Raw genomic sequence first — 72089 nt, forward strand, 5'->3', positions numbered from 1 at the left:
TTTACATGTTTTCCAGGGGGGTTTACATTTGGCCCCTTCTGTCTTTGGAGTTCTGGGGGAGTGCACCTTTGACCTTAGGTTGTGGTTGAGCGGTCCCAGCTACCCTTCCCCAGGTGGGTTCAATGTACTTGCCTGAGCAGCCTTCGGTTAGCTGTACTTGTGGCTCTGTCTGCCTCTTCCCAGCTGAACTCCACGGACATAAGGGTTTTAGTTGTGCTATGCCTTTATTGTCGCAAATTGTTTTCTTGATTGGTTGTTTATGTAAAATTCTATATAGTCTCTATATAGCTTTCCTACCTCTTTCTCCATGTCTCTTTCTTGTGCCTGTCCCCTACCATCGTCATGTACCGGGAAATATTGTGGGGAGTAGCCTGGCACCTGATTTTTGGGCCCCTTTTTTTACCCCCTTCAGCTATAACCAGTGCGACCCCTCTTCATGTTTTCCCCATAGCTAAGATCGTGTCCTTAAATTTAAAGGGTCTCAACTCCAACCTTAAGAGACGTATTACCCTGAGGGAAATCCGTAGCTCCAAAGCTGATATTGTTTTATTACAGAAGACACACCTGACCTCCGATGGATCGTTTGCATTCGCCAAGCATTGGTTCCCCAGAACATATACGGCCTCTGCCAGCTCCAAGTCGGCGGGGGTCGTTATCCTGATATCCAGATCCTGCCCACTTCAGGTCGACAAGGTACATGTTGACCCACTGGGACGGTACCTCATCCTTCAGGGCACCTTACATGGGGTACGTCTGCAGCCCTGCACGGTCTATGCCACCAACTCCGGTCAACTCACTTCTCTTTCTTCTCTCCTCCCTCTCTACTGTTTGAGGTGCGGTACAGCTGAAAGGGGGAGACTTTAATGTCCCCTTCTCAGACTGCCTCGATAGGCTCACCACCCCCCAACGCCCCCATCTAGACAGTGTGAACGTCTTTCCAGGGGCTTTAGAAGGCTCATTCACACACTTTCTTAACGACCTATGCAGAGTAGATAATCCTACCGCATGCCAATACACTTTTTACTCTCCTTCCCACCTTACTCATACCAGGATAGACTATTTCTTTGTAAATGTCATGGCCCTGAGATTCCTGGTTGGCGCGTCCATTAGCCCGATTACATGGTTGGACCATGCCCATTGGAATTAGCCCTCCCCTCTGCCATGCTGAGACACACTCATTGGTGTTTGAATGATACCCTTCTGACCAATGCATTGACTTGTGCGGAACTCCGCTCATCACTGTCTCAGTACTTTGTGGAGAATGCATCTACCGCACCTTTGGTGGGAATTCTGTGGGAGGCCCACAAGTCGTTATTTAGGGGAATATGCATTTCCCTCTCCTCTCGATTGAAAAAGGATAGAGAGGCACAACACCGAGAATGTTTGCGTTCACTTCAAATGGCAGAACAGTCTCTGGCCTCTCACCCCACGACACGAACACTGAGAGAAATAGTTGATTTGTGGACCCACCTCAGGTCCCATCGACAGAATGGCTGATGTTACTCTAGGAAGCGCTTCTTTGCCTACGGGAATAAACCACACACCCTTATGGCTCGACAACTTAAAGAACGCACGCCCACTACTAATCTGCATGCAATTTGGGACCATAGAGGCGTCCTCCAGCACCACGACAACCTCCATAGCTAACTTGTTCCACTCCTATTATTCAGGCCTATGCTCCCTTCCTTCCACTTTTCCTGCAGATGAAACAACCCGAAACGCACTACTGGATGAGTTTTTGTCTAAATGCCATCTTCCTACTCTGACTACAGAGGCCCTGACTCATCTTAAACAAGCCATCACCATTGAGGAGACTATATCCGATTTACCCAAAGGGAAGTCTCCGGGCCCCGATGGGCTTTCTTATAAATATTTTAACACATTTGAAGACTTATACATATGGCAAAATTATTTAACGGATTTGTGAAGGGCGAGAAAATACCAGACGCCATGCTGGGCTCTTCTATAATGATCATTCCCAAACCTGGTAAGGATCCTGCAGACTGCTCCAGCTTCCTCCCCATTCGCTTACTGAACTCAGACCTGAAGATATTTACAAAATTGCTAGCAAACCGGCTGAATTGCTGGCTCCCACATTTAGTTCATAAAGATCAGGTTGGCTTTGTTCGCTTCCGCCAGGCAGGTGATAACACCAGACGGGCCATTGACCTGATCGATATAGCAGACGGGGAGGGATGGAGGCACTACTCCTCAGTTTAGACGCAGAAAAGGCGTTCGATCGCCTGAACTGGGACTTTATGTTCCGTACGCTGCATCATTTTGGATTTAAAGGCTCATTCCTAGCTGCCCTGATGGGTCTGTACTCCTCCCCAAAAGCCGTGATTCGGTTACCACATGCCCATTCCCGATTTATAGACAATGGTGCCCACTCTCCCCTCTTTTATATGTTCTCAGCATCGAACCCTTAGCGGCCCTCATACAGAGATAAGTAATTTTCTATTTCCCTCTTGGCTGACGACGTCTTATTCACCCCATACCAATCCTTTTATTTCCCTCCCTAACCTTCACGCGTCTTGCCAATCTCCCCTAATAGACTAAGCCTTCTTACACCTGGCGTACCCACTCCATTAAGTACTTAGGTATCGAACTCACGCCCAGTTACTCTTCCCTCTACAAAGCCAACTTTCCATCGCTGCTAACGGAAATGAATGGCCTTTTTACTAAATGGAAAACGCTCCCGATTTCCCTACTGGGTCGCATAGCGGGGATAAAAATGTCCATACTCCCTAAGTTTCTATACCTGTTTGAAACCCTCCCGGTGAGGGTGCCCGCCGCAGTCCTCCGCTCTATACAGTCCGCTTTTGCCAATTTTGTATGGAACTATAAACGGCGTAGGTTCTCCAAGCAGATATTGATGGCCCCTGCCTCTAACGGAGGTATGGCCCTTCCTAATATAGCCTCCTATTACCTAGCTACGCACCTGAGGCACATCGTCTCCTGGTCTACACTGCATTTATACAACGGACTGAGGTTGAGTGTCTGTGGCTGGCACCGATCCACCCGGGTACCATGATCTGGGGTTCCCCTTCCGCTACCTCCGCCTCTCAGCTATTGGGTCCCATGCTGTTCACAACTGGGAGGTCTGGTTCCGTAACAGGATTAGATAGAACTTAGCCACCCTGAGCTCCCCTCTTACTTCTTTCCTTTTCACCCCCCATTTACTGGAGAGTTTGGGGGTTGGGTTGGTTGGACAATGGAGGGCTGCAGGGCTCTACAGAATTGTCGACCTGAAAGGTCCACTCTCCTCTAGGTTTTTAACATTTGAGGAGCTGCAGGCTAAATGTTCTCTACCCGACACACTGCGGTTTCAATATCACAAAATGCTCCACTATTGTAAGAAGATGCTGGGTGCATCAGAGGTGCCAGCGCGCTCTCAGTTTGAACGGGTCTGCACCCAGAGCCCCTCCTCCTATATACTGGGCCCTATCTTCTTCAGGTTACCCGGCGGGGTTTAAACATGCATACATGAGGAGATTTGAGCTCCCTCCGGAAACGTGGCGGACCATATGGAGCAGAGCACACTCTAGCTCTTCTTCAGTGACGTCCAGGGAGAACCAAATGGAGATTCTAACGTTCTGGTACCACACGCTATGAACTCCGAGATTCCGGACCTTTGCTGGCGGTGCTCGCAACCGAAAGCCTCTCTGTTCCACATCTTCTGGTCCTGCCCAATTATAAAGTCGTACTGGAGACGGGGAGCTCGATTCCTGCAAAACATTTTGGATATCCATATTCCTGGGGACGCTCTGACCCATCGTCCATCAGAGGTCGGCCTGCCGGGCTGCTCCTCCACATGCTGACGGCAGCTAAATGTTTGATAGCACTCCACTGGAGGAGCTCCCCCTACAAACACTCCACTGGAAGAGCTCCTCCTACAAACACCCCACTGGAGGAGCTCCCCCTACAAACACTCCACTGGAGGAGCTCCCCCTACAAACACTCCACTGGAAGAGCTCCTCCTACAAACACCCCACTGGAGGAGCTCCCCCTACAAACACCCCACTGGAGGAGCTCCCCCTACAAACTCCGAACTCTATACTCGGATACAGGACATACGATCCGTGGAATATTCAGTGGCACAACAAATAATTTCCTGAAATGCTGACAACCTTGGGACAATCGCAAGTCTATGATACTTTTATAGATATGGAGAAACTTTCATTTCCTTTTATTATATAAGGTTTCAATGTTAGGTCCTTATGTCATGGACCGCTGCAATCTCACAATACTGTTTGTAATCGTATACTCTGAAAAAACTATAAAATATTTTAATGGGAAAAAAAATACATGTGGAGGGAAGGTTATCAAACTAATAACAGTTATGGGGGCACTGTGGAGGTCACTGTTATGGGGGCACTGTGGAGGTCACTGTGGATGTCACTGTTCTGGGGGCACTGTGGATGTCACTGTTCTGGGGGGGAGGGGCACTGTGGATGTCACTGTTATGGGAGGGAGGGGCACTGTGGATGTCACTGTTATGGGGGCACTGTGGATGTCACTGTTATGGGGGCACTGAGAATGTCACTTATGGGGGCACTGTGGATGTCACTGTTATGGGGGCGCTGTGGATGTCACTGTTATGGGGGCACGGTGGATGTCACTGTTATGGGGGCACGGTGGGTGTCACGGTGGGTGTCACTGTTATGGGGGGAGGGGCACTGTGGATGTCACTTATGTAGGGGAGGGGCACTGTGGATGTCACTTATGGGGGGGAGGGGCACTGTGGATGTCACTTATGGGGGGGAGGGGCACTGTGGATGTCACTGTTCTGGGGGCACTGTGGATGTCACTGTTATGGGGGCACTGTGGATGTCACTGTTATGGGGGAGGGGCACTGTTATGGGGAGGGGCACTGTGGATGTCACTGTTATGGGGGAGGGGCACTGTGGATGTCACTGTTATGGGGGGAGCGGCACTGTGGATGTCACTGTTATGGGGGGAGGGGCACTGTGGATGTCACTGTTATGGGGGGGAGGGGCACTGTGGATGTCACTGTTATGGGGGGAGGGGCACTGTGGATGTCACTGTTATGGGGGGAGGGGCACTGTGGATGTCACTGTTATGGGGGGAGGGGCACTGTGGATGTCACTGTTATGGGGGGGAGGGGCACTGTGGATGTCACTGTTATGGGGGGGAGGGGCACTGTGGATGTCACTGTTATGGGGGGAGGGGCACTGTGGATGTCACTGTTATGGGGGGAGGGGCACTGTGGATGTCACTGTTATGGGGGGAGGGGCACTGTGGGCCTGGACACCCTCTTCAATGTCCGGATTACACAGCCGTTCTGCATAATGTGGTCATGGAGTTTAGTCTGACTCTTGTGACCTCCACTGGTTGATTGTAGGGTCATGGCACTTGGAGCAGCCACCATTGATGGGGTCACCATGGATGATACCATAAACTTCAAGCACCAAATCCTTCATCTCATCTATTGTGAGAGGTGGTGCACCAGGATCCCACATCACATGCCGCTCCGATCCTAAGCTCTCAAACTCCCGTTCCTTCAACTTGTTTGCATTAAAAAAAAAATATTGGAAGAAAAAAAAAAGTGACCCTCTCAGTGTTTCTTCATCGGATGCTGTTACTTCTCGGCCTTGGGTGGGGGTCATGGAGAGAGTAAAATAAGAGGAATCTCCTCCAGCAGGATGTTATGGAAAATTTGACGACCTTTTAAAAGCCATTTCTGTACTTTGTGTTATCAAATCATTACTGAGGGATGATTTGTGTTATAGGAGTAAAGGTCCCATGAAGTCCATTCCATCAGCCAAGTAGGCCTCAATATTACTGCCACATACCCATACCAGTGGACAATGCAAACAATTTCACTTCGTGTCTAGGAACAGCAGCTCCCATAAAGACATATTACTTGTATGGCAATACTAGATCTCCAATAATACTGCCCCCTATGTACAATAATATAACTGCTATAATACTGCTCCTATGTACAGGAATATAACTACTATAATACTGCCTCCTATGTACAAGAATATAACTACTGTAATACTGCCTCCTATGTACAAGAATATAACTACTATAATACTGCTCCTATGTACAAGAATATAACTACTATAATACTGCTCCTATGTACAAGAATATAACTACTATAATACTGCTCCTATGTACAAGAATATAACTACTATAATACTGCTCCTATGTACAAGAATATAACTACTATAATACTGCCTCCTATGTACAAGAATATAACTACTATAATACTGCTCCTATGTACAAGAATATAACTACTATAATACTGCTCCTATGTACAAGAATATAACTACTATAATACTGCCTCCTATGTACAAGAATATAACTACTATAGTACTGCTCCTATGTACAAGAATATAACTACTATAATACTGCTCCTATGTACAAGAATATAACTACTATAATACTGCTCCTATGTACAAGAATATAACTACTATAATACTGCTCCTATGTACAAGAATATAACTAGTATAATACTGCTCCTATGTACAAGAATATAACTAGTATAATACTGCTCCTATGTACAAGAATATAACTACTATAATACTGCCTCCTATGTACAAGAATATAACTACTATAATACTGCTCCTATGTACAAGAATATAACTCCTATAATACTGCCCCTATGTACCGTAATATAACTACTATAATACTGCTCCTATGTACAAGAATATAACTACTATACTACTGCTCCTATGTACAGGAATATAACTTCTATAATACTGCTCCTATGTACAAGAATATAACTACTATAATACTGCTCCTATGTACAAGAATATAACTACTATAATACTGCTCCTATGTACAAGAATATAACTACTATAATACTGCTCCTATGTACAAGAATATAACTACTATAATACTGCTCCTATGTACAAGAATATAACTACTATAATACTGCTCCTATGTACAAGAATATAACTACTATAATACTGCTCCTATGTACAAGAATATAACTACTATAATACTGCCTCCTATGTACAAGAATATAACTACTATAATACTGCTCCTATGTACAAGAATATAACTACTATAATACTGCCTCCTATATACAAGAATATAACTACTATAATACTGCTCCTATGTACAAGAATATAACTACTATAATACTGCTCCTATGTACAAGAATATAACTACTATAATACTGCTCCTATGTACAAGAATATAACTACTATAATACTGCTCCAATGTACAAGAATATAACTACTATAATACTGCTCCTATGTACAAGAATATAACTACTATAATACTGCTCCTATGTACAAGAATATAACTACTATAATACTGCTCCTATGTACAAGAATATAACTACTATAATACTGCTCCTATGTACAAGAATATAACTCCTATAATACTGCCCCTATGTACCGTAATATAACTACTATAATACTGCTCCTATGTACAAGAATATAACTACTATACTACTGCTCCTATGTACAGGAATATAACTTCTATACTACTGCTCCTATGTACAAGAATATAACTACTATAATACTGCTCCTATGTACAAGAATATAACTACTATAATACTGCCTCCTATGTACAAGAATATAACTACTATAATACTGCTCCTATGTACAAGAATATAACTACTATAATACTGCCCCTATGTACAAGAATATAACTACTATAATACTGCTCCTATGTACAAGAATAACACTACTATAATACTGCTCCTATGTACAAGAATATAACTACTATAATACTGCTCCTATGTACAAGAATATAACTACTATAATACTGCCTCCTATATACAATAATATAACTTCTATAATACTGCTCCTATGTACAAGAATATAACTACTATAATACTGCCTCCTATGTACAAGAATATAACTACTATAATACTGCTCCTATGTACAAGAATATAACTACTATATTACTGCTCCTATGTACAAGAATATAACTACTATAATACTGCTCCTATGTACAAGAATATAACTACTATAATACTGCTCCTATGTACAGGAATATAACTACTTTAATACTGCTCCTATGTACAAGAATATAACTACTATAATACTGCCTCCTATGTACAAGAATATAACTGCTATAATACTGCTCCTATGTACAAGAATATAACTACTATAATACTGCCTCCTATGTACAAGAATATTACTACTATAATACTGCTCCTATGTACAGGAATATAACTACTATAATACTGCTCCTATGTACAAGAATATAACTACTATAATACTGCTCCTATGTACAAGAATATAACTACTATAATACTGCCTCCTATGTACAAGAATATAACTACTATAATACTGCTCTTATGTACAAGACTATAACTACTATAATACTGCTCCTATGTACAAGACTATAACTACTATAATACTGCCTCCTATGTACAAGAATATAACTACTATAATACTGCCTCCTATGTACAAGACTATAACTACTATAATACTGCTCCTATGTACAAGAATATAACTACTATAATACTGCTCCTATGTACAAGACTATAACTACTATAATACTGCCTCCTATGTACAAGAATATAACTACTATAATACTGCCTCCTATGTACAAGAATATAACTACTATATTACTGCTCCTATGTACAAGAATATAACTACTATAATACTGCCTCCTATGTACAAGAATATAACTACTATAATACTGCTCCTATGTACAAGAATATAACTACTATAATACTGCTCCTATGTACAGGAATATAACTACTTTAATACTGCTCCTATGTACAAGAATATAACTGCTATAATACTGCCTCCTATGTACAAGAATATAACTGCTATAATACTGCTCCTATGTACAAGAATATAACTACTATAATACTGCCTCCTATGTACAAGAATATAACTACTATAATACTGCTCCTATGTACAAGAATATAACTACTATAATACTGCTCCTATGTACAGGAATATAACTACTATAATACTGCTCCTATGTACAGGAATATAACTACTATAATACTGCTCCTATGTACAGGAATATAACTGCTATAATACTGCTCCTATGTACAAGAATATAACTACTATACTACTGCTCCTATGTACAAGAATATAATTACTATAATACTGCCTCCTATGTACAGGAATATAACTACTATAATTCTGCCTCCTATGTACAGGAATATAACTACTATAATTCTGCCTCCTATGTACAGGAATATAACTACTATAATACTGCTCCTATGTACAAGAATATAACTACTATAATACTGCTCCTATGTACAAGAATATAACTACTATAATACTGCTCCTATGTACAAGAATATAACTACTATAATACTGCTCCTATGTACAAGAATATAACTACTATAATACTGCTCCTATGTACAAGAATATAACTACTATAATACTGCTCCTATGTACAAGAATATAACTACTATAATACTGCTCTCTATGTACAAGAATATAACTACTCTAATACTGCTCCTATCTACAAGAATATCACTACTATAATACTGCTCCTATGTACAAGAATATAACTGCTATAATACTGCTCCTATGTACAGGGATATAACTGCTATACAATACGATTCTTGCTGTGGTAACATGAAGCATGACACTGAGCACAGTAGGCGGCACACGCAGGACACCATAGAAAGGTTTATTTGTTTGCAGGCAGCTGGAGGCAGAGTCTCTGGTTAGTATCAGTCATGTATAAAGGTTGCATCATTATAAAACAGAAAATTACAAACAGCCCTTATTGTAGGAAAAAAAACCTCCCCCACCGCCTCAGCTCCACCAGTATCTGCCCGCAACGAGGTGGGAGAGAAGTCACATCCTCCATCATGTGGACTGTGGAGAGAGGAGTCAATGACATCAACTGCACACAGTCTTCATTTAACACTGCAACACCATGCCACAAGCACGCATGGGCCATACCATCTCAGTCTGAAGAAGCAGAAAAAATGGGAGGAACAGATGATAAGAAGACCCCCCCTTCCCCCAAGCAGTCAAATAAGAGGGACTGGGACCACAGACATTTAGACCATCTTAGAAGGCACAGGGCCATACCATCCCGAACGGAGGCACAGAAAAGGCAAGGAGGGTATTTATGAAAGATATCCATTGTATCGATCAGATGAGCCACCAATAACCCACCTTTCTTCTTCTCATATTTATGAAAGCTAGTCCCAGGGAACAGAGGACCAAACTGCTGCAACATTCCCCAAGAGATTCTGAGAAATTAAAGCTGAAATATCATAGACACCTCCACAATTCAACAAGTCTCCCTAGATCATACCCTTTCAACCATGATTGGAAGCACACAGCATGAGCCAAATTATTCCAAGCAGTCTTAAGAAGCACATACAACAGCTACCCAAGCAGTCTGAAGGAGCACATACAACAACTACCCAAGCAGTCTGAAGAAGGAGCACATACAACAACTTCCCAAGCAGTCTGAAGAAGGAGCACATACAACAACTTCCCAAGCAGTCTGAAGAAGGAGCACATACAACAACTTCCCAAGCAGTCTGAAGAAGGAGCACATACAACAACTACCCAAGCAGTCTGAAGAAGGAGCACATACAACAACTACCCAAGCAATCTGAAGAAGGAGCACATACAACAACTACCCAAGCAATCTGATTGAGCACACACAACAGCTACCCAAGCAGTGTGAAGGGGCACATACAACAGCTACTCAAGCAGTCTGATGGAGCACACACAACAGCTACCCAAGCAGTCTGAAGAAGGGGCACATACAACAGCTACTCAAGCAATCTGATTGAGCACACACAACAGCTACTCAAGCAGTCTGAAGAGGCATATACAACAGCTACCCAATCAGTCTGAAGAGGCATATACAACAGCTACCCAATCAGTCTGAAGAGGCATGTATAACAGCTACCTAAGCAGTCTGAAGGGGCATGTATAACAGCTACCCAAGCAGTCTGAAAGGGTAACTGTCATTTTTTATTTATTTATAGTTTATTAGAGCTAGGCATGTATACCTGAGTTCGTCTGTCAATGATTGTCAAAAGATCTTTAATTACCTTATAATATCAGCTTTCATTAATGTCCCTTTCCACTGTTCCCTTAAAAGACCGTTGATATGGCTTGTCTGTCTTCCCTTTAGTATAAACAGAAGACAGAAGGCCGGTCCTTCATACTGCATGCCTGCATTAGGCTTCAGAGCGAGGAGGCGTGTCTCTCTGTAATCCGATCTGATTGGCTGGCAGGGAGTTGCTGGCTACAGCAAGTGTATATGGGAAGTGAGGGAAAGCAATTTTGGCCTCAGAGAACTGGCACAGAAGCCATCTTCAGAAGGCCTTCATATTGTAAATGTTTAAACAGCCGTAACGAAGGGAAAAACTCAAGGAAAACAGTGGTATGTGAAGAAACTAAAGATTGCTTTATGCATAATGCTGCTGCAGAAGTAACATATGCTAAAATAGATTTTTTTTTATGAAAACATGACAGTTACCCTTGAAGGAACACGTACAACAGCTACCCAAGCAGTCTGAAGGGACATGTACAACAGCTACCCAAGCAGTCTGATGGACCACATACAACAGCTAAATAGGCAGTCTGAGGCAGCACACACACAACAGCTACCCAAGCAGTTTGAAAGGGTACATACAACAGCTACTTAAGCAGCCAGATGGAGCACACCCAAGCAGTCTCATGAGGAAGTACAATAGCTAACTAAGCACTCAAATGTTCCTCATGAAACGGCTACCCAAGCAGTCTGAAGGGGCACATGCAACAGCTACCCAAGCAGTCTGATGAAGAAGTACAATAGCTAACCAAGCACTCAAATGTTCCTTATGAAACTGCTACCCAAGCAGTCTGAAGGGGCATGTACAACAGCTACCCAAGTAGTATGAAAAGGCATGTACAACAGCTACCCAAGCAGTCTGGTAATCTAATGGGAGATGTAAACAGCTACCCAGTCTGATGGGACACGTACAACAGTTACCCGAGTAGCCTCATGAGAGGCACAGGAAAATACTACAGTCTTAATTAGTCTGATGAGAGGAACATGGCTTAAAAGGCTTGTAGGAGAACAACATGGCTGCTTTCTCTTATAATCAGTGCCACCCTTGTCCATGGGGTGGACTGTTTTTGCAGCTTAGCTCCACTCTATTGAGTACCAGACAGCCCATGGACAAAAGAGGCACAGACTGTGGATCACACAGTTACTTCTTGTAATCTCATACAACCCACTTTAAGATGGAGAAGAGGATGGCATCAGCCACATGCACTCTGGGTGGTCCATTCCATTCAACCCTGCAAAGGAGAATATCTACAATGGACCATACCATTCAAGCAGATAGAAGTAAGACTGGTGGAGCTGGAGGGGTGGATCTAACATCCCGGCCGGGATTGTTTTCGGTGTCAGATTACTACTTGTCCAGTTCCCATTGGGTTGGTAAAGGCACAGAGGTTGTGAAGCAGGTCAGTTGCTTTTTTTTGCAGGACGGGTTTTGTGCTGTAAACATGTGAGATTAGTCGTGAAGGAAGAGCCTCCCTACATGGCTCCCCTTGTGACTGGGAGAAGGAACGTGGCTGCTGTTTTGGCATCTTGGGTGAAGGACTGAGCCGCGGAGCATGAAAAGTCCAAACAACAATAATAGAAAAAGTGTTTCCCTTCTGTGCTGGGAAGTCAGACTTCCGGTGAGAGTTGTAGTTTTGAGAGCTAAGTGTCCATACTGGATGTGGAGGATGGAGGCCGAAGCAACTTGCAAAGAATCACATGTTATCAAAAAAAGTAAAAAACTGTGCACGTAACCGTCTCGTGTCCATCATTAATTGCATGCTACAAAGACACCAGAGTCCGACCTGTGCAGGATGCTGTCGAGTCACCTCCATCATGCACTGGATGGTCTCCTCCATGATGTAAGGCCACAGCAGCCCACTAAATCCCCGCTGGGTCCATTAGAGAGTCTACAACGTGTCACGTCTCATGGTCTCCTGGCTGTAAGGCTGCATTAGAAAGATGTAAACATTGTGCCAATCGTCTCAGCACCACATGGAGAAAGCGAGATCCCAATACTGACTGCAAACTTCTCAATGACCACAGCTCAGAACACTGATTGGCTACCGCTGGCAGTGGAAGGTGACCACAGGTTCCCTGATAGGACGACTTTCCTATAGAAGTTTGCGCTGTGTTGCTCAATAGCTCAAGAGAATCACATTATAATAGGATATTCTAGAACACGAGAGAAAAGCGGAGCTGACAAAGTAGAGAAACGTACACTGTGACCCCTCATCCTGATACCGTACACGTACCAGCCCTCGTCCTGATACCGTACCGCGTACCAGCCCTCGTCCTGATACCGTACCGTGTACCAGCCCTCGTCCTGATACCGTACCGCGTACCAGCCCTCGTCCTGATACCGTACCGCGTACCAGCCCTCGTCCTGATACCGTACCGCGTACCAGCCCTCGTTCCGATACCGTACCGCGTACCAGCCCTCGTTCCGATACCGTACCGCGTACCAGCCCTCGTCCTGATACCGTACCGCGTACCAGCCCTCGTCCTGATACCGTACCGCGTACCAGCCCTCGTCCTGATACCGTACCAGCCCTCGTTCCGATACCGTACCGCGTACCAGCCCTCGTTCCGATACCGTACCAGCCCTCGTCCCGATACCGTACCGCGTACCAGCCCTCGTCCCGATACCGTACCGCGTATCAGCCCTCGTCCCGATACCGTACCGCGTACCAGCCCTCGTCCTGATACCGTACCGCGTACCAGCCCTCGTTCCGATACCGTACCGCGTACCAGCCCTCGTTCCGATACCGTACCGCGTACCAGCCCTCGTCCCGATACCGTGCACCAGCCCTCGTCCCGATACCGTACCGCGTACCAGCCCTCGTCCCGATACCGTGCACCAGCCCTCGTCCCGATACCGTACCGCGCACCAGCCCTCGTCCTGATACCACCCCCCATCATGTCACAGCATGGTTATCACGTGTAGCCATTAATACCAGACATGAATCGTAATGTCCACCTCATCTGGAACCCTGGGCGGAGAATGTGGGGTCGTGTCATGTCCTAGTGGGGCTTGAAATGTAAGACCAGGAAACAATACCTAATACTGAAATCATGTGTTAGAAAAGGTCACTTATAAAAACGCCAAGCGAGAAACCACACACCTGAACACCATCCACCACCACAGCAAAACCTCCTATAAAGGCGCCAGGTACCCCCGGGAGGCAAACTCAATATACGTGAAATGTAGAAAAACCTAAAGTGCATGCACATGCATGTAACACCACTGCATGTAATCGGGGGAAAACGTTCTGACCGCGCTAAAGACGTACAGGAAGGCCCATCATGTAGGACCATATGACAGGTGACAAAGGAGGCTGGGCACATGAAGCATGGAGAGGGAGCAGCCTGGTCATGGCTCCACAAATCTACCTTCCCGCAGCTTGACATTCTCCATTAGCCCCATGTACAATACTAGGGCGTCCCTGCCCCTTCCAACCACGGCAAATACTGATTTATAGCATAACACTAAGTGTTGCTCCACAGCGGTGACAGGAATCCCACAAGATCACCTAGAATTTTTGGGTTGATGCTCAGTGGTAACAATTTTTCTTGTGGCGTCTTCGGGTTTAGAAGATCCCAAGTGGTTAGTGTCACCATTGACTTGTGTGGTCCATGTAGTGCAATAACAATGAGTAAGGAGGTTCTGAGGATTACACAAGCTGGAGATTATCAGGAACAGGCTCTTCTTCTCCACCACATGGAAGGCACAGGAGCCGTCACGTCAGGACACCGATGATGAGGAAGTGGAGGATGATGGCCGCCAGAAACACCACTTACTCTTGCTGTGCTGTTTACGGATCATCTCCTCTTCACGTTCGCGCTCCTTCCTGCAGCGCAGGTAGCGATCTTCTTCCTTCAGATACCACACCGGGGGCCAACGACAGCGCTCAAAGTGGCTCTTATTATCTGTGGACAGAACAGAGAAGACCTTGTAATAGAGAACCAAAGCCCGCATGTCCATGTTCTCCCCCTGTTCCCCTCCCCTCGTAGCAGAGCCCTACGATCAACGCAGCCAAAAATCACCTGGCGACATGTATTTCAGCTCCCGGGGAAACCTTCGGCACACAGCATTGTAGTTGGTACAGATGTAGTGGAGGCACCAGTCCGTCAGCTGCTTGGCATTGTGGAACTAGAAAAGAACAGGACCAGGCAACCATCAGTCAACCCAGGAGGAACATCCAAATGCAGGCCCGTCCCCCCCTACCACCAATTAGTGCTTGATGGCAGCTCACCTGCGCTATGTCCAGATACTGGAGAACTTGTCCAGCTATATCTGCTCCCTGCACACAGGACGCCAGGAGCTCATCCACAGCATGTTGCTCTAGAACAAGACACAGACATGTTACATGTAACACGGCCTGTGCATGGTGGACCCTCGAACCCCAGAACTTTACTATGGTGCGGATAATGGCAGATCCAGGGGGCACATGGGATGTGTGTGATGCCTGGAAGATCAGAGCAGCAGAGGGAAAGTTTGTATTGATCCTGATCTCACATTCTGGAGGTCACATTGATAATCTATAGAGGACGCGGCGCCAGGCACATGCCTCACGTCATGCACAGCGTGGAGAGCAAGGACACGGCCTCCAGAGGACAGACGGCAGGAGGCACAATACGTGGGCCAGATGTCACTCCACTATTATGTCGTGAATTAAGGCACTTACAGTTGGCTTAGATACACGTGACATCAGAACCAGCTTAGATGCACAGACTTTTGTGACATCACAACCCGCTTTTACTGCGGCTGGGATTTTGCACAGTGCTTTGAACACATGGGTCTGGTGGTTAACCCTCCCATCCCCAATCCTTGGGGGCTGCTCACCAGTCAGAGCCTGCAGGTGCGGAAGACACAGCCGGTTACTCAGGATCAGGAGTTCCGTACAGTCCAGCTCGGGTCTTGGTGAGAAATGACCAAGGTACAGATACTCCAGAACTGCCCGCAGGCAGGAGGACGACGTGCCGGGCAGAGAGACCTGCGAGATGAACAAGGAGCTTCCATTATTATGTCATGGTGGACACTGATCTATAAGTGAGACCCAACCCCCCAGGCTGATAAAGCCACAGCACCTCCCTTTAACAGGTCCCTACATCTGCAGCACCACAATGCAGCAGACTTCTGGTTTTACGAGGCTGTGAGTGGTACCTCAGTCAGTAAAGAAGTGACTGGAGGATAGTGTGTGAGGTAACTCAGGATGAGGGCAAGATACACGGGTATGAACACCAGCTCATCTGTGGACGCTTCGAACATGACATGAGTGATGTTATCTGGAGCAGCTCACATAACAAGCCCCCCGGGCCTACACATGTTATATACACGTCTCTGGATAACATACAATAAAAATAAGTGACATTACCCCTCGGGTGAAGCTCTCCCGAAATGAGCCCCGGAACATGGCCACCATCCAGTCACAGTTTGCTATCAGAAGGGGCTTGTGGGCAGGTACGGGGCCGTCGTCCACTGTAAATACCACATCTGATGGGAGGACAAATTCATGTTTAATGGAGGGATACACAAAACAGCTGAAACTACAAGAATGATGACTATAAACTGCCCCACGACCCCAGGCGTGCAGCATTGTAGTAGAAGAATCTAGACCTATAGCCTGTTTGGTCCTCTCTAGGAGCCATCAGTGAAGGCAATAACTGGCCACAACCTTAGGGCCCGAACCTGCTCAGTCAACCATGAAGAATCTCACCCAGCCTTTTCTGTGCTTGTTGTTGAAGGATGGTCAAGTGAGGAGAACGGTGGCCAACAACCAACATGGAGTCTAAGGACTCTTTCACGAATGTCTTCACTATACAAAGCAACTGATTCCACATGTTACCCGGTATGGTCCTATCCTGCACTAATGTGGCCTAGAAAGTACGGAACAGTGGTACTACCATGTGAACTACCCTGCAGTCTGTGCACCTCAAATGCTGACGCTTACGAACAATGAGATGGAGACAAGTTCGTACCAGAGAAGAGACCTCGGCTCAGACACTCCCGGATCCGGTTCGCTCTTCTCACATGAAAGGCTTTTGTGATTTCTTGATTCATGAAGCCCTCTTTATTTAGCAGGTTGGAGACCATCATACGAAGGTCAAAGACCTCTAAGGCCTCGGCGATGGTGGCGATCTGCATGAGCTCGGCCCTACTCTGGTTCAAGTGTCCCGTGTACAAGTACTCCAGCACTGCCCTTAGTGGCTGCTCCTGGATGAGCGCATCCATCTGGATGACCATCATTGACCTTTTGCGTTGTGTTAGTGGATCGTCTACAATGTCTATTTGTACGCTGACAAAGCCTCTACCCCAATCTGACAAATTTCTGCCCCAACCGAGACGAGTGTTCCCTCCGCCATTCACATCACTACCACCATCCTCATCAGAAGTCATAAGACTAAGCAGCTGTCCATTTAAGGCCTCACATTTTCCCTCAATGGCAAGGTTCCTAGTCCACAAAGGTTCATTCACCCCTGGACTCCGTTGTGTTGGCTTCTCATCATTCATCTCCGCAGGTAACAATTCTAAAGTGAAGAGGTCATAAAATTTGGAACATGCAGTGGCCAAATAGACTTTATGGGCAAAGATCTTCTGTCCACTCAGCAAATGGAAAACCACATCAGCACACAGAGGGGTGCAAAACAGGGCAGCTGGGCCTTGGCCATTGTTTTGTGGAGGATCTGGGAGGTGTATGATGGGTGGAGGAGGCTTAGGAGGTAGGAATGGAGCTTGGAGCAATGGATGCTGAACTTTCTTTAAATGAGACTTCCAAAACTGCAAGTGTCTTCTTGAAATAAGGGCTGCCCGTATGGCATTGTCAAAGACATCCTTCACCCCAAACTGCGCCACCACACTGGTCTCGTAATAGGGGATGCCTAGCTCTTTGGCCACCTCATGGCCAGTCTCTGGAGACAGAATGTCTGTAGGCTTTATAGGTCTGAGACAAAGACACAAGTATTAAAACTGGGATCATAGGCTCAATATTCTACAGCAGGCGTTGGCCAAAGGACTCACTTAGCCAGGGGGCGGCGGGCTCGATTCACAGCATCCAGATCAGCATACCGCAGGTCCAGCTGACACCCCACCAACACCACAGGAGTGCGAGGGCAGAAGTGCTTGATCTCTGGCAGCCACATGCTCTTGACGTGACGCAGAGAATAAGGGTTAGCCAAAGAGAAGCAAAGAACCACCACGTCAGACCTGCAGAGAATAAGACCACCCAAGCATAAGTGAGGAAACACAGCACCTGAGGAAAAACTGGAGGTACATACCTACAAGCCTCTAGCCACACCAACCCTTTCCACACATACAGTAACTACCTGTCAGACTAATGTCCATGTTTCCACCACACACTTCCTTCTTTCACAAGTCTCCACTTCACTTACTCACATGTAGCTTCTCTATCTATCCTCTCACGCTCACATGTACCTTCTCCACCTATCTTTACGCTCACTTGTACCTTCTCCACCTATCTTCACGCTCACAAGTACCTTCTTCATCTATCCTCTCACGCTCACAAGTACCTTCTTCATCTATCCTCTCACGCTCACAAGTACCTTCTTCATCTATCCTCTCACACTCACAAGTACCTTCTCCATCTATCCTCTCACGCTCACAAGTACCTTCTCCATCTATCCTCTCACGCTCACATGTACCTTCTCCATCTATCCTCTCACGCTCACATGTACCTTCTCAATCTATCCTCTCACATGTACCTTCTCCATCTATCCTCTCACGCTCACATGTACCTTCTCCATCTATCCTCTCACGCTCACAAGTACCTTCTCCATCTAGCCCTTCAAGCTCACATGTACCTTCTCCATCTATCCTCTCACATGTACCTTCTCCATCTATCCTCTCACGCTCACATGTACCTTCTCCATCTATCCGCTCACGCTCACATGTACCTTCTCCATCTATCCTCTCACGCTCACATCTACCTTTTCTATCTATCCTCTCACACGTAGCTTCTCCATCTATCCCCTCATGCTAAAATATTACTCCCCCTTACATGTAGCTTCTCTATCCTCTCATGTATCTTCTCCATACTTGTATACAGGCCCCTTACATGTAGGTGCCCCCTTCCCAGGAACCTTTCTGCAATCACACCTATCACTTCCCGCATGTTAAACCCTCAACATGTATGATAGTCCCATAGTACATGGCAGGTACACAGAATAGACGTGTCTGGTATTTTATCAGCACGCAGAGTGCAGCAAGAAGTGTGCAGTGGAGGCCACGGCCCAAGTCAGGATGTGGGAAACCACAGAGTCCTACACAGTGTAGGCGTTAACACTTCTGTGAGGGTCCAGATGGGATGAGGGGATACATGGGTTCTAGGGAGTATGAGATTAATAGGAGGTGGTAGCAGGAGCTGCGTACACTCATGTGTTCAGAGAGGAGACTAGTCATGTGAGAGAGTGCAGGCGCTGGGCGCGAGAATGTGGCCTCCAGCCAGACACGTCAGGAACCTCACAAGATCGAGGAGTTCCAAAAACTACCACATGCCTAGAGGAGGGTGTAATACATGGGTCACAGTGACTCCCAGAGGAGAGTGCAATACAAGAGTCACTGAAACCCCCAGGGGGTAGTGGGGGGCAGGTGTAATAGACGGGCCACCAACATCCCCAGGGGAGAGTGTAATACTCGGGTCACCAGCATACCCAGAGGGGGTGTAATACACAGGTCACCAACTTCCCCAGAGGAGAGTGTAATACACGGGTCACCAGCATACCCAGAGGAGAGTGTAATACACGGGTCACCAGCATACGCAGAGGAGAGTGTAATACACGGGTCACCAACATGCCCAGGGGAGAGTGTAATACACGGGTCACCAACATGCCCAGGGGAGAGTGTAATACACGGGTCACCAACATGCCCAGGGGAGAGTGTAATACACGGGTCACCAACATGCCCAGGGGAGAGTGTAATACACGGGTCACCAACATGCCCAGGGGAGAGTGTAATACACGGGTCACCAACATGCCCAGGGGAGAGTGTAATACACGGGTCACCAACATGCCCAGGGGAGAGTGTAATACACGGGTCACCAACATGCCCAGGGGAGAGTGTAATACACGGGTCACCAACATGCCCAGGGGAGAGTGTAATACACGGGTCACCAACATGCCCAGGGGAGAGTGTAATACACGGGTCACCAACATGCCCAGGGGAGAGTGTAATACACGGGTCTCCAACATGCCCAGGGGAGAGTGTAATACACGGGTCACCAACATGCCCAGGGGAGAGTGTAATACACGGGTCTCCAACATGCCCAGGGGAGAGTGTAATACACGGGTCACCAACATGCCCAGGGGAGAGTGTAATACACGGGTCTCCAACATGCCCAGGGGAGAGTGTAATACACGGGTCACCAACATGCCCAGGGGAGAGTGTAATACACGGGTCTCCAACATGCCCAGGGGAGAGTGTAATACACGGGTCACCAACATGCCCAGGGGAGAGTGTAATACACGGGTCACCAACATGCCCAGGGGAGAGTGTAATACACGGGTCACCAACATGCCCAGGGGAGGGTGTAATACACGGGTCACCAACATGCCCAGGGGAGGGTGTAATAGACGGGCCACCAACATCCCCAGGGGAGAGTGTAATACACGGGTCACCAACATACCCAGGGGAGGGTGTAATAGAAGGGTCACTGACCCCTGCAAAGAAGGGTGTGATATATGAACATACCCGGGGGAGGGGCAATACATGGGTCACGAACACCTCCAGTGAAGGGTGTAATACATGGGTCACAGAGACCCCCAGCAGTGCGTCTGTGCACATATTTTTAGAAGGGGTGGGGGCTGGTCAAGTATGTATAAGATGACACATGGGGGGCTCTGGGGACCCCTGTACATCTACAAGACGTAGAGCTCATTACTACCTTCACCTATGGAACACCGCCTCATAGCCAGAGCAAAGCCCAAGACGCATGGGAGGAGAATCCAGAACATTCATCCAAAAACATCTGAGGAGCAAAGATACAGCGCAACAACTGGATCTCCCCCCCCCCCCCCCCATCCACTGCAGCCACCGAACCCCAACATCCCTATGATCCCGCTCCCACCGGACCTCACCATCCCTATCCACTGCTCCCACCGGACCTCACCATCCCTATCCACTGCTCCCACCGGACCTCACCATCCCTATCCACTGCTCCCACCGGACCTCACCATCCCTATCCACTGCTCCCACCGGACCTCACCATCCCTATCCACTGCTCCCACCGGACCTCACCATCCCTATCCACTGCTCCCACCGGACCTCACCATCCCTATCCACTGCTCCCACCGGACCTCACCATCCCTATCCACTGCTCCCACCGGACCTCACCATCCCTATCCACTGCTCCCACCGGACCTCACCATCCCTATCCACTGCTCCCACCGGACCTCACCATCCCTATCCACTGCTCCCACCGGACCTCACCATCCCTATCCACTGCTCCCACCGGACCTCACCATCCCTATCCACTGCTCCCACCGGACCCCACCATCCCTATCCACTGCTCCCACCGGACCTCACCATCCCTATCCACTGCTCCCACCGGACCTCACCAGCCCTATCCACTGCTCCCACCGGACCTCACCAGCCCTATCCACTGCTCCCACCGGACCTCACCAGCCCTATCCACTGCTCCCACCGGACCTCACCATCCCTATCCACTGCTCCCACCGGACCTCACCAGCCCTATCCACTGCTCCCACCGGACCTCACCAGCCCTATCCACTGCTCCCACCGGACCTCACCAGCCCTATCCACTGCTCCCACCGGACCTCACCATCCCTATCCACTGCTCCCACCGGACCTCACCAGCCCTATCCACTGCTCCCACCGGACCTCACCAGCCCTATCCACTGCTCCCACCGGACCTCACCATCCCTATCTCCTGCTCCCACTGGACCTCACCATCCATATGCCCCGCTCCCACCGGACCTCACCATCCCTATGATCCCGCTCCCACCGGACCTCATTATCCCTATGATCCTGCTCCCACTGGACCTCACCATCCATATCTCCCGCTCCCACTGGACCTCACCATCCCTATGCCCCGCACCCACCAGAACTCACCATCCCTATGATCCCGCTCCCAACACCCCTACCGGATCTCACCACCCCTATCCTCCACTGGAACTCACCATCCCCGCGCCCACCATCTCTACTGGATATCACCACCCCTATCCTCCCGCTTCCACCGGACCTCACCATCCCTATCCCCCCCGTTCCCAACATCTCTACTGGATAGCACCACCCCTATCCTCCCACTTCCACCGGACCTCACCATTCCTATCCTCCCCGTTCCCACCATCTCTATCCTCCCACCTCCACCGGACCTCACCATCCCTATGCCCCCCGTTCCCACCATCTCTACTGGATATCACCACCCCTATCCTCCCACTTCCACCGGACCTCACCATCCCTATCCCCTCCGTTCCCACCATCTCTACTGGATATCACCACACCTATCCTCCCACTTCCACAGAACCTCACCATCCCTATGATCCCAATCCCACTGTGGCAAAACCAACCTCGCCACTGGGTTTTGGAGAGGCCTAACAGAGAGCGCTCAGTCTCCCCTCCCCAGCGGCAGAGTGTCCAGCAGGGAATTGGGAGCCCAGTCTCCATTCCCCAGCGGCAGTGTGAAGTGCAGGGAGAGGAGAGCAGCGTCCTCCCTCCCCAGCGGCAGGCTGAGTTACAGGGGGCCCCCCAGCAGCAGAGTGATTTTTTGGGAATTGGGAGCCCACTCTCCATTCCCCAGCAGCAGGACACTGTATTGGGAGCGGAGACGGTCGGTCGCCCTCCTCAGCGGCTGGAAGTATGTATGGGAGAGGAGCTTGTTACCCCCTCTCCCCAGCGGCAGCTTAACGCACCAGGGAGAGACAGTAAGCCCCACAACAGTGCAGATGGGACCGTGGTCTCTGCACTTACAGCACAGGGGGTAGAGACAGTCGGTCTCCCCCTCCAACAACCAGACTCTAAGCCAGGGAGCAACACAGAGACCGGAAGTGCCAGCTTCCAGCATAACCTTGGTGGACTCACTGGACAGAGACAGAAACATAGAATGTGTCGGCAGATAAGACCCATGTGGCCCATCTAGTCTGCCCAATATACTGAATACTATGGATAGCCCCCGGCCCTATCTTATATGAAGGATGGCCTTGTGCCTATCCCATACATGCTTAAACCCCTTCACTGTATTTGCAGCTACCACTTCTGCAGGAAGGCTATTCCATGCATCCACTACTCTCTCAGTAAAGTAATACTTCCTTATATTACTTTTAAACCTTTGCCCCTCTAATTTAACACTATGTCCTCTTGTAGCAGTTTTTCTTCCTGTAAATCTTCTCTCTTCCTTTACCTTGTTGATTCCCTTTATGTATTTAGCAGTTTCTATCATATCCCCTCTGTCTCTTCTTTCTTCCAAGCTATACATATTAAGGTCCTTTAACCTTTCCTGGTAAGTTTTATCCTGCAATCCATGTACCAGTTTAGTAGCTCTTCTCTGAACTCTCTCTAGAGTATCTATATCCTTCTGGAGATATGGCCTCCAGTACTGCGCACAATACTCCAAGTGAGGTCTCACCAGTGTTCTGTACAGCGGCATAAGCACTTCACTCTTTCTACTGCTTATACCTCTCCCTATACATCCAAGCATTCTGCTGGCATTTCGTGCTGCTCTATTACATTGTCTTCCCACCTTTAAGTCTTCTGAAATAATTACTCCTAAATCCCTTTCCTCAGATACTGAGGTCAGGACTGTGTCAAATATTCTATATTCTGCCTTTGGGTTTTTACGCCCCAGGTGCATTATCTTGCACTTATCCACATTAAATTTCAGTTTCCAGAGTTCTGACCATTCTTCTAGTTTTCCTAAATCCTTTTCCATTTGGCGTTTCCCTCCAGGAACATCAACCCTGTTACATATCTTTGTGTCATCAGCAAAAAGACAAACCTTACCAGCGAGGCCTTTTGCAAGGCTACAGGCTACCAAATGCAACAGGTCCAGTATTGGGTTGTGGGTGGGCTGCCAGACTAACTCCGGTACCGACCGGCGTGAGGTCAGGTATCTGGATTGTCTTCCCTGGGGGCGGGGGGCCCGATGTGTGGCGAAACCAACCTCACCACTGGGTTTTGGAGAGGACTGGCTGCTGGCCTCTTGCCCCTGGATTATGGGCCATATACTAACTTTTAAACCCCTGAACCTATTCAAGTGAATTTTGGATAGGTTTGTCCCCAAGTTATACTGTTTAAATTAATGTAAGTTATATGTATGGCCAATGTAAACTCACAAAGTTGTAACAATTTATAATAAGTGTAACTTGTCAGCTTGGGAGGAAAATACTGGGTGTGTTTCTATTGTGCCATTGTCCCATTGTGTGTTTAAATGGTGATGTCTGTCCTGTTGTCTGCACATGTGTATTGGTGATTTCTCTTTGTCTTGAGAGATAATTGGATTACGCCTCGGGTGTCTCCAGGGCAGAGAGGAGGAAACCATGATGCATTGTGGGGATGTATTGTCTCTGTGTATCCTACAGTACTGCATATCTGTCCTATGTCAGTCTTCATTCTGGTCCCCTAGGGGCGTGTACACCAGATGGGCTTGGTTGTTTTATACCTCCCTGTGGGCGGACCTGTAATTGCAACAACTGTAATAAAAACCAGGCTGGGTGTGCCAGCACCTCAGACCACTGCTTGACCCTCAACACGGAGCCTTGTCTCGTTATTGGGGGGGATCCGCTGTATGCTGTTAGAGACTGATCGCCAGGAGTGTAAGCTGATTCCTGTTCGTCTGCTAGCAGCTATTCATGAGGTTCCAGTTTGGAGTGCTACTTTGTATCCAGTTCGGGAGTTGGTGTTCTGCAGTAGCTGTGCCTGTCTCTCAGAAAGGGGCACATCGCCAAAACTGATTTTAACCCCTTGTCTGCTGAAACGGTCCGTTACACCCACCATCTCTACTGGATAGCACCACACCTATCCTCCCACTTCCACAGGACCTCACCATCCCTATGATCCCAATCCCACCATCTCTACTGGATAGAACCACACCTATCCTCCCACAGGACACCATCCCTATGCCCCCCGTTCCCACCATCTCTAATGGATATCACCACCCCTATCCTCCCACTTCCACAGAACCTCACCATCCCTATGATCCCAATCCCACCATCTCTACTGGATATCATCACACCTATCCTCCCACAGGACCTCACCATCCCTATGCCCCCCGTTCCCACCATCTCTACTGGATACCACCACACCTATCCTCCCACTTCCACCGGACCTCACCATCCCTATGATCTCAATCCCACCATCTCTACTGGATATCACCACCCCTATCCTCCCACAGGACACCATCCCTATGCCCCCCGTTCCCACCATCTCTACTGGATATCACCACCCCTATCCTCCCACTTCCACCGGACCTCACCATCCCTATCCCCTCCGTTCCCACCATCTCTACTGGATATCACCACCCCTATCCTCCCACTTCCACAGAACCTCACCATCCCTATGATCCCAATCCCACCATCTCTACTGGATATCACCACACCTATCCTCCCACAGGACCTCACCATCCCTATGCCCCCCGTTCCCACCATCTCTACTGGATATCACCACCCCTATCCTCCCGCTTCCACCAGACCTCACCATCTCTACTGGATATCACCACACCTATCCTCCCACAGGACCTCACCATCCCTATGCCCCCCATTCCCACCATCTCTACTGGATACCACAACACCTATCCTCCCACTTCCACCGGACCTCACCATCCCTGCTCCCACCATCTCTACTGGCTATCACCACCCCTATCCTCCCACTCAACCATCCCTATCCCGAGCTCCCATTGAACTTCACTATCTCTATGCCCCTCGCCACGCCACATGCTCCCACACCCCCAATCGGACCTCGACGTCCCTATCTTCCACACCCACTAGACCACGCTCTCCAGCGTGCCATCACTACTCTCAGGGGTGTGATTACTTGTGCTCAGTGAGGGCCACGTGGCGGTCACTTCAGGTGATATGCACACTCGTCCTTCACATATTCTTTGATCCAGATATTGACACCACAGAAGCCCCTCACCTCCCATAAGCAAAGCGCCTGTCCTTGTGGTGGTCTCCAAATGTGTCCCAGAGGCGGAGGGAGACGCTGACCTCGTCCACCACATCACGGGAGCGCTCCAGGACCTGCAGGGGACAGGATCATCCGATGACATCATCACCACTGGCTAATGCTCCCCTTTATCCACTGCCACCTACCTCCTGGCACACTCTGTACTGGTCGATGGCCCACACGGTAGGCACGTGGGTGGCGAGCAGCTGGTACTGGGTCAGCGTGGCATTACAGGCTCGGGCACAGATAAGTCGGGTCTTCCCCACCGCATTGTCTCCCACTACCACACACTTAATGGTCTCCACATTGGGCCGCTCATAGTCCAGGTCAGCGTCCATGAAGATGGGTCTGTGGAGAGAAGAGGGGTTACCCACATACCCAAGACCCCTCAAACTACAGAGCTAGGGACCGACCCCCACAAGAAAGGTCAGGACTCTAATCCCAGAAGCACTGGACACGTCTCACTGGGCGGGCGCTTAAGGTCCCTTACACTGCCGAACATCTGCCGGTGTAAAGGGAGCAGAGGCTCAGATCCTCTCAGGCTAGGACAGATATACCCCTGTAATGGGGGGAGATATAATGTACAGGGGGGGGTGTATCCTGTAATGGGGGGAGATATAATGTACAGGGGGTGTATCCTGTAATGGGGGGAGATATAATGTACAGGGGGTGTATCCTGTAATGGGGGAGATATAATGTACAGGGGGTGTATCCTGTAATGGGGGGGGAGATATAATGTACAGGGGGTGTATCCTGTAATGGGGGGGGAGATATAATGTACAGGGGGGGGTATCCTGTAATGGGGGGGGAGATATAATGTACAGGGGGTGTATCCTGTAATGGGGGGAGATATAATGTACAGGGGGGTGTATCCTGTAATGGGGGGAGATATAATGTACAGGGGGTGTATCCTGTAATGGGGGGAGATATAATGTACAGGGGGGTGTATCCTGTAATGGGGGAGATATAATGTACAGGGGGTGTATCCTGTAATGGGGGGAGATATAATGTACAGGGGGTGTATCCTGTAATGGGGGGAGATATAATGTACAGGGGGTGTATCCTGTAATGGGGGGAGATATAATGTACAGGGGGGTGTATCCTGTAATGGGGAGATATAATGTACAGGGGGGTGTATCCTGTAATGGGGGGAGATATAATGTACAGGGGGGTGTATCCTGTAATGGGGGGAGATATAATGTACAGGGGGGGGGGGGTGTATCCTGTAATGGGGGAGATATAATGTACAGGGGGGGGGTGTATCCTGTAATGGGGGGAGATATAATGTACAGGGGGTGTATCCTGTAATGGGGGAGATATAATGTACAGGGGGTGTATCCTGTAATGGGGAAGATATAATGTACAGGGGGTGTATCCTGTAATGGGGGGAGATATAATGTACAGGGGGTGTATCCTGTAATGGGGGGGGGGGAGATATAATGTACAGGGGGGGGGGGTATATCCTGTAATGGGGGAGATATAATGTACAGGGGGGTGTATCCTGTAATGGGGGAGATATAATGTACAGGGGGGTGTATCCTGTAATGGGGGGAGATATAATGTACAGGGGGGGTGTATCCTGTAATGGGGGAGATATAATGTACAGGGGGTGTATCCTGTAATGGGGGGAAATATAATGTACAGGGGGTGTATCCTGTAATGGGGGGAGATATAATGTACAGGGGGGGGTGTATCCTGTAATGGGGGGAGATATAATGTACAGGGGGTGTATCCTGTAATGGGGGGAGATATAATGTACAGGGGGTGTATCCTGTAATGGGGGGAGATATAATGTACAGGGGGGTGTATCCTGTAATGGGGGGGATATAATGTACAGGGGGGGGGGTGTATCCTGTAATGGGGGGAGATATAATGTACAGGGGGGGTGTATCCTGTAATGGGGGGAGATATAATGTACAGGGGGTGTATCCTGTAATGGGGGGAGATATAATGTACAGGGGGGGGGGGTGTATCCTGTAATGGGGGGAGATATAATGTACAGGGGGGTGTATCCTGTAATGGGGGGAGATATAATGTACAGGGGGGGGGGTGTATCCTGTAATGGGGGGAGATATAATGTACAGGGGGTGTATCCTGTAATGGGGGGAGATATAATGTACAGGGGGGTGTATCCTGTAATGGGGGAGATATAATGTACAGGGGGGGTGTATCCTGTAATGGGGGAGATATAATGTACAGGGGGGTGTATCCTGTAATGGAGGGAGATATAATGTACAGGGGGGGGTGTATCCTGTAATGGGGGGAGATATAATGTACAGGGGGTGTATCCTGTAATGGAGGGAGATATAATGTACAGGGGGTGTATCCTGTAATGGGGGAGATATAATGTACAGGGGGGTGTATCCTGTAATGGGGGGAGATATAATGTACAGGGGGGTGTATCCTGTAATGGAGGGAGATATAATGTACAGGGGGTGTATCCTGTAATGGGGGAGATATAATGTACAGGGGGGTGTATCCTGTAATGGGGGGAGATATAATGTACAGGGGGGGGGGTGTATCCTGTAATGGGGGAGATATAATGTACAGGGGGCCCCTCTCTCCCTGTACTGGGGGGGTCACCTATATTACAGGATGTATAGGACTCAGGCTCCTCCCCCGGGGGGCCCCTCTCTCCCTGTACTGGGGGTCACCTATATTACAGGATGTATAGGACTCAGGCTCCTCCCCCGGGGGGGCCCTCTCTCCCTGTACTGGGGGTCACCTATATTACAGGATGTATAGGACTCAGGCTCCTCCCCCGGGGGCCCCTCTCTCCCTGTACTGGGGGGGTCACCTATATTACAGGATGTATAGGACTCAGGCTCCTCCCCCGGGGGCCCCTCTCTCCCTGTACTGGGGGGGTCACCTATATTACAGGATGTATAGGACTCAGGCTCCTCCCCCGGGGGGCCCCTCTCTCCCTGTACTGGGGGTCACCTATATTACAGGATGTATAGGACTCAGGCTCCTCCCCCGGGGGGCCACTCTCTCCCTGTACTGGGGGGGTCACCTACATTACAGGATGTATAGGAGTCAGGCTCCTCCCCCCGGGGGCCCCTCTCTCCCTGTACTGGGGGGGCCACCTATATTACAGGATGTATAGGACTCAGGCTCCTCCCCGGGGGGCCCCTCTCTCCCTGTACTGGGGGTCACCTATATTACAGGATGTATAGGACTCAGGCTCCGCCCCCGGGGGGCCCCTCTCGTCTACACATCTAACGCCCGCCGTCTCGCTATACCGGTGCCGCGTCCTCCCCCGGGGGCGCCTCTCGTCTCTTCCGCCGCCTTCCTGACCGGCCCCTCGATCTCATCGTCCCCGAGCTCCGAGCTCCGTGTGTAGCGTCCAGCAGCCGCAGCCCCGCTACCATCAGCGGCCAGCCAATCACAGCGATGCTTCCGCGAAGGACACACCTTCCGCCAATCACACAAAGAGCAGCTGACTACTGCCCCGCCTTCTAACAGTGGATACGCCCTGTAGCCAATAACAATGACGGGGACGGATATGAGTCCCGCCTCTTCTGTGATGTCAGCCAATCCGCAGACAGAATGAGTTTGACAGGTCGCCCGGGAGTTCTCGGTCTCCTCCCTCTTCTGCCACACAGCCTGCTGCTTATAAACAAGAAAGGCCTGGCCCCGCCCAACCCAAATATGGAGCGGCGTTCAACTATTAACCGCGCCCAGTCATGTGACCGCGCCAGGCCCCGCCCAAGGTAGACACGTATCTCTCTCGAATTGCTTATCGATGTGAATTAGATCGGCCGACTTTGTAATTGTGTGCCCTGTGACTGTGGCTGCAGATTGTCACCAAGCGCTGCGACATAGCTTGTCAGAAGCTCGTGGTAACTGGCGGCTCCGGCGTCTGAAGACGGTCTGCGCCCGGGTCTGAGGGGGGTCCGCGCCCGGGTCTGAGGGGGGTCCGCGCCGGGGTCTGAGGGCGGTCCGCGCCGGGGTCTGAGGGGGGTCCGCGCCGGGGTCTGAAGACGGTCTGCGCCCGGGTCTGAGGGGGGTCCGCGCCCGGGTCTGAGGGGGGTCCGCGCCGGGGTCTGAGGGCGGTCCGCGCCGGGGTCTGAGGGGGGTCCGCGCCCGGGTCTGAGGGGGGTCCGCGCCCGGGTCTGAGGGGGGTCCGCGCCCGGGTCTGAGGGGGGTCCGCGCCCGGGTCTGAGGGGGGTCCGCGCCCGGGTCTGAGGGGGGTCCGCGCCGGGGTCTGAGGGGGGTCCGGGTCTGAGGGCGGTCTGCGCTCTGGTCTGAGGGGGGTCTGCGCTCTGGTCTGAGGGGGGTCTGGGTCTGAGGGGGGTCCTCGCCCGGGTCTGAAGACGGTCTGCGCTCGGGTCTGAGGGCGGTCCGCGCCGGGGTCTGAGCGGGGTCCGCGCCCGGGTCTGAGGGGGGTCCGCGCCCGGGTCTGAGGGGGGTCCGCGCCGGGGTCTGAGGGCGGTCCGCGCCGGGGTCTGAGGGGGGTCCGCGCCCGGGTCTGAGGGGGGTCCGCGCCGGGGTCTGAGGGGGGTCCGGGTCTGAGGGCGGTCTGCGCTCTGGTCTGAGGGGGGTCTGCGCTCTGGTCTGAGGGCGGTCTGCGCCCGGGTCTGAGGGGGGTCTGCGCTCTGGTCTGAGGGGGGTCTGCGCCCGGGTCTGAGGGGGGTCTGCGCCCGGGTCTGGGGGGGGGTCTGCGCCCGGGTCTGAGGGGGGTCTGCGCTCTGGTCTGAGGGCGGTCTGCACCCGGGTCTGAGGGCGGTCCTCGCCCGGGTCTGAGGGGGGCCCGGGTCTGAGGGCGGTCCGGGCCCGGGTCTGAGGGGGGTCTGCGCTCTGGTCTGAGGGCGGTCTGCGCCCGGGTCTGAGGGCGGTCTGCGCCCGGGTCTGAGGGGGGTCCGGGCCCGGGTCTGAGGGGGGTCCGCCCCCGGGTCTGAGGGCGGTCCGCGCCGGGGTCTGAGGGGGTCCGCGCCGGGGTCTGAGGGGGTCCGCGCCGGGGTCTGAGGGGGTCCACGCTCGGGTCTGAGGGGGTCTGCGCTCTGGTCTGAGGGGGGTCTGAGCCCGAGTCTGAGGGGGGTCTGCGCCAGGGTCTGTGGGCGGTCTGCGCCCGGGTCTGAGCCCGGGTCTGTGGGCGGTCTGCGCCCGGGTCTGAGCCCGGGTCTGAGGGGGGGTCTGAGCCCGAGTCTGAGGGCGGTCCGCGTCGGGGTCTGAGGGGGGGTCTGAGCCCGAGTCTGAGGGCGGTCCGCGTCGGGGTCTGAGGGGGGTCCTCGCCCGGGTCTGAGGGCGGTCCGCGTCGGGGTCTGAGGGCGGTCCGCGCCGGGGTCTGAATTTCCACACTTTGACTTTCTAAAAACCTGTCATGTTTCCTGAGGTTCTACGATGCCCAGACAGTAGAAAAACCCCACAAATGACCCCATTTCGGAAAGTAGACACCCCAAGGTATTTGCTGATGGCCATAGTGAGTTCATAGAACTTTTTATTTTTTATCACAAGTTAGCGGAAAATTATATATATATATTATTATTTATTTTTTATTTTTTCTTACAAAGTCTCATATTCCACTAACTTGTGACAAAAAATAAAATTTTACATGAACTCTCCATGCCCCTCATTGAATACCTTGGGGTGTCTTCTTTCCAAAATGGGGTCACATGTGGGGTATTTATACTGCCCTGGCATTCTAGGGGCCCTAAAGCGTGAGAAGAAGTCTGGAATATAAATGTCTAAAAGTTTTTACGTATTTGGATTCGGTGGGGGGTATGGTGAGTTCATGTGAGATTAGTGGAATATGAGACTTTGTATTAGTTATACCAACACACGGTGGAGATGCGTTTGCGGTTTATGTTCACACCCAAATATAACTGAATCGTATTGTGAATAGGAATTTTAAAACATAACATTTACTAAATCATTTTAAATAAATGCCACTTGGTGAGAAGCATTAAGGACAAACACCTCCACTATAGCATAGATAAATAAAGGGTGGATCTTACCCCGTTTGGGGGGTTCCACGGCCTGTGGAGGACGGTTCAGGTAGTAGGTGGACCACCGGAACCTGTGTGACCAAGGTGCTGATGTCTATAGGCAATATGGCCCTCCTGTACAACCCTAATATGTCTTTCCTACCTGCACACAGGTGGGGGGCTAATCGAGCAGCTGCCTAGCACACATGGAGCACCCGCCCCGACAGGGGCGACCCCATACCGATCCTGCCCCTCAGTATGGGCCTTGTGCTATACTTACCCTGATACAAAGCCCTACATGCCATGTTTCGGTCCTAGACTCCAGACCTCATCAGGGGTAACTAGAAACAAATTAACAAACACACACTAAATATGGGTCACATATAAAACCGAGTGTCCAATGTAGATACATTGGGTTCTGACTCCGGTTACTTACTGGAAGAAGGTCGTTTTAGCCGTATACTTTCCATCCGGATCTATGGTGTATGGTATCCGAGCCTCAGCCTGAGAAGTGTCCGTGCAAGTGCTGTGTCTCACCTCAAACAGTGATGGCGATTTGTGGTTGTCACCTCCTTATATTACCCCTCTTCCTAGTGGGTGTACGCCCCCCTGTATGTCCAACTCACCTGTCCATAGCGGTCACAGCATGTGTGCGTTCCACCGGACCGGAAGTTGGCATCACATGGTGCGGGCTAACCGGAAGTGAGGTAAGGACCTGCATCCAAGCGTCGCCGGTTGCATGGCAACACCTGAAACACGGCCCTGAACGCCGCAAATGGTAACTTGCAAGCGATTTTCATTTTTGCTGGATCGCAATTTGGATATTAACTGGCAGGACATCCAAACACATACCCCGGCTCCACCGCAATTGTAGCAGCTGGCCAAGGAGGGAATACTAGTGACATCTACCTGTTCATTAACCCCAACATGCCCAACGCACTCAAATTCTAGAGCACGTGCGCATATAGGGAAACATGAACAACCAGATATCAACACATTAGTTAGATACGGCCCTGATTCTTGCACATACTCTGAGGATATGTGGCACCGTATGTATGGATGGCACATCGTCACAGAAAACAGCTATAGTTCTGTTGCTCATTTAGACCGCAGGACGCACTGTCTTTAGGTAGAAAACCCATTTAGCTTCGCATTGGAGGATTCTCCTATCGAAGTCCCCTCGTCTGATGCCCGGCTGAATTTTCTCAATACCCATGAAGGAAAGGCAGTCTACTCTTCCATCATGTTCGGTATTCACGTGTCTCGCCACGGGTGTATCTCTAGCATTTTCAATGTCGCCGACATGTTCTCCTATCCTCCTCCTAAATTCTCTGACTGGCTTTCCAACATACTCTTTCCCACAAATACATGTGATTTTGTAGATTACTCCCCTGCTTTTGCAGTTGATAAAATCACTTACATTGTATGTTTTTCCCGTGTTATTGCTCTTAAAAGTTTTCGCCTTGGTCATAAAGGGGCACGCCGCGCACCCTCCGCATTTGTGGTTACCACTAATCCCTCTCTCAAGCCATGTTTTTACAGGGGCTGCTGGTGTATAGTGGCTATGTACCACAAGGTCACGGATGCTTCTCCCGCGCCTGTAGGTGATGCTGGGGTGCTCCTTTACCACCTTACAGATATCACGGTCCATTCGTAGTATGTGCCAGTGTCTCGAAATGATGTCTCTAACTGCAGAGGAGCAGCCATTATATGTGCTGATGAGACGGATCTCTCTGTCTTCCTTCATTCGTGGGAGCCTCCTTTCGGGGGGTGAGGAGTGACACTCTATCCCTACCTAAAGCATTCTGGTACGCTGGTGTCAATACACCTGCCGGGTAGCCCCGATCCAAAAATCGAGTTCTCAGATCTCTGGCCCGTGTGACAAAGTCTGAGCGTTTGGAGCAGTTCCTCCTTAATCGCAGGTATTGACCCCGCGCCTTCCTGAGGGGGTATGGGTGACTACTTTCCCACCTCAGGAGAGAATTAGTGGAGGTAGGTTTACGATAGATTGTAGTCTCCAAATGACCACTCGGACTTATGCCCACGCAGATGTCCAAAAATGGAAGTTGGGTTGGGTGGCATTCTGATGTAAGGTGTAGGCCTATATCGTTCTTATTTAGTACTTGGACCCAACCAGAGAAAGTCTCCATACTCCCCTTCCAGATGACAAACACATCGTCTATGAAGCGTGCCCACTTTTGGACACACTGCAGTTCTACCATAGACTCATCTTTGAATACTATGGTATTCTCCCACCAGCCCAGGAACAGATGTGCATACGATGGGGCACAAGGGCTCCCCATCGCAGTGCCCCTGAGCTGGTGGTAGAAATGAGAACTCAAGCAGTTCAAGTACAAAGTCACTGTGGGCCTGGAAGTGTCTTCCTCTTGTGGATAAAAAATATGATGCTGCATATAGACCCCACTTGTGTGGGATGGAGGAGTATAGTGCCTCCACATCTACACTACCTAGTATGCAGCCCTCATCAAGATGGATCCCTTCCAGTTGTCTGAGGAGATCACCCGTGTCTTTGACATGGGAGGAGAGGGAGAGGACAAACGGGGCCAAGATCCTGTCTATATATATTCCCAGGTTTTGACTAAGGCTATCCACCCCCGATACTATTGGTCGCCCCTTGAGGGGCACACAGCCCTTGTGAACCTTCGGGAGGCTATAAAACGTAGCAATTTGTGGACACTGGGGATACAGGAAATCGTATTCTTCCTGATTGATTAATTTAGCAAATTTGGCTTTATCTAGGATACTTTTAAGTTCCTTTTTATAGACCACAGTGGGGTCCACATGAAGTATTTCATAAGAATCGCAAGGAGCCAATAGGTTCATACACATTGATTCATAAGCCTTTGTACTCAGGATGACGGTGTTCTCACCTTTGTCTGATGGTTTAATAACAATGTTTTTGTTTTTGGACAAACTGTCCAGTCCACACAGTTCATCCTGAGTACAAATGTTGGGTGCTGAGTACAGGTGAGTACTGACCTTGAGACTACTCACCTGTACTCAGCACCATCCTGAGTACAAAGGCTTATGAATCAATGTGTATGAACCTATTGGCTCCTCGCGATTGTTATGAAATACTTCATGTGGACCCCACTGTGGTCTATAAAAAGGAACTTAAAAGTATCCTAGATAAAGCCAAATTTGCTAAATTAATCAATCAGGAAGAATACGATTTCCTGTATCCCCAGTGTCCACAAATTGCTACGTTTTATAGCCTCCCGAAGGTTCACAAGGGCTGTGTGCCCCTCAAGGGGCGACCAATAGTATCGGGGGTGGACAGCCTCAGTCAAAACCTGGGAATATATATAGATAGAATCCTGGCCCCGTTTGTCCTCTCCCTCTCCTCCCATGTCAAAGACACGGGTGATCTCCTCAGACAACTGGAAGGGATCCATCTTGATGAGGGCTGCATACTAGGTAGTGTAGATGTGGAGGCACTATACTCCTCCATCCCACACAAGGGGGGTTTGTATGCAGTATCCTATTTTTTATCCACAAGAGGAAGACACTTCCAGGCCCACAGTGACTTTGTACTTGAACTGCTTGAGTTCTCATTTCTACCACCACTCAATTCTACCACCAGCTCAGGGGCACTGCGATGGGGAGCCCTTGTGCCCCATCGTATGCACATCTGTTCCTGGGCTGGTGGGAGAATACCATAGTATTCAAAGATGAGTCTATGGTAGAACTGCAGTGTGTTCAAAAGTGGGCACGCTTCATAGACGACGTGTTTGTCATCTGGAAAGGGAGTATGGAGACTTTCTCTGATTGGGTCCAAGTACTAAATAAGAACGATATAGGCCTACACCTTACATCAGAATGCCACCCAACCCAACTTCCATTTTTGGACATCTGCGTGGGCATAAGTCCGAGTGGTCATTTGGAGACTACAATCTATCGTAAACCTACCTCCACTAATTCTCTCCTGAGGTGGGAAAGTAGTCACCCATACCCCCTCAGGAAGGCGCGGGGTCAATACCTGCGATTAAGGAGGAACTGCTCCAAACGCTCGGACTTTGTCACACGGGCCAGAGATCTGAGAACTCGATTTCTGGATCGGGGCTACCCGGCAAGTGTATTGACACCAGCGTACCAGAATGCTTTAGGTAGGGATAGAGTGTCACTCCTCACCCCCCGAAAGGAGGCTCCCACGAATGAAGGAAGACAGAGAGATCCGTCTCATCAGCACATATAATGGCTGCTCCTCTGCAGTTAGAGACATCATTTCGAGACACTGGCACATACTACGAATGGACCGTGATATCTGTAAGGTGGTAAAGGAGCACCCCAGCATCACCTACAGGCGCGGGAGAAGCATCCGTGACCTTGTGGTACATAGCCACTATACACCAGCAGCCCCTGTAAAAACATGGCTTGAGAGAGGGATTAGTGGTAACCACAAATGCGGAGGGTGCGCGGCGTGCCCCTTTATGACCAAGGCGAAAACTTTTAAGAGCAATAACACGGGAAAAACATACAATGTAAGTGATTTTATCAACTGCAAAAGCAGGGGAGTAATCTACAAAATCACATGTATTTGTGGGAAAGAGTATGTTGGAAAGCCAGTCAGAGAATTTAGGAGGAGGATAGGAGAACATGTCGGCGACATTGAAAATGCTAGAGATACACCCGTGGCGAGACACGTGAATACCGAACATGATGGAAGAGTAGACTGCCTTTCCTTCATGGGTATTGAGAAAATTCAGCCGGGCATCAGACGAGGGGACTTCGATAGGAGAATCCTCCAATGCGAAGCTAAATGGGTTTTCTACCTAAAGACAGTCCATCCTGCGGTCTAAATGAGCAACAGAACTATAGCTGTTTTCTGTGACGATGTGCCGTCCATACATACGGTGCGACATATCCTCAGAGTATGTGCAAGAATCAGGGCCGTATCTAACTAATGTGTTGATATCTGGTTGTTCATGTTTCCCTATATGCGCACGTGCTCTAGAATTTGCGCGCGTTGGGCATGTTGGGGTTAATGAACAGGTAGATGTCACTAGTATTCCCTCCTTGGCCAGCTGCTATAATTGCGGTGGAGCCGGGGTATGTGTTTGGATGTCCTGCCAGTTAATATCCAAATTGCGATCCAGCAAAAATGAGAATCGCTTGCAAGTTACCATTTGCGGCGTTCAGGGCCGTGTTTCAGGTGTTGCCATGCAACCGGCGACGCTTGGATGCAGGTCCTCACCTCACTTCCGGTTTGCCCGCACCATGTGATGCCAACGTCCGGTCCGGTGGAACGCACACATGCTGTGACCGCTATGGACAGGTGAGTTGGACATACAGGGGGGCGTACACCCACTAGGAAGAGGGGTAATATAAGGAGGTGACAACCACAAATCGCCATCACTGTTTGAGGTGAGACACAGCACTTGCACGGACACTTCTCAGGCTGAGGCTCGGATACCATACACCATAGATCCGGATGGAAAGTATACGGCTAAAACGACCTTCTTCCAGTAAGTAACCGGAGTCAGAACCCAATGTATCTACATTGGACACTCGGTTTTATATGTGACCCATATTTAGTGTGTGTTTGTTAATTTGTTTCTAGTTACCCCTGATGAGGTCTGGAGTCTAGGACCGAAACATGGCATGTAGGGCTTTGTATTAGGGTAAGTATAGCACAAGGCCCATACTGAGGGACAGGATCGGTATGGGGTCGCCCCTGTCGGGGCGGGGGCTCCATGTGTGCTAGGCAGCTGCTCAAGTAGCCCCCCACCTGTGTGCAGGTAGGAAAGACATATTAGGGTTGTACAGGAGGGCCATATTGCCTATAGACATCAGCACCTTGGTCACACAGGTTCCGGTGGTCCACCTACTACCTGAACCGTCCTCCACAGGCCGTGGAACCCCCCAAACGGGGTAAGATCCACCCTTTATTTATCTATGCTATAGTGGAGGTGTTTGTCCTTAATGCTTCTCACCAAGTGGCATTTATTTTAAATGATTTAGTAAATGTTATGTTTTAAAATTCCTATTCACAATACGATTCAGTCAGGAATATGAGACTTTGTAAGAAAGAAAAAAAACAATTTCCACTAACTTGTGCCAAAAAAATTAATATCTTCTATGAACTCGCCATGCCCCTCAAAAGTGATCTTTATAGCGCCGCAGCGATTTTACGGTATTTTTGCAGTGATCAGAGAAAAAAAAAAAACATTTCTGTCACTGCGGTGGGGCGGACTGAACGCAAGTGTGCGCACAAGATCCGGCCTGATCGGGCGAACACTGCGTTTTGTAGAGCCTATAGAACACGTCCTATTCTTGTCCGCAGTTGCAGACAAGAAAAGGCATTTTCGATATAGTTCTATCAAAACAGCGTCTAATATACCTGTTAGGGGTTAAAAAAATCGCATCTCCAGCCTGCCAGCGAACGATCGCCGCTGGCAGGCTGGAGATCCACTCTCTTACCTTCCGATCCTGTGAACGCGCGCGCCTGTGTGCATCCGGTGTTGCACAGGCCGAAGGGCATAAAATGATATTGGTAATGGTCGTCACATGCGAGTAAGTGCTGAGATAGGAGCGGTTAGAGTGGAGAAGTGAGGGATACGTTGCCCATGGTAACTTAGAAAGCCCAAAAACCGTTGGATGGCTATCCGGCCAGGTGGTCAAAGCCTTTCCAAAACTTTGGTTAAGTTCTCTGGGTCCATCAGAATGCCATGGTCAGATATTGTAGAGCCCAGGAAGACTTCTTGAATAGGGACTTCTCAAACCTGGAATATAACCTGTTCTCCCGAACCTGTGACAGGTTAGAACTGGAGGGAAAACCAGGATGTTGTCTGGATAGACCACAACACAGACGTAAAGCGGATCACAGAAGACGCCATTGACGAATCCTTGGAAGACAGCGTTGAACAGGCCGAAGGGCATAAAATGATATTCGTATTGGCCGTCACTGTGTTGTTGTCTTCCACTCATTCTCCTTAGGAATACAGAACAAACTGTAGGTCTCATGGAGATCCAGCCTTGTGAAGACCTTGGCATCATAAAGTCCATCAAACAGCTCAAGGATAAGGGGCAGAGGGTACTTGTTACAGTAATCTAATTCAGACCTTGGTAATCAATACACGACTTAAGGGAACCGTCCGTTTTCTTAACAAAGAAGAAACTAGTACCTGTCAACGAGGAGGACTTCCAGATGATGTCTCCTTCTAGGTTCTCTTTGACATTGACATGAGCCTCAGGTAGACACAACAATATGGTTGCTTGTTTCTGGCAGTCATAAGGGTGATGTGGTGGCAGAATTTCAGCCTCCTTCTTATTGAAGCCACAGGTGGAGGCTGTTGGAGGTGGTTATGCAGACAAAGCGGCCGAAGGTGATGGTGAAAGAGCTGCAGTAGTCAAAGCATCCAAGGGGTCGACATAGTATTCAGATACTGCAGGAGTTGCTCTTGGCGACCACGCAAGTTCCTTAAATACTTCAGGCAGTCCCATCTTGGGTGGGCAAGTGGGATTGGGGCATGAGCAGTGGATGTGGAACCACTGTGTCAGCCAAATACAGTTGTGTTCAAAATAATAGCAGTGTGTTTAAAAAGTGAATAAAGCTCAGAATCCCTCTAATGGCTTCTATCTCCACCCACACAGATGCATTGGGAACACTACACATTCTATTCATGAAGAAATATATCACATTTGTGTTGTTCCTCCAAAAAATTGAAGAAAAGTGAATATTAGACTGTTCAAAAAATAGTGTTTGTCGTCTTCTTTACAAACTCACACATTCACTCTATAAACTGAGAAATGTCTGTAGATTCTCTTCCCTCTGAATCCCGTCACTAATACTCAGTTGTATACCCGCTGTCTCTGAGACCTGCTGGACGTCTGTGCTGCTCGGAGTCACCACCTTCTGCCCCTGTGACCAGGTTCTCCAGCCCAGGAGGATCGGACCACATTCACAGTTCTTCTCTAGTTCTTGGTTTTGCCTCAGAAACTGCATTTTTGATGTCACCCAGAAGTTTCCTATTGGATTAAGATCCGGGGATCGGGCCGGCCGCTCCATAACGTCAGTCTTGTTGGTCTGGAGCCAAGATGTTGCCCGTTTACTGATGTGTTTGGGGTCGTTGTCTTGGTGGGACACCCATGTCAAGGGCATCTCCTCTTCAGCATAAGGCAGCGTGACCTCGTCCAGTATTCTGATGGATTCAGACTGATCCGTGATCCCTGGTCTGCGATAAATAGGCCCCGTAGTATGAGACACATCCCCATATCATGATGCTTGTCCACCATGCTTCTCTGTCTTCACAGTGTACTGTGGCTGATATTCAGTGTCTGGGGGTCGTCTGACAAACTGTCTCCGGCCACTAGACCCAAACAGAACAATCTTACTTCCATCAGTCCACAGAATGTCTCTTCAGGCCGGTCAATGGGCTCTTTGGCAGATTGTAAGCTCTTCAGCACACGTCTTGTTTCCAGCAGTGGGACGTTGCGGGGGCTTCTTGCAGATCGCTTGGCTTCACATCGACATCTTCTCCATGTAACAGGACTCACAGGGAACTTTACACCTTCTTCATCTTCCTGGAGCTGATTGTTGGCCGAGTCCTTGCCATTTGGCTTTTCTTCTATCCATTCGAATGGTAATTTTTCGCTTTCTTCCACGTCTTTCAGGTGTTGGTTGTCATTTTAAAGCATTTGCGATCATTTTAGTTGAGCAGCCGATCATTGTCTGCACTTATTTATATGTTTTCCCCTCGCCAATCAACTTTTTAATCAAGGTGCGCTGTTCTTCTGAACAATGTCTGGAACAACCCACTTTCCTCAGAATTTCGGAGAGAAATGCACTGTAACCGGCAGGTACAACATCTGCTGCCTTCCTTATATAAGGGCAATAATTACCACCTGTTTATCAAAGAATGAATGACCTCACTCATTGAACTCCACACTGCTATTATTTTGAACATGCCCCTTTCAGTTAGTGATTGAATTACACAGAATCAGCAGCATGTCCTGACTGTCGGGTCTGTTGGGTTTCTATTACTCTACTACACCTGCTAGTAAATTATTTGCCATGTAGAAATATCATTTCTACCAGAAACAGTGATTGATCAGGTTAGTGATGTCTGACTACTATTATTTTGAACACGACTATATATTTGCGACTACTCCTGTTTTTCACCCTTTAAACCCTATACAGGGATCTGGACTCCACTGCAGGGAACCACTAGACGGCTACCTCCTGAAGTAGTCTCTGATAGGGTGATAGCGGACCCACGGGGTTTGGAGACACTGGTGCAGAGCACTCGGGGGAGGGCTGAGGTCAGGACAGGCAGAGGACATACAGTCCTGTAAACGGTCCAAGGTCAGGACAGGCAGAGGACATACAGTCCAAGGTCAGGACACTAGTGAACTACGAGCTAGTGCTCCGACACCTTCCCACAGGGAAAGATACCTTCAGTACCACGAGGTGGCCAGCCCTTTGTGAGGATTAGGATGCACACACTGGCCATTTCAGAGGCAGCACATGTGTGGCCTAGCAGCCCACGTGGAGGGAGAGAACTGCCTCTGTGGCCGGACCCACTGAGAAGACGAGAGGCAGATCTGCACCAATGAGAAGCTGAGCCCTGGAGATGGAGATCAAAGCAGCGCGAGAGAGCAACCTGACAGTGGTCATTAGTCTGCAGATGGGGCAGTTACCTGACAGTGGTCATTAGTCTGTAGATGGGGCAGTTACCTGACAGTGGTCATTAGTCTGTAGATGGGGCAGTTACCTGACAGTGGTCATTAGTCTGTAGATGGGGCAGTTACCTGACAGTGGTCATTAGTCTGTAGATGGGGCAGTTACCTGACAGTGGTCATTAGTCTGTAGATGGGGCAGTTACCTGACAGTGGTCATTAGTCTGCAGATGGGGCAGTCACCTGACAGTGGTCATTAGTCTGTAGATGGGGCAGTTACCTGACAGTGGTCATTAGTCTGTAGATGGGGCAGTCACCTGACAGTGGTCATTAGTCTGTAGATGGGGCAGTTACCTGACAGTGGTCATTAGTCTGTAGATGGGGCAGTCACCTGACAGTGGTCATTAGTCTGTAGATGGGGCAGTTACCTGACAGTGGTCATTAGTCTGTAGATGGGGCAGTTACCTGACAGTGGTCATTAGTCTGTAGATGGGGCAGTTACCTGACAGTGGTCATTAGTCTGTAGATGGGGCAGTTACCTGACAGTGGTCATTAGTCTGTAGATGGGGCAGTTACCTGACAGTGGTCATTAGTCTGTAGATGGGGCAGTTACCTGACAGTGGTCATTAGTCTGTAGATGGGGCAGTTACCTGACAGCGGTCATTAGTCTGTAGATGGGGCAGTTACCTGACAGTGGTCATTAGTCTGTAAATGGGGCAGTCACCTGACAGTGGTCATTAGTCTGCAGATGGGGCAGTTACCTGACAGTGGTCATTAGTCTGTAGATGGGGCAGTTACCTGACAGCGGTCATTAGTCTGCAGATGGGGCAGTTACCTGACAGCGGTCATTAGTCTGTAGATGGGGCAGTTACCTGACAGTGGTCATTAGTCTGTAGATGGGGCAGTTACCTGACAGTGGTCATTAGTCTGCAGATGGGGCAGTTACCTGACAGTGGTCATTAGTCTGTAGATGGGGCAGTTACCTGACAGTGGTCATTAGTCTGTAGATGGGGCAGTTATCTGACAGTGGTCATTAGTCTGTAGATGGGGCAGTTCCCTGACAGTGGTCATTAGTCTGTAGATGGGGCAGTTACCTGACAGTGGTCATTAGTCTGCAGATGGGGCAGTTACCTGACAGTGGTCATTAGTCTGCAGATGGGGCAGGTACCTTACAGTGGTCATTAGTCTGCAGATGGGGCAGTTACCTGACAGTGGTCATTAGTCTGCAGATGGGGCAGTTACCTGACAGTGGTCATTAGTCTGTAGATGGGGCAGTTACCTGACAGTGGTCATTAGTCTGCAGATGGGGCAGTTACCTGACAGTGGTCATTAGTCTGTAGATGGGGCAGTAACCTGACAGTGGTCATTAGTCTGCAGATGGGGCAGTTACCTGACAGTGGTCATTAGTCTGTAGATGGGGCAGTTACCTGACAGTGGTCATTAGTCTGCAGATGGGGCAGTAACCTGACAGTGGTCATTAGTCTGCAGATGGGTCAGTTACCTGACAGCGGTCATTAGTCTGTAGATGGGGCAGTCACCTGACAGCGGTCATTAGTCTGCAGATGGGGCAGTTACCTGACAGCGGTCATTAGTCTGTAGATGGGGCAGTTACCTGACAGTGGTCATTAGTCTGTAGATGGGGCAGTTACCTGACAGTGGTCATTAGTCTGCAGATGGGGCAGTTACCTTACAGTGGTCATTAGTCTGCAGATGGGGCAGTTACCTGACAGTGGTCATTAGTCTGCAGATGGGGCAGTTACCTGACAGTGGTCATTAGTCTGCAGATGGGGCAGTTACCTGACTGGTCATTAGTCTGTAGATGGGGCAGTTATCTGACAGTGGTCATTAGTCTGTAGATGGGGCAGTTACCTGACAGTGGTCATTAGTCTGTAGATGGGGCAGTTACCTGACAGTGGTCATTAGTCTGCAGATGGGGCAGTTATTTTGCAGTGGTCAGAGTATAGGACGTCTATAGAATGAGGCTGTATAGAGGGTACAGTATAGGACTGTAACGGACCGTTTCAGCAGACAAGGGGTTAAAATCCGTTTAGGCGATAAGCCCCTTTCGGAGAGACAGGCACAGCTACTGCAGGACACCAACCTCCCGAACTGGATACAAAGTAGCACTCCAAACTGGAACCTCACGAATAGCTGCTAGCAGACGAACAGGGATCAGCATACAATCCTGGCAATCAGTCTCTAACAGCATACAGCGAATCCCCCCAATAACGAGACAAGGCTCCGTGTTGAGGGTCAAACAGTGGTCTGACTGTACTTCACGTACAGCCTCTTTTATTCACAAACCACAAACATAGTACTGCCCACAGGGGTTTGAAATGCAACCAATCAGTAATTTACAACACATACAATGTAACTACAGCAACCAATCGTTCACGCCCCCAGAGGACCAGAATGAAGACTGTGACGTAGGACAGATAAACAGCACTTAGGACACACAGACACAACACATCCCCACAATGCATCATGGTTTCCTCCTCTCTGCCCTCGAGACACCCGAGGCGTAATCCAATTATCTCTCAAGACAAAGAGAAGTCACCAATACACATGTGTATACAACAGGACAGACATCACCATTTAAACACACAATGGGACAATGGCACAATAGAAACACACCCAGCATTTTCCTCCCAAGCTGACAAGTTACACTTATTATAAATTGTTACAACTTTGTGAGTTTACATTGGCCATACATATAACTAACATAAATTTAAACAGTATAACTTGGGGACAAACCTATCCAAAATTCACTTGAATAGGTTCAGGGGTTTAAAAGTTAGTATATGGCCCATAATCCTGGGGCAAGAGGCCAGCAGCCAGTCCTCTCCAAAACCCAGTGGCGAGGTCGGTTTCGCCACACATCTCCCCCCCCCCAGGGAAGACTAACCAGATACCTGACCTCACGCCGGTCGGTACCTGAGTTAGTCTGGCAGCCCACCCACAGCCAAATACTGGACCTGTTGACTTTAGTAGCCTGTCTCTGTCCAGTGAGTCCACCAAGATTATGTTGGAAGCTGGTACTCCCGGTCTCTGTGTTGCTCCCTGGCTTGGAGTGGAGGTTGCTTTGTGGGCAGGTATCAGCGGTACTCTGCCCTGGTGCCAGCGCTACCACGGAAGAAGCCTGGTTGGAGCCTGGTTGTTGGAGGGGGAGACCGACTGTCTCTACCCCCTGTGCTGTAGGTGCAGAGACCACGGTCCCATCTGCAATGTTGTGGGTTTTACTGTCTCCCCCTGGTGCGTTAAGCTGCCGCTGGGGAGAGGGGGTAACGAGTTCCTCTCTCATACATACTTCCAGCCGCTGGGGAGGGCGACCGACCACCTCCGCTCCCAATACAGTGTCCTGTTGCTGGGGAAAGGAGACTGGGCTCTCTATTCCCTGCTGGACACTCTGCCGCTGGGGGACAGGACCGACTGTCTCTGCCCCCTGTAACTCCGCCTGCCGCTGGGGAATGGAGACTGGGCTCCCAATTCCCAAAAAATCATGCTGCTGCTGGGGGACAGGAACAACTTCCTTTGCCCCCTGTAACTCAGCCTGCCGCTGGGGAGGGAGGACGCTGCTCTCCTCTCCATGCACTTCACACTGCCGCTGGGGAATGGAGACTGGGCTCCCAATTCCCTGCAGGACCGGTGGAGAGACCTCGGTCCCATCTCTACCGGCCACCTGGGGTCCTTCCCAGTAACACTCTACAATATCTGCCCAGCTGAATGGGTCTGGATCTGGGTCTGTCACCTTACCGTCCTGCTGAGCCTTATCAATGGAGTGGAAGAGATCTCGGTAGTCCTGCTCCAGTTCCCACTCCAGGGTTGCTAGGTGAGCCAGGTCTTGCTCTACCTCATGGGGGTCATCCCACTCATGCCTAGCCTCCCTCTCATAGAAAATGTCCTGAAGTCTGGACTGTGCAGGGCTCCCGAAGTCAGGCTCTGCAAAGGACTCCCATAACAAGCCAGGACCATAAAACTCCTCTCCCTCTGGCTTGTCATGTTCGGCTGTCCAGGGTATATACTGTGCCATATACCACCAAAGCGCCTGGTAGGCATCCTCCAGCCATAGCTCCTGCCATACCCGGTGCTCTAGTTCCTTCACCCATTCCTCCAGGGGCTGCTCTCCCAGGAAGGGCATCCGCAGGGCCACTTGCTTCTGCAACCGCTGCTCTTCACTGGGGAGACTCTCACCCCGCTGGAATTGTAGATTATCCAGGGCCTGGTACCAGATGCCTTTCCTTAATGCATCCCGGCCATCCAGGTCCTCCTCCTCGTATAACACTGCTAGTTCCATCCTGCTGCTGTCAGGGACGCTGTACTGGGACATGCGTTGTCCTTAAATTGTAGAATCCACAGAAATGGTGTCTCCTGTATCTGTCCTTCTGGCTGTAGGAACGATCCCGCTGCTTGCCACCAATGTAACGGACCGTTTCAGCAGACAAGGGGTTAAAATCCGTTTAGGCAATAAGCCCCTTTCTGAGAGACAGACACAGCTACTGCAGGACACCAACCTCCCGAACTGTAACTACAGCAACCAATCGTTCACGCCCCCAGAGGACCAGAATGAAAACTGTGACATAGGACAGATAAACAGCACTTAGGACACACAGACACAACACATCCCCACAATGCATCATGGTTTCCTCCTCTCTGCCCTCGAGACACCCGAGGCGTAATCCAATTATCTCTCAAGACAAAGAAAAGTCACCAATACACATGTGCAGACAATAGGACAGACATCACCCTTTAAACACACAATGGGACAATGGCACAATAGAAACACACCCAGCATTTTCCTCCCAAGCTGACAAGTTACACTTATTATAAATTGTTACAACTTTGTGAGTTTACATTGGCCATACATATAACTAACATCAATTTAAACTGTATAACTTGGGGACAAACCTATCCAAAATTCACTTGAATAGGTTCAGGGGTTTAAAAGTTAGTATATGGCCCATAATCCAGGGGCAAGAGGCCAGCAGCCAGTCCTCTCCAAAACCCAGTGGCGAGGTCGGTTTCGCCACAAGGACGTCTATAGAATGCTGTATAGAGGGTACAGTATAGGACGTCTATAGAATGATGTATGGAGGGTACAGTATAGGACGTCTATAGAATGATGTATGGAGGGTACAGTATAGGACGTCTATAGAATGATGTATGGAGGGTACAGTATAGGACGTCTATAGAATGAGGTGTATAGAGGGTAGAGTATAGGACGTCTATAGTATAAGGATGTATGGAGGGTACAGTATAGGACGTCTATAGAATGATGTATAGAGGGTACAGTATAGGACGTCTATAGAATGCTGTATAGAGGGTACAGTATAGGACGTCTATAGAATGATGTATAGAGGGTACAGTATAGGACGTCTATAGAATGCTGTATAGAGGGTACAGTATAGGACGTCTATAGATTGATGTATGGAGGGTACCGTATAGGACGTCTATAGAATGCTGTATAGAGGGTACAGTATAGGACGTCTATAGAATGCTGTATAGAGGGTACAGTATGGGACGTCTATAGAATGATGTATAGAGGGTACAGTATAGGACGTCTATAGAATGATGTATAGAGGGTACAGTATAGGACGTCTATAAAATGATGTATAGAGGGTACAGTATAGGACGTCTATAGAATGAGGTGTATAGAGGGTACAGTATAGGACGTCTATAGAATGAGGTGTATAGAGGGTACAGTATAGGACGTCTATAGAATGAGGTGTATGGAGGGTACAGTATAGGACGTCTATAGATTGATGTATAGAGGGTACAGTATAAGACGTCTATAGAATGATGTATGGAGGATACAGTATAGGACGTCTATAGAATGATGTATGGAGGATACAGTATAGGACGTCTATAGAATGAGCTGTATAGAGGGTACAGTATAGGACGTCTATAGAATGATGTATGGAGGGTACAGTATAGGACGTCTATAGAATGATGTATGGAGGGTACAGTATAGGACGTCTATAGAATGGGCTGTATAGAGGGTACAGTATAGGACGTCTATAGAATGATGTATGGAGGGTACAGTATAGGACGTCTATAGAATGCTGTATAGAGGGTACAGTATAGGACGTCTATAGAATGCTGTATAGAGGGTACAGTATAGGACGTCTATAGAATGATGTATAGAGGGTACAGTATAGGACGTCTATAGAATGATGTATAGAGGGTACAGTATAGGACGTCTATAGAATGCTGTATAGAGGGTACAGTATAGGACGTCTATAGAATGATGTATGGAGGGTACAGTATAGGACGTCTATAGATTGATGTATAGAGGGTACAGTATAGGACGTCTATAGATTGATGTATGGAGGGTACAGTATAGGACGTCTATAGAATGATGTATGGAGGGTACAGTATAGGACGTCTATAGATTGATGTATGGAGGGTACAGTATAGGACGTCTATAGATTGATGTATAGAGGGTACAGTATAGGACGTCTATAGATTGATGTATGGAGGGTACAGTATAGGACGTCTATAGATTGATGTATAGAGGGTACAGTATAGGACGTCTATAGATTGATGTATGGAGGGTACAGTATAGGACGTCTATAGAATGATGTATAGAGGGTACAGTATAGGACGTCTATAGAATGATGTATGGAGGGTACAGTATAGGACGTCTATAGATTGATGTATAGAGGGTACAGTATAGGACGTCTATAGATTGATGTATGGAGGGTACAGTATAGGACGTCTATAGAATGATGTATGGAGGGTACAGTATAGGACGTCTATAGATTGATGTATGGAGGGTACAGTATAGGACGTCTATAGAATGATGTATGGAGGGTACAGTATAGGACATCTATATAATGATGTATGGAGGGTACAGTATAAGACGTCTATAGAATGATGTATAGAGGGTACAGTATAGGACGTCTATAGAATGATGTATAGAGGGTACAGTATAGGACGTCTATAGAATGATGTATAGAGGGTACAGTATAGGACGTCTATAGAATGATGTATGGAGGGTACAGTATAGGACGTCTATAGATTGATGTATGGAGGGTACAGTATAGGACGTCTATAGAATGATGTATGGAGGGTACAGTATAGGACATCTATATAATGATGTATAGAGGGTACAGTATAGGACGTCTATAGAATGATGTATGGAGGGTACAGTATAGGACGTCTATAGATTGATGTATGGAGGGTACAGTATAGGACGTCTATAGAATGATGTATGGAGGGTACAGTATAGGACATCTATATAATGATGTATGGAGGGTACAGTATAAGACGTCTATAGAATGATGTATAGAGGGTACAGTATAGGACGTCTATAGAATGATGTATAGAGGGTACAGTATAGGACGTCTATAGAATGATGTATAGAGGGTACAGTATAGGACGTCTATAGAATGATGTATGGAGGGTACAGTATAGGACGTCTATAGATTGATGTATGGAGGGTACAGTATAGGACGTCTATAGAATGATGTATGGAGGGTACAGTATAGGACATCTATATAATGATGTATAGAGGGTACAGTATAGGACGTCTATAGAATGATGTATAGAGGGTACAGTATAGGACGTCTATAGAATGATGTATAGAGGGTACAGTATAGGACGTCTATAGAATGATGTATGGAGGGTACAGTATAGGACGTCTATAGATTGATGTATGGAGGGTACAGTATAGGACGTCTATAGAATGATGTATGGAGGGTACAGTATAGGACGTCTATAGAATGATGTATGGAGGGTACAGTATAGGACATCTATATAATGATGTATAGAGGGTACAGTATAGGACGTCTATAGAATGATGTATAGAGGGTACAGTATAGGACGTCTATAGATTGATGTATGGAGGGTACAGTATAGGACGTCTATAGAATGATGTATGGAGGGTACAGTATAAGACGTCTATAGAATGATGTATAGAGGGTACAGTATAGGACGTCTATAGAATGGTCTGTATAGAGGGTACAGTATAGGACGTCTATAGAATGATGTATAGAGGGTACAGTATAGGACGTCTATAGAATGATGTATAGAGGGTACTGTCACGAACTATGGATCCGATCGGTCCGGATCCCACAGCTGTGACGTAGGGGTCTGTGACGGAGTCTGCGCACACACAGAGACCTCACGTGACCGGGGTATTACCATTCGGCTAACACCCTCCCACTACACTTCGGTAACTGCCACCACGTGGGTTCCCGGTCCACGAGCCGACTATCCGGGTCATTCACTATCACACAGATCAGTGGATGAACCGGATATCACTTACTGACCAACCGCAGTCAATCACCCCCAGCTACAATTCCTAAATGCAATTTAACTAACTACCTGGTAACGTCTCTTCAAAGGCGAGGTACGTTGTTTAGCAGCTTAGAATATGGAAGACTTGGCCACTTAGATTTTATAATCTTTAATAAGAGGTAAAAAGCAGTGCATACAAATCTAATGAAAATGACTATAAATCTACAGAATAATAATAACAATATAAATAATCACGACAGTTCAAATGAAAGGGAAAAAGGTGAAAGAATACTTAGTTTCTCTGGAGGCTTTCAGATGGTCGTTCATATGTCCTTTTTGAATCCTTGCAAACCCCGTTCAGTATGTATCAGGGGAGACCCTCAAAGTTCTTCTGATACAGGGATATGCCGTCAATGACCAATTAAGTGTCTGGTGATGTTCCATGGGTCTCTCTCCTCTGTCCTTGTGCAGGGATTTTTATGAACTCTCCCATGGGCAGGAGACTTACTCCTGTCAGCCAATGGCAGCAGAGTGACTGTGAAGCCTAGGGATTGGCCTCCAAGGGTTTTATGACCCCCATCAAAGTTCAGTTCCTACAATGAGGATTATACTTAAGCCCGTATCTCCCTGATACATCGGCATATTTTTATACAGAATACATATTTGCGATCCTTATTTATTTACATACAGAATGAGACCACACACGGTAATGCTGGGACCTGTAGTTCTTCTACCACCCATAGGTGAGCTACAGAATCACATCCTCTGGTCATATTTGATACCCAATTAACCACAATACTCTGTAGAGCCTGGATCTGGTGTCAGAAAGGGCATAAGTTGATTCATAACTGAAATATGAAAGTGGACTGATTTTATGCCCAGAGCTAATTAAGGGCTATTAGCTCTCCTCAAACCAGACCTAGAAATTAATGACGTCACGCTCCAGCCAGGCTTGACAGCGAGCTGATCTTTATCTTATAGGACAGGATGAGCTGGGCCTGGTATGGCCTTTATGACCTTTTATAGCCGGCCTCACAGAGTAGTGGTAATAAAAGTGTCCATCTATAACATACTTGACCCAGGCTTCAGGAAGATGAGAGTTCACTGTTCTTTTACATAGGCCAGAAGCATACAAAATGGCTACCCAGAGGAATTATGTATGTATGCCGGCACACCTCCCTCTTTTAAAAGGTTGCCTGGGGAAATGGCCACAAGCCTGTTCTACAGCAACCCAGCCGTCTCCGGCCGATTCTCCCTGCCGCGACAACCCGTCGGCATTTCCATGTAAACTACCTTTTCTGTGCTGCACGGTGAAGTTGTACTGCTGCAAAATCAGGCTCCATCTCAGCAGTTTCGCATTGTCTCCTGCGAGACGTGCCAACCAGCTGAGGGGATGGTGATCGGTGATCACTGTGAAATTGCGTCCATACAGGTAGTGTTGTAGCTTTTGCAGGGACCACACAATAGCTAAACACTCCTTCTCTATTGTGGAGTAGCTGGTCTCCCTGGCCAGTAACTTACGGCTCAGGTATAGTACAGGATGCTCCTCCCCGGCCTGGTTCACCTGACTCAGGACTGCACCCAGACCAAAGGCGGAAGCATCCGTGTGGACCACAAACTTCCGAGTGAAATCTGGGGCCTGAAGCACAGGAGAACTGGCTAGTGCATCCTTCAGGGCCTGGAAGCCTTGCTCGCATTCCGGCGTCCATGACACCATCCTGGGCAGCTTCTTCTTGGTCAAGTCTGTCAGAGGCTTGGCCAGGGCGCTATAGTTCGGGATGAACTTCCTATAGTACCCGGCCGTTCCCAAGAAAGACATGACCTGTTTCTTGGTGAGGGGTGTTGGCCATCTCGTAATGGCTTCCACCTTCTCTATTTCAGGCCTCAGTGTGCCTCCTCCTACTCTGTGGCCTAAGTAAGTGACCTCATTCATGCCCAGCTGGCACTTGCTAGGCTTAACAGTTAGTCCAGCCGCAGCAAGTTTGTCCAGTACTTGCGACAGGTGCACCAGGTGCTCCTTCCATGTGGGGCTATACACGGCAATGTCGTCTAAATAGGCGACAGCACATTCTTCTAGTCCTTCCAGCAAGTCATTCACAAGCCTTTGAAAGGTGGCTGGCGCATTCTTCATCCCAAACGGCATTACAGTAAATTCGTGTAAGCCGAAAGGGGTGATGAAGGCCGACTTCTTCTGAGCCTCCGAGGTCAGGGGAATCTGCCAATACCCCCTGCTCAGGTCCATGATTGTCAGGTAGCTGGCTCCTGCCAACTTATCTAACAGTTCATCAATCCTGGGCATGGGGTAAGCATCCGAGGTTGTGATGGCATTCAGTTTCCGATAATCCACACAGAACCTGGTTGTCTGATCTTTCTTCGGGACCAGAACCACCGGTGAGGCCCAAGCACTGTGGGATTTCTGAATGACCCCGAGCTGCTTCATATCTTCAATCTCCCTCCTGAGGTCTGCCTGGACCTCCATTGAGACGCGGTAGGCGGACTGCTTTGTGGGAGCATGTGTACCTGTGTCCACATGATGGACTGCAAGGTGTGTTCTCCCGGGTTTCCCTGTAAAAGTGTCACGGTGAGCCGTCAACACTTCTAAGAGCTGAGATCTCTGCTGGGACGAGAGTTGAGGGTTAAGTCCACCTCCAACTCTCGAGTGTCAGCTAGCAGATCTAGTAGGGGGTCGGCCTCCTCCCTTTCGGGCAGGCTGCAAACCGGCATAACATGTGGCGTTCTCTCGTCATGCTCCTTGAGCATGTTGACGTGAAACGTCTTCTGTCTTCTACCTCCCTCTCCAAGGCCCACCACATAATTTACCTTACTCAGACGTTTGACAATGGGGTACGGCCCTTCCCATGCAGCTTGCAGTTTGTTTTGCCGCATCGGCAGCAGGACATAGACCTTCTGCCCCTCCTGGTAGATTCTCTCTCGGGCAGTGCGGTTATACCACTGCTTCTGTTTGCTTTGGGCCTGCACCATATTCTCCTGTACCAGACCTACAAGCGACTCCATTTTGTCTCGGAACCTGAGGACATAGTCTACTACAGAGACTTCCGTTCCGGCAACCTTGCCTTCCCAAGACTCTCTGATTAGGTCTAGGGGACCTCTTACTCGTCGACCATACAGGAGTTCGAATGGCGAAAACCCGGTTGACTCCTGGGGAACCTCTCTGTAGGCAAATAGCAGGTGAGGTAGATATCGTTCCCAGTCCGTCCCTTGCGCCTCCACGAACGTCTTCAGCATCTGCTTCAACGTCCCGTTGAAGCGCTCACAGAGGCCGTTTGTTTGTGGGTGGTAAGGGCTGGCTACGATATGGTTCACCTGTATTTTCCTACAGAGCCCTTGCATTAGTTCAGACATGAACTGAGGTCCTTGGTCGCTGAGAAGCTCAGCTGGGAACCCCACTCTCGTGAAGATCCCCAGCAGGGCGTCCGCAACCTTGTCCGCCCTAATGGAGGATAACGCCACTGCTTCTGGGTAGCGCGTCGCGTAATCCACCAGGGTTAATATGAACCGTTTACCCGAACTGCTGGGGATGGCCAGTGGACCAATGATGTCCACGGCCACCCTCCTGAAGGGTTCATCAATTATCGGTAAGGGATTCAATGGAGCTCGGTGACGGTCTCCTGCTTTGCCAACTCGCTGACAGGTGTCGCAGGACCTGCAGTACTTGGCGACATCTGCCCCGAGGCCAGGCCAGAAAAAATTCTGCATCACCCGGGACTTTGTTTTGGTTATTCCCAGGTGACCAGCTAAGGGGATCTCATGAGCCACTTGCAGTAATTGTTCCCTGAACTGCACAGGTACAATGAGCTGCCTCTTGAGTGGCCCCACCCTACTGTCACTGTGGGAGATGTCCTCCTTATACAGTTTCCCATTGTCCCAACACACTCGGTATTTGTCTCCCTCAGTGGGAGGGCTGGCAGCTAACCCTCTTAGCTGCTCCAAGGTAGGGTCATCTCGCAGGGCCTGCTCAAAGGCGGCACTACAAGTCCCAGCCAGCTGTCCTGTGGCGAACAGGGACAGTGGCTGAGTCTCTGACGCGGTTAAGTCCACGGGGTCCGAACCGGTGGAAGGGGACACTTCCACTTGCTCTTCCCCAATGGAGCGTTCCGCTGCGGCTTTTGCAGCCCTGCGAGTGACGGGCAACACAGGCACAATAATGTCATCACATTTAACATTTGCACAACTTGAATCAGTTAAACACATGTCCGCTACCTGTGTACATACACCCGCCATCCCCTCTACATCTCCTGTCGTAGGAGAACTGCTCCCACACACCCCACCTCCCACGGTCCATCCCCAAGGTTATCGGATGTTACGCAAACATCCTTGCACAGTACCTCGGTATGTCCAGGGACCTCCATAGGGACGGGTGAGTCCTGTGTGCTTCCAGGGGGCACGTAGCACGAGACCAATCGTCCTAGGTCAGTGCCTAATAAAACATTTGTGGGGATCTCCGCCGAGACTCCCACCTCCCTTACTCCACTCCCAGCCCCCCAATCAAGGAAAACACGAGCTAGGGGAACATTAGGGCTCACCCCCCCAACTCCCGTGATGGTGAGGCTTTTGCCGGGAATAAGGTCTGCGTCATCCACTAGTTCAGGCCGAACTAGTGTGACTTCGGCTCCTGTATCGCGGAAGCCTGTGGTGCACCGGTTGCCCACAGTAACCGACTGTAGGTTGTCTGCGGTGTGTCTTGCAGCTCCATTCACCAACACCACAGATGATGGGTTTGCGGGCAAGCTTGCCAGGGGGTGCTGTCTTCTTCTCCGGGCACGGGTGGCTGAGGTGTCCTGGCTTGCCGCACGCATAGCACTTGCGCACGTCTGTCGGTGCTGGCTTGACTCCTTCGGGTCTTTGTGCAGGCCTGTGAAAGGGTCGCTGGACCGGAACCGACAAAGCTGGCCGGGAGGAAGAAGCAGATGAAGAGGTTCCTCCCAGGCGGGACAGAGTGTCTTTGAATGCCCGAGTGCTGGGCATGGCGACGTATTCATCGGCTAGCTCGGCCGCCTCTCGCGCACTCTTCGGCTTGTGCTCACATACATATTTTTGCACATCCGTGGGGCAATTGGAGACAAACTGTTCTCGGACCATCAGATCCGCCAGGGACTGCTTGGTGTCCTCTGTGAGGGGATCAGACCACTGTTGGAAGGTGGTCAGCAACTTGCCCAGATGGTCCATAAAAGTATCTCCGGGCCCTCTCCGAAGGGACCGGAACCGTAAACGGTAAGTCTCTGGAGTCAGCTGGTACTTGACCAGAATAGCCTTTTTGATGAACACGTAACTGGTACGCTCTGCTAATGGTAGTCCGACCAGGGCCTCCATAGCTTTGCCCTTCAGTGCGGACATTAGATGTCCCGCCCACTGCGGCTCTGGTACCTGGTACTGCTGGCATGAGGTTTCAAAAGCATGCAGGAAAAGATCAATGTCACAGTTCTCAGACTCCATCACAGGCAGTTTTGGCTTGACCATCAGGGATGGGCCTGTGGATGTAGCATGCCGGTCGGACCCCTGAAGCTGTACTCGGGCCAGGTCCAGTTCATGCCTGCGGACAGCTTCCCGTTCTCGTTCTGCAGCCTCTCGCTCAGCCTTGCGCTCTGCAGCCTCGAGCTCAGCCTTGCGCTCTGCCCGACGTGCCTCCAGCAGCCGAAAATATAAGTCCGGGTTACTGAGCATTAGTTGGTCCAGACCATTTTGGGATGGCATAGAGACAGAGTTATGTCCAGCTAGAGGACTGCAAGCCCCAGCAGGCTGTCCTCCTCCCAGTTCATCATCCTCATTCTGGAAGGGGTCACCTGGCTCAGGGGCCCCTGAGTGTCCTCCATTCTCTGAATCTTGCAGGAATGACTCTTGACTCCTCCGTGCACATAACTCCTGGATGAGGACAGTCTTATTTTTCCCATATACTTGGATGCCTTTGTGCTCACACAGAGCTGTGATATCAGACACGCTCATGGCGTCATTATTCACGGATTCGGACATTATTGCCAAATAAAAGATAGGACAGAAAACAAGAGAGAGGGGAGGGTACTGTCGTGAATTATTATTCTATCAAAACTAATGCACTGTGCTTCGTCTTCCAGAATTGTTCAATCCTTTAGTACAGAGTTATGGACATAACTTCATGCACTAATATTCTAAGCATACAGAATCCCGTAAGCTGCCACCAGAAAATGTCACGAACTATGGATCCGATCGCTCCGGATCCCACAGCTCTGACGTAGTGGTCTGTGACGGAGTCTGCGCACACACAGAGACCTCACGTGACCGGGGTATTACCATCCGGCTAACACCCCCCACTACACTTCGGTAACTGCCACCACGTGGGTTCCCGGTCCACGAGCCGACTATCCGGGTCATTCACTATCACACAGATCAGTGGATGAACCGGATATCACTTACTGACCAACCGCAGTCAATCACCCCCAGCTACAATTCCTAAATGCAATTTAACTAACTACCTGGTAACGTCTCTTCAAAGGCAAGGTACGTTGTTTAGCAGCTTAGAATATGGAAGACTTGGCCACTTAGATTTTATAATCTTTAATAAGAGGTAAAAAGCAGTGCATACAAATCTAATGAAAATGACTATAAATCTACAGAATAATAATAACAATATAAATAATCACGACAGTTCAAATGAAAGGGAAAAAGATGAAAGAATACTTAGTTTCTCTGGAGGGTTTCAGATGGTCGTTCATATGTCCTTTTTGAATCCCTGCAAACCCAGTTCAGTATGTATCAGGGGAGACCCTCAAAGTTCTTCTGATACAGGGATATGCCGTCAATGACCAATTAAGTGTCTGGTGATGTTCCATGGGTCTCTCTCCTCTGTCCTTGTGCACAGATTTTTATAAACTCTGCCATGGGCAGGAGACTTACTCCTGTCAGCCAATGGCAGCAGAGTGACTGTGAAGCCTAGGGATTGGCCTCCAAGGGTTTTATGACCCCCATCAAAGTTCAGTTCCTACAATGAGGATTATACTTAAGCCTGTATCTCCCTGATACATCGGCATATTTTTATACAGAATACATATTTGCGATCCTTATTTATTTACATACAGAATGAGACCACACACGGTAATGCTGGGACCTGTAGTTCTTCTACCACCCGTAGGTGAGCTACAGAATCACATCCTCTGGTCATATTTGATACCCAATTAATCACAATACTCTGTAGAGCCTGGATCTGGTGTCAGAAAGGGCATAAGTTGATTCATAACTGAAATATGAAAGTGGACTGGTTTTATGCCCAGAGCTAATTAAGGGCTATTAGCTCTCCTCAAACCAGACCTGGAAATTAATGACGTCACGCTCCAGCCAGGCTTGACAGCGAGCTGATCTTTATCTTATAGGACAGAATGAGCTGGGCCTGGTATGGCCTTTATGACCTTTTATAGCCGGCCTCACAGAGTAGTGGTAATAAAAGTGTCCATCTATATCATACTTGACCCAGGCTTCAGGAAGATGAGAGTTCACTGTTCTTTTACATAGGCCAGAAGCATACAAAATGGCTACCCAGAGGAATTATGTATGTATGCCGGCACAGGTACAGTATAGGACGTCTTTAGAATGAGGTGTATGGAGGGTACAGTATAGGACGTCTATAGAATGATGTATGGAGGGTACAGTATAGGACGTCTATAGATTGTATGGAGGGTACAGTATAGGACGTCTATAGAATGGTCTGTATAGAGGGTACAGTATAGGACGTCTATAGAATGATGTATAGAGGGTACAGTATAGGACGTCTATAGAATGAGGTGTATGGAGGGTACAGTATAGGACGTCTATAGAATGATGTATGGAGGGTACAGTATAGGACATCTATAGAATGAGGTGTATGGAGGGTACAATATAGGACGTCTATAGAATGAGGTGTATAGAGGGTACAGTATAGGACGTCTATAGATTGATGTATAGAGGGTACAGTATAGGACGTCTATAGAATGATGTATGGAGGGTACAGTATAGGACGTCTATAGAATGATGTATGGAGGGTACAGTATAGGACGTCTATAGATTGTATAGAGGGTACAGTATAGGACGCCTATAGAATGAGGTGTATAGAGGGTACAGTATAGGACGTCTATAGAATGAGGTGTATAGAGGGTACAGTATAGGACGTCTATAGAATGATGTGTGGAGGGTACAGTATAGGATGTCTATAGAATGATGTATAGAGGGTACAGTATAGGACGTCTATAGAATGATGTATAGAGGGTACAGTATAGGACGTCTATAGAATGATGTATGGAGGGTACAGTATAGGACGTCTATAGAATGATGTATAGAGGGTACAGTATAGAACGTCTATAGAATGATGTATAGAGGGTACAGTATAGGACGTCTATAGAATGATGTATAGAGGGTACAGTATAGGACGTCTATAGAATGATGTATACAGGGTACAGTATAGGACGTCTATAGAATGATGTATGGAGGGTACAGTATAGGACGTCTATAGAATGATGTATAGAGGGTACAGTATAGGACGTCTATAGAATGATGTATGGAGGGTACAGTATAGGACGTCTATAGAATGATGTATAGAGGGTACAGTATAGGACGTCTATAGAATGATGTATGGAGGGTACAGTATAGGACGTCTATAGAATGATGTATGGAGGGTACAGTATAGGACGTCTATAGAATGATGTATGGAGGGTACAGTATAGGACGTCTATAGAATGAGCTGTATAGAGGGTACAGTATAGGACGTCTATAGATTGATGTATGGAGGGTACAGTATAGGACGTCTATAGAATGATGTATAGAGGGTACAGTATAGGACGTCTATAGAATGATGCTGTATAGAGGGTACAGTATAGGACGTCTATAGAATTATGTATAGAGGGTACAGTATAGGACGTCTATAGAATGATGTATGGAGGGTACAGTATAGGACGTCTATAGAATGGTCTGTATAGAGGGTACAGTATAGGACGTCTATAGAATGAGGTGTATGGAGGGTACAGTATAGGACGTCTATAGAATGAGCTGTATAGAGGGTACAGTATAGGACGTCTATAGAATGATGTATGGAGGGTACAGTATAGGACGTCTATAGAATGATGTATGGAGGGTACAGTATAGGACGTCTATAGATTGATGTATAGAGGGTACAGTATAGGACGTCTATAGATTAATGTATAGAGGGTACAGTATAGGACGTCTATAGATTGATGTATAGAGGGTACAGTATAGGACGTCTATAGATTGATGTATAGAGGGTACAGTATAGGACGTCTATAGAATGATGTATGGAGGGTACAGTATAGGACGTCTATAGATTGATGTATGGAGGGTACAGTATAGGACGTCTATACATTGATGTATAGAGGGTACAGTATAGGACGTCTATACATTGATGTATAGAGGGTACAGTATAGGACGTCTATACATTGATGTATAGAGGGTACAGTATAGGACGTCTATACATTGATGTATAGAGGGTACAGTATAGGACGTCTATAGAATGATGTATAGAGGGTACAGTATAGGACGTCTATAGAATGCTGTATAGAGGGTACAGTATAGGACGTCTATACATTGATGTATAGAGGGTAGAGTATAGGACGTCTATAGAATGATGTATAGAGGGTACAGTATAGGACGTCTATACATTGATGTATAGAGGGTAGAGTATAGGACGTCTATAGAATGATGTATAGAGGGTAGAGTATAGGACGTCTATAGAATGATGTATAGAGGGTACAGTATAGGACATCTATAGATTGATGTATGGAGGGTACAGTATAGGACGTCTATACATTGATGTATAGAGGGTACAGTATAGGACGTCTATAGAATGATGTATAGAGGGTACAGTATAGGACGTCTATAGAATGCTGTATAGAGGGTACAGTATAGGACGTCTATAGAATGATGTATGGAGGGTACAGTATAGGACGTCTATAGAATGATGTATGGAGGGTAGAGTATAGGACGTCTATAGAATGATGTATGGAGGGTACAGTATAGGACGTCTATAGAATGATGTATAGAGGGTACAGTATAGGACGTCTATAGATTGATGTATGGAGGGTACAGTATAGGACGTCTATACATTGATGTATGGAGGGCAGAGTATAGGACGTCTATAGAATGATGTATGGAGGGTACAGTATAGGACGTCTATAGAATGATGTATGGAGGGTAGAGTATAGGACGTCTATAGAATGATGTATGGAGGGTACAGTATAGGACGTCTATAGAATGATGTATGGAGGGTACAGTATAGGACATCTATAGATTGATGTATGAAGGGTACAGTATAGGACGTCTATAGAATGATGTATAGAGGGTACAGTATAGGACGTCTATAGAATGATGTATAGAGGGTACAGTATAGGACGTCTATAGATTGATGTATAGAGGGTACAGTATAGGACGTCTATAGAATGATGTATAGAGGGCAGAGTAGATGGCCCACTTACTTTGCAGTGGTGATGGGTCTGTAGCCGGCACAGTTACCTTACAGCGCAGAGGATAGCCGTCCAGACATGGGGTGAGATCTTGCAGTGGATGCTCAGCTCCGCCGGATCCCCCTTTATATCAGTCTGCTTATATGGGTGCTCTACCTATGAATTGCTCTGTCCTGAGTCCAGGGCTTAATCCACATACACAAGGGAAGTGTGCACTCAGCACAGCCGGGGCTCCGCCACGTGCCAGAGAACACACACATATACAATATAGTGGAGGTATCGCGCTCTACAGCTCTGCTAAATCAGCAGCCCCCTGTATTCACCACTGCTGCGTGTCCATACTATTAACCCTGTCTGGACTCAACCTAGGGATTCCCTAAATAACGTACTGTGTAAAGGGTAGAGTATAGGACGTCTATAGAATGAGGTGTATAGAGGGTACAGTATAGGACGTCTATAGAATGATGTATAGAGGGTACAGTATAGGACGTCTATAGAATGAGCTGTATAGAGGGTACAGTATAGGACGTCTATAGAATGATGTATGGAGGGTACAGTATAGGACGTCTATAGAATGATGTATAGAGGGTACAGTATAGGACGTCTATGGAATGATGTATGGAGGGTACAGTATAGGACGTCTATAGAATGATGTATAGAGGGTACAGTATAGGACGTCTATAGATTGATGTATAGAGGGTACAGTATAGGACGTCTATAGATTGATGTATAGAGGGTACAGTATAGGACGTCTATAGAATGATGTATGGAGGGTACAGTATAGGACGTCTATAGATTGATGTATGGAGGGTACAGTATAGGACGTCTATAGAATGATGTATGGAGGGTACAGTATAGGACGTCTATAGATTGATGTATAGAGGGTACAGTATAGGACGTCTATAGATTAATGTATAGAGGGTACAGTATAGGACGTCTATAGATTGATGTATAGAGGGTACAGTATAGGACGTCTATAGATTGATGTATAGAGGGTACAGTATAGGACGTCTATAGAATGATGTATGGAGGGTACAGTATAGGACGTCTATAGAATGAGCTGTATAGAGGGTACAGTATAGGACATCTATAGAATGATGTATAGAGGGTACAGTATAGGACGTCTATAGATTGATGTATGGAGGGTACAGTATAGGACGTCTATACATTGATGTATAGAGGGTACAGTATAGGACGTCTATACATTGATGTATAGAGGGTACAGTATAGGACGTCTATAGAATGATGTATAGAGGGTACAGTATAGGACGTCTATAGAATGCTGTATAGAGGGTAGAGTATAGGACGTCTATAGAATGAGGTGTATGGAGGGTACAGTATAGGACGTCTATACATTGATGTATAGAGGGTAGAGTATAGGACGTCTATAGAATGATGTATAGAGGGTACAGTATAGGACGTCTATACATTGATGTATAGAGGGTAGAGTATAGGACGTCTATAGAATGATGTATAGAGGGTAGAGTATAGGACGTCTATAGAATGATGTATAGAGGGTACAGTATAGGACATCTATAGATTGATGTATGGAGGGTACAGTATAGGACGTCTATACATTGATGTATGGAGGGCAGAGTATAGGACGTCTATAGAATGATGTATGGAGGGTACAGTATAGGACGTCTATAGATTGATGTATGGAGGGTAGAGTATAGGACGTCTATAGAATGATGTATGGAGGGTACAGTATAGGACGTCTATAGAATGATGTATAGAGGGTACAGTATAGGACGTCTATAGAATGATGTATAGAGGGTACAGTATAGGACGTCTATAGAATGCTGTATGGAGGGTACAGTATAGGACGTCTATAGAATGATGTATAGAGGGTACAGTATAGGACGTCTATAGAATGATGTATAGAGGGTACAGTATAGGACCTCTATAGATTGATGTATAGAGGGTACAGTATAGGACGTCTATAGAATGATGTATGGAGGGTACAGTATAGGACGTCTATACATTGATGTATAGAGGGTAGAGTAGATGGCCCACTTACTTTGCAGTGGTGATGGGTCTGTAGCCGGCACAGTTACCTTACAGCGCAGAGGATAGCCGTCCAGACATGGGGTGAGATCTTGCAGTGGATGCTCAGCTCCGCCGGATCCCCCTTTATATCAGTCTGCTTATATGGGTGCTCTACCTATGAATTGCTCTGTCCTGAGTCCAGGGCTTAATCCACATACACAAGGGAAGTGTGCACTCAGCACAGCCGGGGCTCCGCCACGTGCCAGAGAACACACACATATACAATATAGTGGAGGTATCGCGCTCTACAGCTCTGCTAAATCAGCAGCCCCCTGTATTCACCACTGCTGCGTGTCCATACTATTAACCCTGTCTGGACTCAACCTAGGGATTCCCTAAATAACGTACTGTGTAAAGGGTAGAGTATAGGACGTCTATAGAATGAGGTGTATAGAGGGTACAGTATAGGACGTCTATAGAATGATGTATAGAGGGTACAGTATAGGACGTCTATAGAATGAGCTGTATAGAGGGTACAGTATAGGACGTCTATAGAATGATGTATGGAGGGTACAGTATAGGACGTCTATAGAATGAGCTGTATAGAGGGTACAGTATAGGATGTCTATAGAATGATGTATGGAGGGTACAGTATAGGACGTCTATAGAATGATGTATGGAGGGTACAGTATAGGACGTCTATAGAATGATGTATAGAGGGTACAGTATAGGACGTCTATAGAATGATGTATGAAGGGTACAGTATAGGACGTCTATAGAATGATGTATGGAGGGTACAGTATAGGACGTCTATAGAATGATATATGGAGGGTACAGTATAGGACGTCTATAGAATGAGGTGTATGGAGGGTACAGTATAGGACGTCTATAGAATGATGTATGGAGGGTACAGTATAGGACGTCTATAGAATGATGTATAGAGGGTACAGTATAGGACGTCTATAGATTGATGTATGGAGGGTACAGTATAGGACGTCTATAGAATGAGCTGTATAGAGGGTACAGTATAGGATGTCTATAGAATGATGTATAGAGGGTACAGTATAGGACGTCTATAGAATGATGTATGGAGGGTACAGTATAGGACGTCTATAGAATGATGTATGGAGGGTACAGTATAGGACGTCTATAGAATGATGTATAGAGGGTACAGTATAGGACGTCTATAGAATGATGTATGAAGGGTACAGTATAGGACGTCTATAGAATGATGTATGGAGGGTACAGTATAGGACGTCTATAGAATGATATATGGAGGGTACAGTATAGGACGTCTATAGAATGAGGTGTATGGAGGGTACAGTATAGGACGTCTATAGAATGATGTATGGAGGGTACAGTATAGGACGTCTATAGAATGATGTATAGAGGGTACAGTATAGGACGTCTATAGATTGATGTATGGAGGGTACAGTATAGGACGTCTATAGAATGAGCTGTATAGAGGGTACAGTATAGGATGTCTATAGAATGATGTATAGAGGGTACAGTATAGGACGTCTATAGAATGATGTATGGAGGGTACAGTATAGGACGTCTATAGAATGAGCTGTATAGAGGGTACAGTATAGGATGTCTATAGAATGATGTATAGAGGGTACAGTATAGGACGTCTATAGAATGCTGTATGGAGGGTACAGTATAGGACGTCTATAGAATGCTGTATGGAGGGTACAGTATAGGACGTCTATAGAATGATGTATGGAGGGTACAGTATAGGACGTCTATGGAATGATGTATGGAGGGTACAGTATAGGACGTCTATAGAATGATGTATAGAGGGTACAGTATAGGACGTCTATAGATTGATGTATAGAGGGTACAGTATAGGACGTCTATAGATTGATGTATGGAGGGTACAGTATAGGACGTCTATAGAATGATGTATGGAGGGTACAGTATAGGACGTCTATAGATTGATGTATGGAGGATACAGTATAGGACGTCTATAGAATGATGTATGGAGGGTACAGTATAGGACGTCTATAGAATGATGTATAGAGGGTACAGTATAGGACGTCTATAGATTGATGTATAGAGGGTACAGTATAGGACGTCTATAGATTGATGTATAGAGGGTACAGTATAGGACGTCTATAGATTGATGTATAGAGGGTACAGTATAGGACGTCTATAGAATGATGTATGGAGGGTACAGTATAGGATGTCTATAGAATGTTGTATAGAGGGTACAGTATAGGACGTCTATAGAATGAGCTGTATAGAGGGTACAGTATAGGACGTCTATAGAATGATGTATAGAGGGTACAGTATAGGACGTCTATAGATTGATGTACAGTATAGGACGTCTATAGAATGATGTATGGAGGGTACAGTATAGGACGTCTATAGATTGATGTATGGAGGGTACAGTATAGGACGGCTATAGAATGTTGTATAGAGGGTACAGTATAGGACGTCTATAGAATGATGTATAGAGGGTACAGTATAGGACGTCTATAGAATGATGTATGGAGGGTACAGTATAGGACGTCTATAGAATGATGTATAGAGGGTACAGTATAGGACGTCTATAGAATGATGTATAGAGGGTACAGTATAGGACGTCTATAGAATGATGTATGGAGGGTACAGTATAGGACGTCTATAGAATGATGTATGGAGGGTACAGTATAGGACGTCTATAGATTGATGTATAGAGGGTACAGTATAGGACGTCTATAGATTAATTTATAGAGGGTACAGTATAGGACGTCTATAGATTGATGTATAGAGGGTACAGTATAGGACGTCTATAGATTGATGTATAGAGGGTACAGTATAGGACGTCTATAGAATGATGTATGGAGGGTACAGTATAGGATGTCTATAGAATGTTGTATAGAGGGTACAGTATAGGACGTCTATAGAATGAGCTGTATAGAGGGTACAGTATAGGACATCTATAGAATGATGTATAGAGGGTACAGTATAGGACGTCTATAGATTGATGTATGGAGGGTACAGTATAGGACGTCTATACATTGATGTATAGAGGGTACAGTATAGGACGTCTATACATTGATGTATAGAGGGTACAGTATAGGACGTCTATAGAATGATGTATAGAGGGTACAGTATAGGACGTCTATAGAATGCTGTATAGAGGGTAGAGTATAGGACGTCTATAGAATGAGGTGTATGGAGGGTACAGTATAGGACGTCTATACATTGATGTATAGAGGGTACAGTATAGGACGTCTATAGAATGATGTATAGAGGGTACAGTATAGGACGTCTATACATTGATGTATAGAGGGTAGAGTATAGGACGTCTATAGAATGATGTATAGAGGGTACAGTATAGGACGTCTATACATTGATGTATAGAGGGTAGAGTATAGGACGTCTATAGAATGATGTATAGAGGGTAGAGTATAGGACGTCTATAGAATGATGTATAGAGGGTACAGTATAGGACATCTATAGATTGATGTATGGAGGGTACAGTATAGGACGTCTATACATTGATGTATGGAGGGCAGAGTATAGGACGTCTATAGAATGATGTATGGAGGGTACAGTATAGGACGTCTATAGAATGATGTATGGAGGGTACAGTGTAGGACGTCTATAGAATGATATATAGAGGGTACAGTATAGGATGTCTATAGAATGATGTATGGAGGGTACAGTATAGGACGTCTATAGAATGATGTATAGAGGGTACAGTATAGGACGTCTATAGATTGATGTATAGAGGGTACAGTATAGGACGTCTATAGAATGATGTATGGAGGGTACAGTATAGGACGTCTATACATTGATGTATAGAGGGTACAGTATAGGACGTCTATAGAATGATGTATAGAGGGTACAGTATAGGACGTCTATAGAATGATGTATGGAGGGTACAGTATAGGACGTCTATAGAATGATGTATGGAGGGTACAGTATAGGACGTCTATAGATTGATGTATGGAGGGTACAGTATAGGACGTCTATAGAATGATGTATAGAGGGTACAGTATAGGACGTCTATAGAATGCTGTATGGAGGGTACAGTATAGGACGTCTATAGAATGATGTATAGAGGGTACAGTATAGGACGTCTATAGAATGATGTATAGAGGGTACAGTATAGGACCTCTATAGATTGATGTATAGAGGGTACAGTATAGGACGTCTATAGAATGATGTATGGAGGGTACAGTATAGGACGTCTATACATTGATGTATAGAGGGTAGAGTAGATGGCCCACTTACTTTGCAGTGGTGATGGGTCTGTAGCCGGCACAGTTACCTTACAGCGCAGAGGATAGCCGTCCAGACATGGGGTGAGATCTTGCAGTGGATGCTCAGCTCCGCCGGATCCCCCTTTATATCAGTCTGCTTATATGGGTGCTCTACCTATGAATTGCTCTGTCCTGAGTCCAGGGCTTAATCCACATACACAAGGGAAGTGTGCACTCAGCACAGCCGGGGCTCCGCCACGTGCCAGAGAACACACACATATACAATATAGTGGAGGTATCGCGCTCTACAGCTCTGCTAAATCAGCAGCCCCCTGTATTCACCACTGCTGCGTGTCCATACTATTAACCCTGTCTGGACTCAACCTAGGGATTCCCTAAATAACGTACTGTGTAAAGGGTAGAGTATAGGACGTCTATAGAATGAGGTGTATAGAGGGTACAGTATAGGACGTCTATAGAATGATGTATAGAGGGTACAGTATAGGACGTCTATAGAATGAGCTGTATAGAGGGTACAGTATAGGACGTCTATATGATGTATGGAGGGTACAGTATAGGACGTCTATAGAATGAGCTGTATAGAGGGTACAGTATAGGATGTCTATAGAATGATGTATGGAGGGTACAGTATAGGACGTCTATAGAATGATGTATGGAGGGTACAGTATAGGACGTCTATAGAATGATGTATGAAGGGTACAGTATAGGACGTCTATAGAATGATGTATGGAGGGTACAGTATAGGACGTCTATAGAATGATGTATGGAGGGTACAGTATAGGACGTCTATAGAATGAGGTGTATGGAGGGTACAGTATAGGACGTCTATAGAATGATGTATGGAGGGTACAGTATAGGACGTCTATAGAATGATGTATAGAGGGTACAGTATAGGACGTCTATAGAATGATGTATGGAGGGTACAGTATAGGACGTCTATAGAATGATGTATAGAGGGTACAGTATAGGACGTCTATAGATTGATGTATGGAGGGTACAGTATAGGACGTCTATAGAATGAGCTGTATAGAGGGTACAGTATAGGATGTCTATAGAATGATGTATAGAGGGTACAGTATAGGACGTCTATAGAATGATGTATGGAGGGTACAGTATAGGACGTCTATAGAATGAGCTGTATAGAGGGTACAGTATAGGATGTCTATAGAATGATGTATAGAGGGTACAGTATAGGACGTCTATAGAATGATGTATGGAGGGTACAGTATAGGACGTCTATGGAATGATGTATGGAGGGTACAGTATAGGACGTCTATAGAATGATGTATAGAGGGTACAGTATAGGACGTCTATAGATTGATGTATAGAGGGTACAGTATAGGACGTCTATAGATTGATGTATAGAGGGTACAGTATAGGACGTCTATAGAATGATGTATGGAGGGTACAGTATAGGACGTCTATAGATTGATGTATGGAGGATACAGTATAGGACGTCTATAGAATGATGTATGGAGGGTACAGTATAGGACGTCTATAGAATGATGTATGGAGGGTACAGTATAGGACGTCTATAGATTGATGTATAGAGGGTACAGTATAGGACGTCTATAGATTGATGTATAGAGGGTACAGTATAGGACGTCTATAGATTGATGTATAGAGGGTACAGTATAGGACGTCTATAGAATGATGTATGGAGGGTACAGTATAGGATGTCTATAGAATGTTGTATAGAGGGTACAGTATAGGACGTCTATAGAATGAGCTGTATAGAGGGTACAGTATAGGACGTCTATAGAATGATGTATGGAGGGTACAGTATAGGACGTCTATAGAATGATGTATAGAGGGTACAGTATAGGACGTCTATAGAATGATGTATAGAGGGTACAGTATAGGACGTCTATAGATTGATGTATAGAGGGTACAGTATAGGACGTCTATAGATTGATGTATGGAGGGTACAGTATAGGACGTCTATAGAATGATGTATAGAGGGTACAGTATAGGACGTCTATAGAATGATGTATGGAGGGTACAGTATAGGACGTCTATAGAATGATGTATAGAGGGTACAGTATAGGACGTCTATAGAATGATGTATAGAGGGTACAGTATAGGACGTCTATAGAATGCTGTATAGAGGGTACAGTATAGGACGTCTATAGAATGATGTATGGAGGGTACAGTATAGGACGTCTATAGAATGATGTATGGAGGGTACAGTATAGGACGTCTATACATTGATGTATAGAGGGTAGAGTAGTTGGCCCACTTACTTTGCAGTGGTGATGGGTCTGTAGCCGGCACAGTTACCTTACAGCGCAGAGGATAGCCGTCCAGACATGGGGTGAGATCTTGCAGTGGATGCTCAGCTCCGCCGGATCCCCCTTTATATCAGTCTGCTTATATGGGTGCTCTACCTATGAATTGCTCTGTCCTGAGTCCAGGGCTTAATCCACATACACAAGGGAAGTGTGCACTCAGCACAGCCGGGGCTCCGCCACGTGCCAGAGAACACACACATATACAATATAGTGGAGGTATCGCGCTCTACAGCTCTGCTAAATCAGCAGCCCCCTGTATTCACCACTGCTGCGTGTCCATACTATTAACCCTGTCTGGACTCAACCTAGGGATTCCCTAAATAACGTTCTGTGTAAAGGGTAGAGTATAGGACGTCTATAGAATGAGCTGTATAGAGGGTACAGTATAGGACGTCTATAGAATGATGTATAGAGGGTACAGTATAGGACGTCTATAGAATGATGTATAGAGGGTACAGTATAGGACGTCTATAGATTGATGTATGGAGGGTACAGTATAGGACGTCTATAGAATGAGCTGTATAGAGGGTACAGTATAGGACGTCTATAGAATGATGTATAGAGGGTACAGTATAGGACGTCTATAGAATGGGCTGTATAGATGGTAGAGAATAGGACGTCTATAGAATGATGCTGTATAGAGGGTACAGTATAGGACGTCTATAGAATGAGCTGTATAGAGGGTACAGTATAGGACGTCTATAGAATGATGTATAGAGGGTACAGTATAGGACGTCTATAGAATGATGTATGGAGGGTGCAGTATAGGACGTCTATAGAATGGGCTGTATAGAGGGTAGAGTATAGGACCTCTATAGAATGGGCTGTATAGAGGGTAGAGTATAGGACGTCTATAGAATGAGGTGTATAGAGGGTACAGTATAGGACGTCTATAGAATGAGGTGTATGGAGGGTACAGTATAGGACGTCTATAGAATGAGGTGTATGGAGGGTACAGTATAGGACGTCTATAGAATGATGTATAGAGGGTACAGTATAGGACGTCTATAGAATGATGTATAGAGGGTACAATATAGGATGTCTATAGAATGAGCTGTATAGAGGGTACAGTATAGGACGTCTATAGAATGATGTATAGAGGGTACAGTATAGAACGTCTATAGAATGATGTATGGAGGGTACAGTATAGGACGTCTATAGAATGGGCTGTATAGAGGGTAGAGTATAGGACGTCTATAGAATGGGCTGTATAGAGGGTAGAGTATAGGACGTCTATAGAATGATGTATAGAGGGTACAGTATAGGGCGTCTATAGAATGAGCTGTATAGAGGGTACAGTATAGGACGTCTATAGAAAGAGCTGTATAGAGGGTACAGTATAGGACGTCTATAGAATGAGCTGTATAGAGGGTACAGTATAGGACGTCAATAGAATGATGTATGGAGGGTACAGTATAAGACGTCTATAGAATGGGCTGTATAGAGGGTACAGTATAGGACGTCTATAGAATGGGCTGTATATAGGGTAGAGTATAGGATGTCTATAGAATGATGTATAGAGGGTACAGTATAGGATGTCTATAGAATGGGCTGTATATAGGGTAGAGTATAGGATGTCTATAGAATGGGCTGTATAGAGGGTACAGTATAGGACGTCTATAGAATGGGCTGTATATAGGGTAGAGTATAGGATGTCTATAGAATGATGTATAGAGGGTACAGTATAGGATGTCTATAGAATGAGGCTGTATAGAGGATAGAGTATATGGTGTCTATAGAAGGATGCTGTATAAAGAATATACCCTCACCTAAAGAATTATTAGGAACACCTGTTCTATTTCTCATTAATGCAATTATCTAGTCAACCAATCACATGGCAGTTGCTTCGATGCATTTAGGGGGGTGCTCCTGGTCAAGACAATCTCTGGTCAAGTAGGTAGGGAAATGGTGCTGGTTGAGTTCTTACCTGCACTATTTCCTACCTGAGAAGACAGAATCACAGGCCATATCAAGGCTTTCCTTTCTGGCATGGATCCAATGTGGTCCTTGGTAGACCAAATGTCTCACTCAGCTGGTCCAGGAGCTTGCCGAAATGGTCCATCATCAAGAAGCTCCACCCCTTAGGACAGCTTCCTCGCAGCTCCTAGAACCCCCATTTGTTCCCTTCATGGGTGATAGGAAATAGTTTGTGTCTTTCAGGGAGAGCTACAAATGATAGTTTCATCTCCGAGCTCACTCATTGGGGTCGGGGGCAACAGAAAGTAGAGGTCATTATTTCTCTTCTACAACGGGATCCCCAGGGATGAGCCTTCTCTCTTCCCCCCCCCCCCCCCCCCCCCCTTGACTCTCTTGAATGTATCGAAAAAGATGGTTCGGCACTGCGGTTTCCACGTGGTGCACGCGTCCAGGGAAGACGTCCCACTTGTATACAGAAGAAGGACCGGCACTCACATTCAAAGCATAATGACCTCATTAGTGCTCACTGACTATGCTATTATGCTTTGAATAAAAGTCTCTTCTTATTGTCAAGAAAGTGAGTGCTGACCCTGGAGTGGTCATCTGCAGATCATTTTTTTTTCTGCCCTTGGTTTGTTATATGACAGAGTTTTGTTTGAGGAGTTTAAGCTGGTGTCACTCCGTCGGGGACGCGGACCTGCTGAGGACTACTGTGCCGATTTCTGTAAGTAGCATCTATATGGAATGAGCCGGCCCTTATACAGTACAGACCAAAAGTTTGGACACACCTTCTCATCCAAAGAGTTTTCTTTATTTTCATGACTATGAAAATTGTAGATTCATACTGAAGGCATCAAAACTATGAATTAACACATGTGGAATTATATACATAACAAACAAGTGTGAAACAACTGAAAATATGTCATATTCTAGGTTCTTCAAAGTAGCCACCTTTTTCTTTGATTACTGCTTTGCACACTCTTGGCATTCTCTTGATGAGCTTCAAGAGGTAGTCCCCTGAAATGGTCTTCACTTCACAGGTGTGTCCTGTCAGGTTTAATAAGTGGGATTTCTTGCCTTATAAATGGGGTTGGGACCATCAGTGGCATTGAGGAGAAGTCAGGTGGATACACAGCTGATAGTCCTACTGAATAGACTGTTAGAATTTGTATTATGGCAAGAAAAAAGCAGCTAAGTAAAGAAAAACGAGTGGCCATCATTACTTTAAGAAATGAAGGTCAGTCAGCCGAAAAATTGGGAAAACTTTGAAAGTAAGGGCTATTTGACCATGAAGGAGAGTGATGGGGTGCTGCGCCAGATGACCTGGCCTCCACAGTCAC

At 47.4% G+C, this 72089-nt stretch overlaps 1 protein-coding gene and 1 long non-coding RNA gene across 12 annotated transcripts; both read right to left on the minus strand.

The window, feature by feature from the left end:
- Nucleotides 1-9577: 9577 nt before the first annotated feature.
- LOC120990570 (rho-related BTB domain-containing protein 2-like) lies at nt 9578-29473 on the minus strand. 11 transcript variants are annotated; one of them, XR_005776453.1, is made up of 12 exons: nt 29341-29473; nt 26245-26446; nt 26069-26172; nt 17987-18172; nt 16948-17909; nt 16344-16462; nt 15812-15962; nt 15222-15310; nt 15013-15118; nt 13878-14895; nt 11769-13285; nt 10106-10836 (listed from the first exon to the last, which is right to left on the minus strand). XR_005776453.1 is itself a non-coding variant. In XM_040419464.1 (11 exons), exons 2-11 carry the CDS (start codon nt 26434-26436, stop codon nt 9871-9873), a joined length of 2043 nt encoding a protein of 680 aa, XP_040275398.1. In that variant the 5' UTR covers nt 26437-26446; nt 29341-29473; the 3' UTR covers nt 9578-9870. The 11 variants fall into 11 exon arrangements, 8 of the variants coding, with proteins under 8 accessions (XP_040275398.1, XP_040275400.1, XP_040275393.1 ...); XM_040419464.1 differs by lacking the exons at nt 10106-10836; nt 11769-13285 and adding an exon at nt 9578-9875 and having other exon boundaries at nt 14767-14895; XR_005776451.1 differs by lacking the exons at nt 10106-10836; nt 11769-13285 and adding an exon at nt 13651-13831.
- A 134-nt stretch (nt 29474-29607) lies between these two features.
- Nucleotides 29608-49847, minus strand: LOC120990571. The gene is made up of 4 exons (XR_005776454.1): nt 49702-49847; nt 45977-45982; nt 31400-31404; nt 29608-29619 (listed from the first exon to the last, which is right to left on the minus strand). It is a non-coding gene; the product is annotated as an uncharacterized LOC120990571 (long non-coding RNA).
- Between the last annotated feature and the right edge of the window lie 22242 nt (nt 49848-72089).

Source organism: Bufo bufo, chromosome 2 (genome assembly GCF_905171765.1).
Source record: "Bufo bufo chromosome 2, aBufBuf1.1, whole genome shotgun sequence".
Taxonomy (NCBI): domain Eukaryota; kingdom Metazoa; phylum Chordata; class Amphibia; order Anura; family Bufonidae; genus Bufo; species Bufo bufo.

Excerpts from the sequence above, each read along its gene's own strand:
- LOC120990570 (XM_040419459.1), bottom strand. The coding sequence starts at position 26,436 with ATGGACGCTGACCTGGACTATGAGCGGCCCAATGTGGAGACCATTAAG. Across the intron at positions 18,173-26,068 it reads AGGCGCTTTGCTTATGGGAG|GTCTGACGTGGTGGTTCTTT; the intron begins GTGAGGGGCTTC and ends TATTCTCTGCAG. Across the intron at positions 15,311-15,811 it reads GCACCTGCAGGCTCTGACTG|AGCAACATGCTGTGGATGAG; the intron begins GTGAGCAGCCCC and ends GTCTTGTTCTAG.